The sequence below is a fragment of the Camellia sinensis genome, chromosome 5 (genome assembly GCF_055761805.1).
Source record: "Camellia sinensis isolate YWXY chromosome 5, ASM5576180v1, whole genome shotgun sequence".
NCBI lineage: Eukaryota > Viridiplantae > Streptophyta > Magnoliopsida > Ericales > Theaceae > Camellia > Camellia sinensis.
In genome coordinates this window covers 68,628,135-68,695,268 of record NC_138965.1, presented here as the reverse complement: position 1 = coordinate 68,695,268, position 67,134 = coordinate 68,628,135, and the positions used below count along the sequence as shown (strand labels likewise).

At 37.3% G+C, this 67,134-nt stretch overlaps 1 protein-coding gene and 1 long non-coding RNA gene across 3 annotated transcripts; both read right to left on the bottom strand.

Annotated features, from left to right (window-relative positions):
• Positions 1-13,692: 13,692 nt before the first annotated feature.
• On the bottom strand, positions 13,693-15,343 carry LOC145791467 (uncharacterized). The gene is made up of 2 exons (XM_082871819.1): positions 14,633-15,343; positions 13,693-14,547 (listed from the first exon to the last, which is right to left on the bottom strand). The coding sequence occupies exons 1-2, from the start codon at positions 15,110-15,112 to the stop codon at positions 13,693-13,695; spliced, it is 1,335 nt and encodes a 444-aa protein (XP_082727945.1). The 5' UTR covers positions 15,113-15,343.
• An 11,137-nt stretch (positions 15,344-26,480) lies between these two features.
• LOC114257299 (uncharacterized) lies at positions 26,481-45,209 on the bottom strand. 2 transcript variants are annotated; one of them, XR_014329604.1, is made up of 4 exons: positions 45,192-45,209; positions 27,595-27,675; positions 27,347-27,429; positions 26,481-26,860 (listed from the first exon to the last, which is right to left on the bottom strand). It is a non-coding gene; the product is annotated as an uncharacterized LOC114257299 (long non-coding RNA). The 2 variants fall into 2 exon arrangements; XR_014329603.1 differs by lacking the exon at positions 45,192-45,209 and having other exon boundaries at positions 27,595-27,732.
• Positions 45,210-67,134: the final 21,925 nt, after the last annotated feature.

The window sequence follows — 67,134 nt, the reverse complement described above, 5'->3', positions numbered from 1 at the left end:
TCTCATTTTACATTACGAGTAGAAGCACCAAAGAAATATATGGAACATATCAATCTGATACCTGAAAAGTACTTCTCTTCCTCCTTGAACTTCTCAAAAGTGATACATGTTCACATTGCATTTGGATCTTTCCACAAAACAAAATAAATACATAAGTAGTTCAAAGAGTAAGAGAAATGCAAATAAAAATACCCTGATGGCTTACATCTTCCAAAGCTATGGCCTTAATTACACAAAATCAAGAAACACTAACTCGAGACAAATAAGCTCCATAGCTGTGGCTCATAAACAACAAAAGAGCCTTAGTGCTCCTTTTAAAAGATATCCACTATCCTTCACTTGGGTGGAGGCACATCACCAATGTAAACATAAATTTCAGAACATAAACCTTACACTTTGGATCATTTACCATGTGTATTATCAAGAAATGAAGACAAAATGACATACCTGAATCCATTGATGAACGGTTAAACGGAAGCGTGATTATCAATGAACTTTTTGTTATTAATTATGTTATTGCCTTCTAATTCTTTCCTCTTTGGTGCCTTATGTTTCTCCTTGAGAGGATTTAGGAAAAAAATGGCAGTGTTCTTATTTCCACTTCGGAAGGAATAGGGACCATAACCTTTTAAAGGTTGTAATTGGTTTTCAAAACTAAAAGGTTGTGGAAGTTCAAAAGGAATGAAAACCAACTTTAACCAATATGTTTTAATTTCTATTTCTGCCCCTCATAGAAATAGAAATTATACAACTAGTATATGCACATTAGGTCCATAACACATATACCCTTAAGCCTATTAACTAAATTGAATCACTTAAATTGTAGGCTTCTTCTAAATGATAACACCACATTTAATTATGTGGTCCCATTGAGACATTATCTAACAATCTCCCACTGGACCACATATGTATCTTGAAAAATGTGCTTAACTTTAGTGAGCTCAAAAATTTGTTATCATAACTTGAGGGTATCCAAACAATCTTGTCCATTAACTATATTAATATAGGATCAAAGCGGTCTTCGTTACATCAATCGTAACTCGACTCACCAATGGTCACGTATACTAATACTGCTAAATGACATAGATCAATCATGGATGCGTAGCATGGAAATTACATGTGATGTGATCCATACATGCCTATTTCCAACTGGTCCTACTTAACTTTATTGAGATCAATACTTCACAATACGTAACAGAGCGTAATAAACTGAATATTTCATTTCTGCAGAAATTAATCTAATTACATAGATAAAACTCAAGGCTGACATAAAGCAGTAATATAAATACAAACTCCCACTAAACCAGAATGTTCTCAAATAGAACAACACCCATCTGAGCAATGTGCTCATGAAAGACCTTGGGTGGTAGTCCCTTCGTAAGTGGATCCGCTATCATGGAGTTTGTCCCAATGTGCTCTATGGAAATCTGTTCACTCTGCACTCTTTCTTTTACAACTAGGAACTTGATATCAATATGCTTTGATTTTGTCGAGCTCCTGTTGTTATTGGAATATAAAACTGCAGACTTATTGTCACAATATAACTTAAGTGGTCTTGCATAGACTTATATTCTTCATTCATAGCTTCTATCCACTTATGAGAGTTGGAACTTTCCATGGCTTGACGAAAGTTGATTGGATCATCTTTCGACATTCCATTTTCTACCTCATGTTCCTGGAGATATACAATATAATCATCTGAAAATGAAAATCTCCTTTCTCTGGTGGATCGCCTTAATGGCACAGATTCTTGAGGTTGAGGTTGTAGAGTTTGTTCCTCAGGAACAATTACCTCATCTTGAATGGGGGTTTGAACTATATTATCTTGAACAACATTGTCTGGTTGAGGATCTGAAATTACTTCTCGAGCAATGACAGGTATAGGAACCTGTGATTGGTCAAAAGTAGTAGTAGAAAGTGGGATTACTCCTGCTTCCTCCTCAAAGACAATGTCTCTAACTGGATTTCTCCCCCCAAACTCAACATTAAGTTACCAAATAGATAATCTCTAAATAAATTAATTTAATGACAACATCTCAAGATACCTAGCACAACATTAATACCAAGCCTTTGGGTAGTGATATTAACTGTAAGTGGTATTCTTGTTGTAATGATCAAACATTGACAATAAGTTATGTCAAATAACAAATCTATCTTTTGATGGATTTATTATTCACATTAGGTTTTCTTGACAATTGGCACATGTTTATCACCACAAAATGTGTGTGTAATTCTGCCAAGTCTTAATCATGTCTTTGGATCGATAAATACCCGCATGAGATACACAGACATGAACTTCAAAACATTCCATATAAAACAATCTAGACAAGAGAGATCACTTTTGTGACATCTTGGTTTAATTGACTTATATTGAGAATGTTAGAAAATTAAATTTCTGTAGACGTTGTATGAAATTACATTAAATTTAAAGATTTTTAAATTTGTGACCCCGTATATGTTATATAATCTGCAGCAATTCCAATTATATATATACATATATAAATAGAATTGACGGGTCCAAAAATAAATAGTTTTTTTTTTTTATGATGTTCAAAATTAAACCGATCAAATTGCAAGATATATCTATATATATATAAATACATGATGTTCATCCATTTGAGAAAAAAAAAAAAAAAACTGCCCACCGAATCATTTTACAATTCCAGAAAACAGATTGCCATTTTCACAGAACAAAACAGGAAAAAAAAAATTTACATCCATAAGAAAATTCAGAATCTGATTCCAGGAAACTAAATAGAATGAATAAAGCATATCAATTCTGATAAGACACATGATATGCATGCTCTGATACCAATTGTCAACATAAATTTCAGAACATAAACCTTACACTTTGGATCATTTACCATGTGTATTATCAAGAAATCAAGACAAAATGACATACCTGAATCCATTGATGAACGGTTAAACGGAAGCGTGATTATCAATGAACTTTTTGTTATTGATTATGTTATTGCCTTCTAATCCTTTCCCCTTTGGTGCCTTATGTTTCTCCTTGAGAGGATTTAGGAAAAAAATGGCAGTGTTCTTATTTCCACTTGGGAAGGAATAGGGACCATAACCTTTTAAAGGTTGTAATTGGTTTTCAAAACTAAAAGGTTGTGGAAGTTCAAAAGGAATGAAAACCAACTTTAACCAATATGTTTTAATTTCTATTTCTGCCCCTCATAGAAATAGAAATTATACAACTAGTATCTACACATTAGGTCCATAACACATATACCCTTAAGCCTATTAACTAAATTGAATCACTTAAATTGTAGACTTCTTATAAATGATAACACCACATTTAATTATGTGGTCCCATTGAGACATTATCTAACAACCAATACCTAAAATGTGGCTCATAAACAACAAAAGAGCCTTAGTGCTCCTTTTAAACGATATCCACTATCCTTTACTTAGGTGGAAGCACATCACCAATCCCTAAAATGTTGTTAGGTTGTTTGGGGTGTCCTAAATAAATGCACTTTTTAACTTTTTAGACTAAAAAGTTGAGGGAAAAAAAATGGTTGTTTGGGTTAACTTTTTGACTTTTTATGAAAAAATATATATTAAAAAATTGTATAAATTAGTGTATAGGAGAAGATTAGGAGTATGAGTTGTACAGCCGTACTATCTGCTCAGCCGAATTGATGCTAAGAAATGATTGACTACTTTTCGGGCATTGCACTGGACGGTGCTGTTCGGCTCGTGGGGGCCATCACGGGTCCCGTTTTGATAATCTGAACCGTTCAATTTGAAAAACTCATCGAGTACTATATGCCTGTAAAAAATCACGTTGATCGGATATCAATAACTATCTAATCATATTAGTTTTTTTCAACCGTTAACTATAACACCATTTATTTTTTTTATACAAAATTGATTTGATCATCTAGTTAGCGATATTTGATCAATGTGATTTTTTACAAACATATAGTAATCGACGTGTTCTACACATTGAACGGTTCAGATTATCAAAACGGGACCCATGATGGGCCCCCACGGTCTTAAACAGCAGTGTGTTAAAATGGTACCCCAACTGTGCAATTTTTCTTAAAAAATGCAGCCACATTGCACTAAACCGGTCAGATCTGTCTTGTAATTTTGTGTTTAACATTAATTTTTTAATAATTTTTTTTGGAGAATAGTGATAACTTTTTAACTTTTTGAGTAATTTTTTGACTTTTTGTCTTTTTTTAGACATGCCAAACTTGGCCATAATAGGAATGAGTAATATAGCCTAGTAGAAATACTTTTAACAGAATATATGAACGTTTGATATAAATATGACCATGTTATGCACGTGTTATGACAAAATCCATGATTTTTTTTCCCCTTTTTTAAAGTGATGATGCTCAATGCACTTATGTAGTATCAAACTCAAGATCAACCATGGGATGGTAAATACGCCATAGAATCCTAATGCACGAGTCAATTACATATAAATATATATATATATAGAGAGATTTTATATCAAAATTATTCTCATATTTACCGACTCATAATACAGCAAGGCGATGGGCACCTAAAACGTATGTCTTTTCCACATTTGCTGGCTTACAATACGACAGGGCCAGTGGACGCCCAAAAACATTTCCTACATTTGTCTGGCATCAAGCACATGACTGGATAATTGGACACCTTGACTCCTCACACAGGTACCAATACCATACACAACACATTTCCAAAACCGACTCACTTCCTGGGTTACTATGCTATTTACCCTCTTTCCAATATTCCAACATCCGAAGTAATAAAACAATATGAGTTCAAAATCATGAAATGCCATGCAATGCATGAGTTTTGCAAGATATAACTATTACCTAAGATTCCTTTTATCATTATAAGAAATAAAAATTTAAACCCTTACGCAGAACAACCCAAGGTAAGACTCCAATAGTATTCCAATTAAGTGACATGTGCATGCCATGCTCCACGGGTATATGATATTACATGGAATGTGGATCGTTTTGGTACATGAAATGGGAACATGGTACACCATTTGCTCTAAATTGTGGTACAACATGGGCAGACTTGTGTAGTTTACGCTATAAGAATTTAAAGTACTTTCAGTCGAGTTTTTTTTTTTAACAATTAGGTATCCAAGGCCTCGTTTAGGAACATGCTTATTTATTTTAAGGCCTCGTTTAGGAACATGTTTTTTTAGTGATTTTTTGATTTTTTGTCTAAAATATGAGATGAAAAAAATTAATATGTTTAGGATGACTTTTTATTTTTTTATGAAAAAATGTGTAAAAAGTAGAGTGAATGGAAATAAATCTTTGACTCTTTGGTATTTGTCGGCTTTTTGGATTTTTAGTGACTTTTTATCTTTTAAGTTACTTTGTGATGTTCCCATATGAGGCCTAAATTAATATTGTAACACATTTCTATGAGCATTAAAACCCATTTTTTATATTTTGTATCATTATATTCGATAAAATAAAATATATTAGAAAAAAAAAACAAAAAAAAAACTTTTCAAATTGTTGAATTTACCGCTTTAGAATGAAAATATACCACATTTCAAAAAGTGCGTTCGAAAATGCAATCATTAGGGTATTAGCGTTTTCTAGTAACACTAAGTATGCAACTCAAAAAATGAAACCCAAAAGGTTGATTCGTACCTAGATCATAAGGCTTTGATATGAACAAGTTGATTAAATTTCACGTGTCAATGTCGTCTGTGGGGATATATTTTCTAAGTACCAACACATGGCAAGGTGATGCCGACGTGTCAGCCGAGGTGCCACGTGCCTTGGTCGTTGTGCCGAGGTCATCTCAGCTAGGCCGATGTTATCTCCGAAGATATCGGAATCCGAGATAAGCAGATAAGGGACAAGAGTCCTAGAATGAACAGGGAACTCAACTTGGATATAGACAAGAGTCCTAGATTGGGAGAAGACTTCAGTTTGGGTAAAGATAAGACTCTTAGAGAGTTAATCCTAATCCCACTGGGAGTCCCAGATTAGCAGTAATCCTAAGTCTATTAGGGCCAGGCTCCTTTTGGGACTAGGATTGTGTTGGCTATAAAAGAGAGGCACCCCCATGGGTCTAAGGTACGCAGTTTTATACTCAAGCTTGTGAGTTTAGCACTTGATTATCTTTGAGAGATATACTGACTTGATCGTCGGAGTGTCCCCGGGTGGAAGAGCCACCGCCGGAGCCCTTTCTTTCTGTTACAGGTTACTGGAGCCATCTATTCTGCCGGTGCTCTCCAGCTGATTACTAGGCGGGCAGTGTGGTAAGAAAATTACCCACACAATTTGGCGCCGTCTGTGGGAATCTTAGAAGAATAGATGGCCAGTGACGGACAAGGGAAAAACATTGGGGGCGAAACTCCTGCTGGGAGTGGTAGACCAATCGACCTTGACGTTAAAGGAGACAACCACAGTACAGAAAATCATGACTAGGGCCACGGAGAAAAAGACGTCGGCCAGGAGGGCGACGCTTCAAAAAGGACAAACCAAAGCAAGTATTACAACGAAGATAACCTTCAGGTTTGGAGGGATAGGTGCTTACGAAGGGATGAGGAAGTAAAAGACTTGGCAAACAAGCTGGCAGACCTACAGTTAGTGGTCAACTTCATGATGCAAAACAATGTTATGCAGCAACCATACCCGCTGCAAGATACACTGATGCCAGCGATTAATACCCAGAAGGGAGGAAGAAAAGCAATCCCCGAAGCCCCTCAGCACACCAGGAGTGCAAGCCACTCTCACCGACGTTCCAGGGAAGTCGGACGAGAGGAACCAAGGCAAGGAGAGTCCCAAAGGACACATCGCATGAAGGATCCAGGGCCCAAAGAACATCGTCATGTTCAAGGGCAAGCACTCTGCTTTGACACAACCCATGGAGAAAGATCGAAACGGGCCCACCACGAGGCCGAAAGTAGTGTGCCAAAAAGATTGAAGTCCAGAGATAGCCGAGCTCCAGGTAGGAGTAAGGAAGACTTGAGGGACTACTTCAAAAGGAGACAGCAGAATGCTAAAGCCGAGTTGACTTCCAAAGTTAAGCCGAGAACACCATTCTCAGTGGAACTTGACAAATTTGAAGCACCAAAGAGATTCAGTATGCCGAGGTTCCAAATTTATGATGGTAAGTCAGACCCCAACTTTCATGTTGGACTATACCTGAACTCAATGGCATTATACAGTGGGAACGAGCCATTGCTCTGCAAAGTATTTCCCTCATCCTTTGGGGAAATTGCATCCGATTAGTTCCATAAGCTACCAAAGGGAAGCGTGAAGACATGGGAAGGCTTGGCCGAGATGTTGTGGCCAGGTTTGTAACAAACAAACTACAGCACTTGAGGGTCGACGCCCTGATGGCTTTAAGAATCACCAAGGAAGAAGGCCTTAGGGCCTACGCGAAGAGATACTACGAGGTGTTCAATCGAATACCCGAATGCAACCAAGAAGTGGCGGTCGTATCTTTCAAGAACGGCCTAAAAGATGACTGTCCACTACGGAAGTCTTTGGCAAAAACACTGCCAAAAAGCATGGAAGAACTCATGGCAAGAATTGAGAAATACGCCAGAGCCAAGGAAGATACATCGGGAAAGAAAGAGATAAAGCAGGAGAAAGCAAACGGCTCGCCAAAGCGAGGCCGAGGTAACAACGGACCATCCAAACAAGAAACGGAATTGAAAGGCAAACAGGCAGTGACGATGGTGTTCCGAATCCCCATCCATAAAGTCCTGGATCAAATACGAAACCAACCCTATTTCAGACCTCCAGCAAGAGCACCAGGGGAATTCATGGGAAGAAACATGGGTAGGCGTTGTGCTTACCACAATGAAGAAGGGCACCCAACCCAGGGTTGCAGAGCCCTAAAAGCACACTTAGAAGACTTGGTAAGGCAAGGCCATCTGAGGGACCTTGTTGATGAGGCCAGGACCAGAGAAGAACAGGCAAGATTGCCTCAAGCACCAGCAGCTCCACCACCTCCAGCACAGCAACCACAGGCAGGAGGACCAAGGGTGGTTAATGTGATTCACTCAAGGGTCAACGAGAACGAAGTCAGAGGAGAGACCCAGAAGGTAAGGCATTTACAACATGTCTACCATATCGGGGAAAAAAGACCTCGGCCTGAAGAAAGCCAAGGACCAATGATAACCTTCACTGAAGCCGACCTAGATATGGTCCAGCATCCACATAATGATGCCTTGGTAGTATCCCTCCAGGTTGGGGAATGCCAAGTAAAACGCATCCTAATAGATCAAGGCAGCTCTTGTGACATCATGTATATCAGATGTTACAAGGAGCTAGGCCTTTATCCTGATGACTTGGAACAATCCAATAACCCTATGGTCGGCTTCAATGGAACGCCGACATGGCCACTGGGCGCAGCAAGCGTGGAAGTACAAGCCGATACTAAGAAGATCAAAACAGAATTTATGGTGATTGACACACCCTCACCATATAACATCATCTTGGGAAGACCATGGTTGCACGCAATGGGGGCAGTTCCCTCAACATTGCATTAACTACTACAGTTCCCCACAGAGCATGGAATTGAGGAAGTCAGAGGAGATCAACTGCAGGCAAAAAGTTGCTCCATGGCAGCAACGAAGTCCACTTGTAACATTCGAGAGCCAAAAGAGGCAGAGATTGAAGACGAGGACATGGAGGTCCTAGATGATGTCGGCAAGGAGCCAACCGAAAAGAGTGAAGAGACACTAAAGAAAATCCTAGTCCAAGAGGGCAACGAAGAACGTTTCTTTCTTCTCGGTTCAGGCTTAGCCGAAGAAGAGGAAAGAGAACTGGAAGATTTTTTGAGAGCCAACATTGAGGTGTTCGCTTGGACACCTTATGAAATGCCTGGCATTGACCCCGAGGTCACTTGCCACAGACTGAATGTCGACAGGTCGGCAAAACCTGTGATTCAACGAGCCAGAAGACCGACGTTGATGCACGTCGAAGCAGTAGAAGAAGAAGTAGACAAACTTCTAGAAGCCAGGGCCATCCGAGAAGTTCACTATCCGACATGGCTGTCCAACACAGCAGTAGTGAAAAAGAAGAACGGTAAATGGAGGGTCTGTGTAGACTTTACCAGCCTCAACAAAGCCTGCCCCAAAGACAGCTTTCCTCTGCCCAAGATTGACCAGCTAGTAGATGCAACTTCAGGACACGAAAGGATGAGTTTTTTAGATGCATACAAGGGATACCACCAGATTGCCATGTACCCTCCAGACGAGGAGAAGACTGCGTTCATCACCCCTAAAGGCTTGTACTGTTACAAGGTAATGCTTTTTGGGTTGAAAAACGCAGGAGCAACTTACCAAAGGTTAGTAACAAAGATGTTCAAGCACCTGATTGGCAAAACGGTAGAAGTCTACATCGATGACATGGTCGTGAAGACCAAAGAATCTAAAGGACATCTTGCCGACCTAAAAGAGATCTTTGATATACTTAAAACATACCGGCTCCGACTCAACGCATCAAAGTGCGCGTTTGGAGTTGGATCAGGTAAGTTTCTAGGGTATCTGGTAACGAGAAAGGGCATAGAGGCCAGCCCAAACCAAATCAAGGCCATCCTAGAGCTGCAGAACCCGACGTTGGCGAAACAGGTTCAGATGCTTACTGGAAGGGCCGCAGCCCTAAACAGACTCATCAGCAGAAGCTCAGATAAATGCAGACCCTTCTTCAACTTGGTGAAAAAAGCCACAGACTTTCTGTGGACAGAAGAATGTGAAACCGCTCTAGCCGACCTAAAGAAGTACTTGACCACAACTCCGGTTCTTTCTAATCCAGAACTAGGGGAAGAACTGTTTTTATACTTGGCAGTTTCAAAACATGCAGTAAGTGCAGTACTAATCCGAGAAGAAAAAGGGGAGCAAAAAGCGGTTTATTATGTAAGTAAAACCTTGGCCGATGCAGAAACAAGGTATCTACCTCTAGAAAAATTAATGCTGGCCTTAGTAATGGCTTCAAAGAAGTTGAACCATTATTTTCAGGCACACAAGATTGTGGTCCTAACAGAGCACCCATTGAAGTCCTTGTTACAACAAGGAGACTTAACAGGAAGGATAGCAAGATGGGCAGTGGCCCTGGGCCAATATGACCTGGAGTTCAGGCCAAGAACAGCAATAAAGGGCCAAGTTTTGGCCGACTTTGTAGCAGAATTCACCCCAGAAACCATGGAACATCGGGCTCCGTTGAGCCGAGATGAGCAGTATCCCAGCAAGCAAGGAGAAGCCCAGCCAAAGGCAAAAGAACAAAGGAAGGAAAAACTCAGACCCTGCAGCATCTACATCGGCGATTCATTCAAACTTTTCGTCGATGGAAGTTCAAACAGTCAAGGAGCGGGGGCAGGAGTACTGCTGATATCTCCCGATGGAGAAATAATAGAACAGTCCATCCGTTTGGGGTTCAAGGCCTCAAACAATGAAGCGGAGTACGAAGCATTAATTGCAGGGCTAAAACTGGCAGCAGCAGCAGAAGCAGATGAGGTAATAGTTTTTTGTGATTCACAACTTATTGTTAACCAGTCAACAGGTGAATTTGCAGCCAGGGACGAAAGGATGTCGGCATATGCAAAAGAGGTCATTAGATTGGCAGCCCTATTTCAGAACTGCCGACTATTGCAAGTCAGCCGAGATGACAACACCCACGCCGACGCATTGGCTTACCTGGCAAGTTCAATACAGACTGGAAAAACAAGAACAATTATGATCGACTATATGTCGGGCCCGAGCATAAAACTAGACAGCACAAAGCAGCAAACAATGTGTGTGGACATGGGGCCAAGCTGAATGGATGCAATTGTTGCATTCCTGAAAGAAGGAAAGTTGCTAGATGATCGTAAGGAGGCACACAAAGTCAGATTGAAATCTGCAAGTGTCTGACAGAAGATGGACATCTCTACAGAAGGTCCTTCACTGGACCACTTTTAAGGTGCGTACACCCTTTGCAGGTTGAGGATTTCCTCTATGAAATTCATGAAGGAATTTATGGAAGCCATGCTGGGGGCAGATCATTAGCCCACAGGGCCATTACCTAGGGGTATTGGTAGCCCTACATGCAAAAGGATGCCGAAGCCTACGTAAAGAAGTGTGAACAATGCCAAAAGTTCACACCTTTGATACATCAGCCAGCTGCTGACCTAAACTCAGTATCCAGCCCTTGGCCGTTTGCCCAATGGGGCATGGATCTGGTTGGGAAACTTCCCCAGGCAACTGGGCAGAGAAAATACTTGCTGGTGGCAACAGATTACTTTACAAAATGGATAGAGGCAGAATCTCTTGCCAAAATCCGAGATGTGGACGTCAAGAACTTTATATGGAGAAATATCATCACCAGATTTGGCATTCCAAGAGCAATAGTTGCCGACAACGGAACACAGTTTGACAGCAAACTCATCAAGAACTTTTGTGCCAAATTCAAGATCAAGAACTACTTTTCAACACCAAGTTTTCCCCAAAGTAATGGTCAAGCAGAAGCATCCAACAAAGTAATTTTGGATGGAATAAAGAAGAGGCTGCAGGCAGTAAAAGGAAAGTGGGTAGACGAGTTGCCCAACGTGCTTTAGGCATATCGGACTACGCCGAGAAGATCAACAGGGGAATCCCCCTTTGCCATGGCTTATGGCACAGAAGCTGTCATCTCATTAGAGGTCGGCATCCCAGGGATCAGGACCCAGGGAGTAGAGAATGGCACTAACGACATAGTCTTAGCCCGAGATCTGGACCTTTTGGAAGAACGAAGAGAAAAGGCTGCAATTCAGCTAGCAATATACCAGCAGCAACTTGCTAGAACTTACAACAAAAAGGTCAATCCAAGAGATTTTCAAGTCGGCGACCTAGTCTTGAGGAAAGTCGTCGACAACAAAAAGGATCCCAGAGAGGGCAAGCTTGGCCCAAACTGGGAAGGACCCTACAGAATTACTTCGGTATTAGGCAATGGAGCCTATCGGCTTGAAGATAACGAGGGCAAAGCACTGCCAAGACCTTGGAACACTTGTAATTTAAAATTTTTCTATCATTAGATGTGCATCATTTTTTGGCCGATATCATCAATAAAGTCTTTTCAGAATTCTTTTAACACATATGATTGACAAAATTACATATTGGTGTTTTTGGAAACATGAATAATGAGAACCCAAGTAGAACTCAGGTTCACATTGGGGGCAGAGAGAAGACAGAGACACTTAATTCACTTGTTGAAATTTGTAACAATTTACAAGTTGGAATTAGGATGATTCCTTATCTTCACTTGTTGAAATTTGTAGCAATTTACAAGTCGAAGTTAAGCCGAGATAATTCCTTAATTCACTTGTTGAAATTTGTAGCAATTTACAAGTTGGAATTAAGCTGATTCCTTATCTTCACTTGTTGAAATTTGTAGCAATTTACAAGTTGGAGTTAAGCTGATTCCTTATCTTCACTTGTTGAAATTTGTAGCAATTTACAAGTTGGAGCTAAGCTGATTCCTTATCTTCACTTGTTGAAATTTGTAGCAATTTACAAGTCGAAGTTAAGCCGAGATAATTCCTTAATTCACTTGTTGAAATTTGTAGCAATTTACAAGTTGGAATTAAGCTGATTCCTTATCTTCACTTGTTGAAATTTGTAGCAATTTACAAGTTGGAGATAAGCTGATTCCTTATCTTCACTTGTTGAAATTTGTAGCAATTTACAAGTTGGAGCTAAGCTGATTCCTTATCTTCACTTGTTGAAATTTGTAGCAATTTACAAGTCGAAGTTAAGCTGAGATAATTCCTTAATTCACTTGTTGAAATTTGTAGCAATTTACAAGTTGGAATTAAGCTGATTCCTTATCTTCACTTGTTGAAATTTGTAGCAATTTACAAGTTGGAGTTAAGCTGATTCCTTATCTTCACTTGTTGAAATTTGTAGCAATTTACAAGTTGGAGTTAAGCTGATTCCTTATCTTCACTTGTTGAAATTTGTAGCAATTTACAAGTCGAAGTTAAGCCGAGATTACTGTTTCTCTTCACTTGTTGAAATTTGTAGCAATTTACAAGTCGAAGTAAAGACGAAGTTATAGTTTGCACACTTATAGCAATCTACAGGATGATCCAACCAAAGAAGATGCTTAACACTTGTTGAAATTTGTAGCAATTTACAAGATAATGTTAAGCCGACATGTGATCATCTGTTGAAATTTGCAGCAATTTACAGGTTGAGGTAAAAGCTAAGTATATTGTTTAAACACTTGTTGAAATTCATAAGTAGATCATTGTTATAACTTGAAGAAAAAATTACAGTATATATTAACACTTGTTGAAATTTGCAGCAATTTACAAGTAGGTTAGACCGAGATCGCTGTTTAAATACTTGTTGAAACTTGGAAAAAAGTTTGCAAAATTGACATTAAACAATATATGTTTTACACTTGTTGGAATTTATGAAGAGTTTACAGATCTCTATCTTGCCGAAGTGAAGTTGGACGTTATTTCACCCGAGGTGCGTAACCCCGAGAAGATTATACAAAGAAAGCAAAATGGAAAGGCATGCAAAAAATTCTAAGTATAGAACTATGCAGAAGCAATCAACAGAAAATTACAAAGATTGAAATATCTATAGAAAAAACAGTTGCAGTTACATATTGAAGAAGGCACTACGGCCTACCAGAAGTAAATCGTTTTTATAGGAAAAAGCACTTCGGCCATACAAAGAAACTTATATTGTCCACAAAAGAAAACAAGTACAAAAGACAGGGAAGATTATGATTTTTCGGCTTCAGAAAGGATTTGGGTCTGGACCTCGTCCAATTCTTGAAGAATTACCTCGGCAGATTCTTGAGGAAATACTTCGGCAGCCTTTTCTGCAGCCAGCTCGGCATCGATCTCACCAAGTGTTTTAGAAAGACTCCTTTCAGCTAGAAGGAGGTCGGAAGATAACATCCCAATATCAACTTCCTTGGGTACCTCCTCAATCTTCTCATCTTGGGTTAAGTCCAGGATGGGTTCAATTTGAGAAGGAGACTTGACCCCAGCATCACCCTTGGGTTTCTTCATCAAGGCCTCAGTATCATGATCATCTTCATCCTCAGGCTCAGACCTAGATTCTTCTTCGGCTTGACTTGGTGGAAGAGGAGGAAATGGGAGAGGAATAGCGTCGGCATTACGGAAAGGCGAGTCAGCGGGGAGATCAAGTCTTTTTAGCAGAGACACCCAACCAAGGAAAAATCCCCTGTTGCATGCTTGCCTGACTTGAAGCTTGTACTCCTCAGTGACGTCGGCCATGCCTTGCGCATAAGCCTTTTCATCAGCTTCTTTGATTTCAGCCTTTTTCGTGGCCAAGGCCTCCTGAAGTTCCTTCTCGGCTTGGGTCGCCTTGTCCTTGGCTTCATTTTTCTGCGCTTCGGCAACTTTCTTTATAGCTTCAGCAGCCTCGGCCTTTTCTTCGGCCAAAGTTTGGGCTTTAGTGGCAGCCTCGGCCTGGTCTTCCAATTTCTTCATTTTTGCTTGAAGACCCTTGTTGATCTTCTGGAGTGCAGAATACTCCTTCTGCAAGTCAGTTAACTTCTCCCTGTTCTCAAAAGATTGCATGGAGAAGGAGTGGGCATGTTGAACAGCCTGAAAGAACACAAAAGCGAGAAGTTATTACAGAAAGTTTTACAAACAATAAGGAAAAGACAGGTTACCAAGTGAAGACACTTACTTGAACACAGCGTTGAAGCATGAAAGCGTAATTTTCATACTCACTCATTCCAGCATTCTTTTCCAGATCACCTGGGAGAAGAAGAGCTGTACTAAGGGCAACGCCGACATTAATGTCGTCGGCGCTATCAGTAGCCATGACCGGCTTGTCCTCCAGGGTAATCTCGGGCGTCCAGGGGATGTTTGGCACTTTGGATTTTGAAGTCGTTGCAGAGGAGGACCTCGGCCTCTTTGACTTTGAAGATTCTGATGGCTGGGTCTCTGCGTACCTCTTCCCAGCAGAGGGTTGGGATTTGCTGCTTTCAGCCAGCCTGGAGATGGGCAGGGCATCCTCAGCCTCAACCTCAGTTGCCTTGGCCTTGGGCTGAGCCTTTTTGATTCTTTTTGGCTTCGGTGGGGGCATGGATTGAGCTGGAACAGCATCAACATCGGCAGGTAAGTCGGCTAAAAGATCTACAGCAATAGGCTTCAGGCGACCCATCTCAGCAGTCTTGACAAGTCGACGCCGACGTTTTCTTTCTGGTATTGGGACTAAGTATGGGGCCGAAGTAGATGGCAGATCGACTGGGTCAGAAGTGAATCCTTCGTCTGCTCGTGATATGGAAGCAATGGGAGGAGTTGTGGCAGAAGGTGGAGAAAGACTCTTTTTCTTCCTTTTTGGGACGTCGGGTAGTGTGGATTTGTATGTCGGAATAAAATTCAGTAACAGGGGAGCCTTGCGCTTGTGAATTGGAAGATCTAGAAGCTTCTTTAAATCTTTTCCAAGGAAGAAGGATTGACGGAAGTTTTTGGGTGGCTGATGAAGATCTGCAAGACAAACAAACCAACATTAGAAACAGACAGAGTTTTGAAAACTTGAAAAAGAAACAACTAAGTATTGGCACTGGGCTCTTACCCTTGCCCTCTTTAACTGTTCGAGGAAGAGGGTAGAGGTGAACATCTTCGTCTGGGCCAAATTCCCAATTTCCCGAAGCAATGACAAAGTCATCCCCAGCTCCCTTGTTGGAATCCGGGAGGTCGGCTACAATTTTGAACTCGGTGGACCTCGGCTTGAGGTAGTAGACATAACCTCTTTCCTTCAGGTTAAGGGGGCACATAGTATAACAAAATTGGATATCGGCAAGGGTGATCCTAATGTTCTCTTGCCTAGCCAGGGCTATGATACCATTAATCACTCGATAAGAGTTGATGGTAAGTTGCATAGGGTTCAACCTATAGAAGTGGAGAACCTCGCGAAAGAGGGGATTGAGTGGAAGCCGGAGTCCGCATTCCGTAAAGGCTACAATAGGAAAGGGCATCGTATGATCTATGAGCATGATGGAATCCCCATCCCTATCCCCAGCTAGACTAAGGTGAACATCGGCTGGGATGGAGAACTCCTGCCTAAAGTATTCGAGTTTTGTTGGGGTATTTACCCGATGTCTCCACATACCCATAACGTCGACCTAAAGTCAGAGGGTTGGGTCTCAGAAATGAGGTGTTCTTAAAAAAGTTATTGAAACCTCGGCAACAACCTAGGTAAGTAGTGATACGGTTTGTTTCAGTTTTCCCTAAATTAAAGGTTCTACAAACAAATCCCAAGCCTAAGAACTATGAAGAACAAGATCAAAGGCACAGATCTGGAAAGGAAAAACAGAAAACAAGAAACAAAGAATGACGTTTTAGAATCAAGAGCAAAGGTAGGATTCTCAAAAGCGAAAGAGGTGCAGAAGTAAAAGATCAAGAACCATGGCAAGGAAGTGTTAAAACAGTACAAGTGTTCAAGAGATAAGTGAAATCATGAATGAACACATCCAGATAAACAATCCAAGGTATGAACAAAACAAAAATGGCAGCAAGTAAACAAAAGCATAGAAGAAATTGAGAATAAAAGAAACGGAATCTTACCAGAACAAATGGAGTTGGAATAAAAGCCGCCGAGGTAGGGCAATGATTGCAGACACAGTAGAACGGCAAACGCTTCGCTGAAATGGAGGAATGAAGACGGTTATAGAGCTTGGAGTTAGAACAATGGTGGATTTCAGAAAGTTTAGAGAGAGAAAAAAAATAGAAATTTGAATCATAAAGTAAGGAAAAGAAGATAGAAAGAAAAGTTTTATCAAAAAAACTTGAAATGGCGGCAAAAGCAGGGCACTTATTATGCCTGGAGCAACGCACACGTCAGACGGCGCAGACGAGTGAAAGACAGCTTTTAGGCGCGTCACAGACACGGGCCAATGAAGACAAAGCATGTGAAAGGAACGGTTAGATGTGCATGACAGCTCATGCGCGTGATGGAGTTCATTTGAATTCTTGTTCTCCGAAGAGAACACATCGGCTTGAAAATAAATTATTTCGGCCAAACAGTTTTTGAGCCACTATGCAGAAAGAAATATCGATGTAGGTTCCATCACCTCAGGATGCCGAGGTAATAGAACCTAGGGGGCAGTTGTGGGGATATATTTTCTAAGTACCAACATGTGGCAAGGTGACGCCGACGTGTCAGCCGAGGTGCCACGTGCCTTGGTCGTTGTGCCGAGGTCATCTCAGCTAGGCCGATGTTATCTCCGAAGATATCGGAATTCGAGATAAGCGGATAAGGGACAAGAGTCCTAGAATGAACAGGGAACTCAACTTGGATATGGACAAGAGTCCTAGATTGGGAGAAGACTTCAGTTTGGGTAAAGATAAGACTCTTAGAGAGTTAATCCTAATCCCACTGGGAGTCCCAGATTAGCAGTAATCCTAAGTCCATTAGGGCCAGGCTCCTTTTGGGACTAGGATTGTGTTGGCTATAAAAGAGAGGCACCCCCATGGGTCTAAGGTACGCAGTTTTATACTCAAGCTTGTGAGTTTAGCACTTGATTATCTTTGAGAGATATACTGACTTGATTGTCGGAGTGCCCCCGGGTGGAAGAGCCACCGCCGGAGCCCTTTCTTTCTGTTACAGGTTACTGGAGCCATCTATTCTGCCGGTGCTCTCCAGCTGATTACTAGGCGGGCAGTGTGGTAAGAAAATTACCCACACATCGTCCAAGCTAATAGGGCATTACATGTAAAATGCCATGCCTAGTAACAAAAAGTTCATGCTTGCAAACAAAAAAGCATCACACAATGATTGCAGTCAAGTAATAAGGAGTAAAAAATGAAATTTAGTTAAATAACACTACTGTCAATGTAATAGAACACTAATTAAACATGAAGCATGAATACTTCTAAAAAAGAGTCTTATCAGTATCCATATCGTACCTGTATCAGATACCAACATTCATTGGATGCTCGCAGATTTCCTAAGCATATATTATACTTGATGCTAATTTTGAGAAGTATCAAATACTTTTTGGATAGTCATGTATCCAAACTACTATGAAATAGAGATTGAGATTATAGTAATTTTTGCATTGTATTAGAATTCATAATTTAGTTTCAATTTAGTTTCGAGAAGATATTTAGTGGTTAAAGTCTTGTACTTCTATAGCACTAGTAATAGATAGTGCCTAAGTCGTTATCAGATAGGCTACTATTTTGCAAGTGATTTGTAGAGTCAATTGTCAATGAAAAATATCTTGTAAGTTGTAACCTATAAAGCACGGACAACTCTCGGAGGTCATGTACAAGAGTCTGACACGGACATGGTCCGGACAAATGTCGGACCCGTTGGAAAGAGTCGGACACTTGGAACACGCTACAGACACACTGAGGACACGCTAAGGACACATTGGAAATACGCTGGAGACATGCTAAGGACTATGTTTTTTTAAAAAAAATTAAAATTTTAAATTTTTTTTAATAAAATAACATACCTAAAATTGATAAATTTGATAAAATTAAATATTTGACATAAAATATATATTAAATATTTAAAAATATGACACATAATAAACATTTAAAATTACATTTTTTTCACGTGTCCCCAACACATCGTGTCTTACATTTTTTGAAAATTTACGTACCTAGGTGTTCGTTGTAATTCACTTGTGAAGAGCTTAGAAGGGTTCTCCATCTCTACTAATTGAACCTAGAAAATGTTTCAAGCCCCCGGTTTTCTTTCCCTCTTTTTCTATTTTTATCTCAATTGTTTTGATTTTACACAGAGGCACATATCGAAACTTAAAGCCACTTAAGCGCCACCGCAGCTTTACAAACTAAATTAAGTAAAACATAGAATTTAGGCCATTGCCACCACCATCAACACTGCTACTACTACCACAACCACTGTTTGCCACCAGGCCACTGCCACCACTATTACTACCACCAACACCACTACTACCACCATTACCATCATACCTTCACCACCACCATCATCACAATATAAAAATTAAAATATACAATTTGAAAATAATAAAATTCGAACTTGATCTTATACATATCAAACAATTTATTTTTAGTTAAATACTTAAATTTTTATTAAACAATTTTTTAACTTAAAAAATTCAATACTTAATTTTCAGTCTTCACATTTAAGTTTTCAATTTTATCAAACACAACTACTATGGTGTTGATTATGACTTAGTTATAATTTATTAGGGTTTTTTTACGGGCTAGTCACATGAAACAGACTTAATTATCATTAAGTCTAGTTAACCTTTTAAATGCACCAATAACTCATCAACTGTCCATATTACCCTCATTAAATATCTTCTTCTTCTTCTTCTTCTCTCTCTCTCTCCCTTATCTCTTAACAGTTTCTAAAGCTTTACACTACCACCACACACCGCTACCATACCTATTGCCACCATCAACCGTTGGTCGCCGCTACCACTACCACTATCCTCCGTTGGCCGCCACTGCTACCGGTCACCAACCACCTCTACTATCTCTGATCTACACTCTATCATTGTCAATCTACCATCACCGTCATCAATCTATACTCTATCTTCTCCGACTACGCTTTATATCTTCGATCTGTACTTTGTCTTCTCCGATCTACACTCCACCGATGCCAATTTATACTCTACCATTAAGATCCCCTAGAAAAACTCCGACAATCACGCCGGAATCTAAAAAAATTTCCTAGTTAGAGAAGTTTTTGCTTTTTAATTTGGTTTTGTTTGGGTTTGGTTTTTAGCAATTTTTTTATTTTTTTTTAAGGTTTTGTTTTGAATTTGTAAGATGATGATGATGAAAACGAAATATACAAAGATTTTTCATATCACACCTCTCTTTCTTATTCTCTTTGTCAATTGCTTGTAAACTAATGTCTTGGAGAAATTTGTGTCATGATAAATTTATCATTGAGAAAACTTTTTTCTATATGTAAATGTGTGAATGTGTTTTTTTGAATGAATAAGTGAGGAGTGTGCATGTATGTAAGTGTTGAGTGTGATAGTGAAAGAAAGTAAGTGATTAAATAGTTTGATAAATATTAATACAGTGATAAATTTATCACAGATATGTTATCAGGGATAAATTTGGGTAAATCTATAATAGTGATAAATTTATTAATCGTACTCCCTTTTTATATGTAAGTGTGTTAATGTATTTTCTTTGAATGAATAAGGGAGGGATGGTGTATCTATGTAAATGTGAGTGTGATAGTGAAAGATAATAGGTGATTAACTGGTTTGATAAATATTGATACAATGATAAATTTATCACTGTTAAATACTTCTACTTCTTTTCTATTTTTCTTGTCACCACCAAATTTGAGGAGGTATAGGAGAGTGACATAGTGAAGGTGGATGTTGATTTTTCTTGCAAAATAGCAAAAAAATTGTCAAAAATTACTATCAAAAAAATATATCTGGAGGTGGTTGCCGATGGTCGTCGGTGTTTGTTGGCGACTAGAGATGATGGTCGGAGGTGGTTTTCGGCGGGAGAAGGTGCAGTTATGGCAGTGTGAATAATGGGGATGAAAAAGGTGAGGAGAGGTGGTTTCCGATGGGAGAAGGTGCAGTCATGGCAGTGTAAATAATAGGGATGAAAATGGTGAGGAGAGGGCATTTTAGAGATATTGATAAGTGAAAAATAGAATAAGACTAATAGATAAATAAGTCTGGTCAACAGGACCGACCTGTAAGTGGCCCTTTATTGTTGTTATTGTTTTAGTTATGACTGAAAAGGTATTTGGTTATACCTCAAGCGATGTTTGGTTATAACCCTTGATATGACACATTATAGTGTTGATTATAACTCATTTATGATCTATTGTGATTATAATTTTGGTAATGACTGAAGAAATCTTTGACCATGCCTTAAAAGTGTTTGGTTATTTTCACCTTAAAAAAAATGTTTGTTTAGGATACATCAAGGTATGGCATAAAATGATTTGATTATAACACTGTGTGATATTCATTTGATACATTCCTTTTTGAATGGTGTGTACTGTAACATTATCCTCTAAACTATAATCAATTTTTTTTTTTTTTTTTTTTAAATTTCATCCTTAAACTATTAATTTCACCTATTTAATCCCTAATTTAAAAAAAAAAAATTGTATGGTCCAATTAAAGACAATTAGACAAATCAATTACACTTGAAGCCTAAATTGATGGGCAAAAAGGAAATTTATTAATTTAGACAACTTAAATCATAAAATCAAACACCTATCAAACATCAATCACAGCCAATTTCGAGCACCATGTGTCCATGCCCCTGGAGCAAGTTATAACTTCTCATTATTTACACACTAAATTTTACTCATGAATTACGTTATCTGATATGGGTGTGATTTCCACACATCATGAGAGAATGTATAAATGAATGTGTAGAATTTTACATGTTCCTAGTATTATTGGTCTAGAAATTAAAAATTGAGCTTTGCTCATGTTGGGACACTTTAAACAAAACCTTTTTTGGCCAAACATCTCTAACGATTTTAAACATCTACATTCTTTCCTATGATCGGATTGAGTCAGTGGCCATCACTAGAGCAATATATTTAGAAAAAATGTGAAAATAAATAGTAGATTGTTCAAACATGAAATATGATAAATGCTCGTTAATAACTTGAGTAATTTGGGTAAAATTGTCATGTTAGAAACTAACTTGAGGTTAATCAAGAATAAATTAGTAATTTTGTGTGTTAGGGGCATCTGGGTAATTTGAACCATTGGGCATTTTGGTAATTGGACCCTTAGGTATAAATTGGTGATTTGGTCCTTAGGGACAAGTTGGTCATGTCATACTTAGAACATGTTTTAGTATTATAGTCATAGGGGTAATTTGGTAAATTTTGTTAGAAAGATGATTTGTTGAGAAAATAGTCTAATGTTAGAAACAATCTAAGTGTAGAAAGTGGTAATGTAGCTAAGTATTAAATAATCGAGTTGTGATATTTACTATATTTGATTGATTTTTGGGTGTCCTGATTTTGAAGCCTGATTTTGTTAGTTTTCAAGTGTCCCGATTTTGGTTGATTTAACAAACTTGACCGAGGATTATAGGTATTATAAGTAATATTGTAGTTCGATAAACTTAACAGAGATAATGGCCCAACTATCTACAAATTAGAACCTTAGACGCTGCGTAGTTGAGAGGATTACAACTACATTCTTAATTGAATCACATGTTTTTGTAAAGAATTAAAGTTTCCTTTGAAAATTAATTTTTTTAGTGTCTTTTTTATTTTTTCATGAGGTGAAAAAAAGTAAATATATTTGAAAATAATTTTTTTTTTAATTGCATCAAAAACCATGAATTAATATATTTAACTCTAGTTTTTTAATGATCTTTTGCCCTTTTTAGTGACTTTTTAAGTTCTTTCAACTTTTTTTAGGCTAAGCCAAGTTGCCAAATAAGCCCCAAGTATTGTTTTCTTTACAAAGAATGAAATTGACATGTTTTCTAATGTAAGCCAGTTTCACTTAGAAACCCATCTTCTGTCCCTCCACGTTCAGCAAAGGGAAGTTGAACACAATTTTCAAGGTTAGCTAACTAAGGGCTTGCAAGGATGTTTTATGAGGTAAACCCAATAATTTAATGAAAATAAATTAAGGAAAGTAATTTTGATAATAAATCAAGTGAGAAAATGAGTTTTACTTATTAACAGTCTTACACTTAGAGGTTAATTAATTTTTGAAAATAAGAGCGTAACAATTTTCATATTGGTTGTTTTTTAGAACTGAGCTTCTCTCCAGGTCTCCAGTCCCCTTAATCGAACTGGAGAGATGCAGTTCGGCCCAATAGCCCCACTTTTGAGCTTCATTTTGATAATTCGAACTGTTCATGCTTTAGGATTCGTCGAGTATATCATCTCTGTAAAAAATAAAGTCAATTGGATGACAGAAACCACTTGTTCGAAACAATTTTGTATACAAAAATGATCAGAGAGAATAAATGATTCTTACAAAACTGATCCGAACACGTCCTTTCCGTTATCCGATCGACTGAATTTTTTGCAAGGATAATGTACTAGACGAATTTTAAAAAATAAAAATTCAAATCAAAATGAAACTCAAAAATAGGCCCAATAGACCGAACAACACATCTCTAGTCTGATTAAGGACTAAAGAGAAACCCAATCCTTTCAAATATTTTTCAAATCCCTACGAGCATTAATTGAAATCTATATATTGGGTCCCAAGGCTTTTTTTAATTTTGTTATATAAAAGTATGCCAGAGAAAGAATCACATAGTAGCAGTAAAACTCAATGCTAATGCCACAAATCAATCTCACCCCTCCCTGTATAACTCTCATGCAGTACCAACACAATACAAATGGAGAATTAGATTATTTTATGGCATTGCCACGTCACCACACCAATGAATGGTAATGGGTAATTACGTTTTAGGATAAATTACAACACTCCTTGAAGTTTGCCCTTATAACATTGGAAATTACAAATACTTATCAAAAAAATTTATTTAAAAGAATTAATAGAAAAAATAAAATTCCTAACTAATCTTCTACACAAAAATAAAATTATTTGAATTTTTAATTAAAATATATTTATGATATTATTAAAATATAGTTAATTGAGTAAATGATTTATTAATAAAAGGGCTCACTTGTTATGCGATTAGAAACTTGAAGGGACGAGATGTAATTTCTAGAATCACATTGGGCAATCTGTATTTGAATTAAACCTCAAGGGATGTATTTGTAATTTTTCCTTACTTTTACTGTCATACAAGGGTAATTCTATTTGCACACCACATTTTATCTCAGTACACCATTTGTACCGTTTGGATATAAACTTCAAAACAAAATACAAATATTTGGATATCTACCTCCGAACAAAATACAAATGTGCAGATATCAACTATTGAACTAGACTTTTGTTCGAACAATTGGTTTTTGTTCAGAAGTTGATATTCGAATATTTTGTTTTTGTTTGGAAGTTGATATCCGAACGGTATAATGTTATGTATTGAGAGAAAGTATGGTGTGCGAATAGAATTACCCATCATACAATCAAAGTGTTGAAATTAAAAAAAAAAAAAAAATTCCCATTTTTTTTTTTTTCATAAAAGGAATGTGAACCCATACAAACACAACCAAAGCAGTATGCAACATCTTGCCACAAACTGTTTTTATTTTCCATGAATCTCTTTTCAATCAAAGACAGAGCATAGTTGAACCCCATTATTTCAAATCCTAGTTTTCGAACGGGTTCAGAGTCCATCCTAATGAGACACCACTCTAATGGTTTGATTCGTTTCTTTCGGTAGATGTTGTTTTCTTTCGGCAAAAAATCTCATACTTACGAGTTGCAGAATGTTACGGACGCCCATTCAGAGCCTCTTTACTAATAGAACTCAGCATCTTCACACCCTTGGCAGTTTCTGAATTTTGTCACTGGCGTACCATGGAATTCAGCCTCTGAACATCTACCAACTGGTACAAATCCCCTCGCCTTTGCTTCTGGAATGGAAGATATGTTCTGCATGTTTTTAAATTAAAATTTTGTTAGCAAAAGAATAGATGCATGCAAAATAAAGTCGGGCCTCTTACGGCCTCCATTCTATTTAATGGAAATATATTTCCAATATCAAATCGAACATAATGTTGCCACAATTGCAAATTCGGTTATCTGCTTCTTTCCGGCTACTGAATCTTTCCAGATACTCTCTTTTAAGAACTAATAACCAGTGAAGTATAAAAATTAAAGCTAATACCCGGAATATTTCTCTCAAGAATTTTATCCAGAATGAAATAAGTGTGGTTGAGGGGTGATTATTCAGTACTCCCGCACGTGGTGCTCCATAAGTTTTTGATTGGTGGAGAGACACAAGGGCCCACGATTTATGTTGGAAATGGGGGGCAACACGGGGCTAACTAATTGGTGATTGGTTTGGAGTATGGACACGTGGTGCTCCGGGAGTATTGAATAATTTCCCGTGGTTGAGATTCAATTGGTGTATTGTGAGGTCATGCATAGAATGAATCTAGACCACATATTTGATGTTTGTGTAAAATTCTGGGTATGTAATGATGTGAATTAAAAGGTTTTAACATTAACAATCACAGAATTGCAGAGATTATCTCAGTGAAGTTATTATCAAAACCACAGATTTTCTGGGCCAGTTAATGGCGTGCTTTAAAATGAAAGGTGGTGTGTAAATAGAGGCTCTAGTAATGGGTAATTACTTTTTAGGATAAATTACAACACTCCTTGAAGTTTGCCCCTTATAATATTGAAAATTACAAATACTTATCAAAAAAATTTAGGGCAAATTACATATACCCCCTCGAGGTTTGGTTAAATTACAAATACCCCCCTGAGGTTTGAGAAATTACAAATTCCCCCCTAAATGCTATATTTGCATAACAAATTAGGGAGTAATTTGTTATGAAATTTAAACCTCAGGGGGCAAATTGTTATGAAAATATAAACCTTAGGGGGCGGGATGTAATTTCCGAAACCTCAGGGGTATCTATAATTTAGCCAAAATTCAAGGGAGGTATATGTAATTTGCCCAAAAATTTATTTAAAAGAATTAGTAGAAAAAATAAAATTCCTAACTAATCTTCTACACAAAAATAAAATTATTTGAATTTTTAATTAAAATATATTTATGATATTATTATAAAATGGGTAAAATACAAATACACCCCTTGATGTTTACTTAAAATACGAATTGCCCCTCGTGGTTTAGAAAATTACAAATACATCTCCGTCAGAATTTTTTATTTAATAGAATTAATTGAAAAAATGAAATTTCTAACTGTTCACCTATACAATAATAAAATTATCTGAATTATTAATTGAAATAAAATTTTAACATTATTAAAAACTGTTAATTAGCTTGATGATTTATTAATAAAAGGACCTATCTGATATGAAATTAGAAACCTTAGGGGGCATAATGTAATTTCTAAAACTGTAGGGGAAAATTTGTAATTTATGTAAACCTCAGGGGATGTGTTTGTAATTTACCCTATTAAAATATAGTTAATTGAGCAAATGATTTATTAATAAAAGGATTCATTTGTTATATAATTAGACACTTGAAGGGACGAGACGTAATTTCCAGAACCACATGGGGCAATATGTATTTGACTTAAACCTCAAGGGTTGTATTTGTAATTTTTCCTTTACCGTCATACAAGGGTGATTCTATTTGCACACTACATTTTATCTCAGTACACACCGTTTCTACCATTTGGATATCAACTTCAAAAGAAAACACAAATGTTTGGATATCTATCTTTGAACAAAATACAAATGCGCAAATATCAACTATTGAATTGAATTTTTGTCCGAACGATTGGTTTTTGTTCAAAAGTTGATATTCAAATATTTTGTTTTTGTTTTTGTTTGGAAGTTGATATCCGAACGGTATAAATTATGTGTATTGAGAGAAAGTATGGTGTGCCAATAGAATTACCTGTCATACAATCAAGTGATGAAATCAAAAAAAAAAAAATTCCCTTTCTTTTTTTTCATAAAAGGAATGCGAACACACCATACAAAACACAACCAAAGTAGAATGCAACATCTTGCCACAAAATGTTTTTATTTTCCATGCATCTCTTTTCAATAAAAGACACAGCATAGTTGAACCCCATTATTTCAAATCCCAGTTTTCGAACGGGTTCAGAGTCCATCCTAATGAGACACCACTCTAATGGTTTGATTCGTTTCTTTCAGTAGATGTTGATTTCTTTCGGCAAAAAATCTCATACTTACCATCTGCAGAATGTTACGGACGCCCATTTAGAGCCTCTTTACTATTAGAACTCAGCATCTTCACGCACTTGGCAGTTTCTAAATTTTGTCACTTGCGTACCATGGAATTCAGCCTCAAAACATCTACCAACTGGTACAAATCCCCTCGCCTTTGCTTCTGAAATGGAAGGTATGTTCTGCATGTTTTTAAATTAAAATTTTGTAAGTAAAAGAATAAATGCATGCAAAATAAAAGTCGTGCCTCTTACAGCCTCTATTCTATTTAATGGAAATATATTTCCAATATCAAATCAAACATAATGTTGCCACAAATTGCAAATTCAGTTATCTGCTTCTTTCCGGCTACTGAATCGTTCCAGATACTCTCTTTAAGAACTAATAACCAGTGAAGTAAAAAAAAATTAAAGCTACTACCCAGAAAATTTCTCAAGAATTTTATCCAGAATGAAATAAGTGTGGTTGAGATTCAATTGGTGTATTGTGAGGTCATGCATAGAATGAATCTAGACCACATATTTGATATTTGTGTAAAATTCTGGGTATGTAATGATGTGAATTAAAAGGTTTTAACATTAACAATCACAGAATTCCAGAGATAATAGCTCAGTGAAGTTATTATCAAAACCACAGATTTTCTGGGCCACCATAGAAAGCATGCTCACCTTCTGAGGTTAATTAGGGAATAATCAATCTCTGCTATGACTATTGCCTCATCATGCTCTGTTGTTGCAATGACTTCTCCAAACTGCCATGTTCATTTCGGTTTTAGTGCCTTGGTAATTGTTTGCATTCATAAATCATGAATAGAATGACTTGATGCTCAAAACTTGTTTAGCTCACGATTGGGAAGGCAACAAAGAGATATCACCACCAGCATATAACATATAAATAATAACAATTATAGGCTCACCGGTCCAACAAGGGTAGAGTGTCCCCAAGCCACATAACCAGCACCACTATCTCGAGCAGGTGAACAAGTCGCCACAAACAACTGTCAGTTGTGGGCACGAAACAAAGTGAGTCCAAACACAAAAAAGTAAACTGGAATTATGTTGAGAAACATAATTTTAACTCAAACAAAGACAGTTTATTCATTTATTCACAAGAAAATGTCAGCTATCTTTGCACTCAATCATCCCAAGCAAAGGCCTTGAAACTACCCATCAGCCCCGGAAAACGAAAAAGTTAGCAGCACCAAGGACATTTTACAAAACGGCATAATGCATCCCAAATTGTTGGTCCATTTTCGGCATTCGTGCCTGTTAATCGGATCAATAATAATATATTTTCATTATAAAAAAATATATATCAAATTTTTACACAAACTAAAATATCTCAGTTAGTTCTTGTAGAAACACTCTTCAAAATAGTTGGTAAAAAAAAAAAAATTTAATATAAATATTTTTTGAGATGTCTGCAATAATGAAAATGGACCAACGATGTGGGATAAAGGGAGTATTACATGGTAAGATAAAATCCATGCATACTAGCCACAACCTCATTCTTCTAACAACTTTTGATTTGGAAGTAAGATGTAACTTTACTAAACTGAGAACTTTATCCTTTTGGCAGAGCAAAATTAAGAAGAAATAATAATGATACTTCAGAAGGCAGGAGCTTTTAAATCTTGTCAAAGGTTTTCCAAAATAAGTTAGAACTGTTAGTTTTCTTAATGAATTTGTAAATTCAACTGTGTGTATAATACAAAGAATACATCTGTTTATACAGCAATCCTAACCCCAAGACTAAAAAGAAAATAGAATATCTCACAATCTCTCAGAATATATATATATATATACAAAATATACCATACCATATATACAAGAATACACCAATATTCTTACACTCTTGCTCAAGCTCACGGTGTTTTAGCAGAAAACACCAAGAGTTTGCCAAGATGAAACCGAAACCGAGCAATATTGTAAGTCTTACTAGGGCTTTCAGAGGTAGAATGGAGAGAATTGATAGTGAGGGAATTAATAGTGAGTAGGTTATTAGTGAGGGGATTAAGTAAAATTGTGTTTGTTTTGATGATAATTGTTGGTGTAGGGATTGTTAAATTATTTTCATATAAATTAATAAAACAAATAACAAAATACAAAAACATTAAACATTAATGTTTAAAAAAAATGCCAACACATGTAAAAAATAAAAAATAAAAAAAAAAACTATGATTTTTACTTAACAAAAAAAATACAAAAAATTAAACATTAATGTTGAAAAAAAAAAATGCTCAACATGTAAAAAAAAAATAAATAAAAATAGTCCGGCAGACTATTTTCTAATACCAAGTCCCAAAACTCCATCCTAATCCCCTCCCCAAGGCCCATCCTAATCTGGAGGGGATTATGAATCCTCTTTTTATCTCCCAAAACAAACACAATATTAGTGAGTCCCATCTCAATCCTAATCCCAATCCTTCCTCTATCTCCCAAAACAAACGGGGCCCTAAAGAAGTCAGCAAGTTGCAGAGCCAAAGGGACAAGGAAGCAAGATACAGCCAGATTGCAGATGTTGATGGATGAAGTGACAATCAATATCAATGTACTTCATCTGTTCATGAAAGATGGTGTCATGGGCAATCTAAATAGCACTTCAGTTTTCGTAGTAGAGAGAGGTCGAAAAGGATTGAGGAACTCCCAAGTCAGACAAGAGACAAAGAAGCCAGACAATCTCAACAGTGACATGAGCCGTAGAATGGTACTCAACTTCGGCAGTAGAATAGGGGGCAACAACAATTTGTTTTTTGTTTTTTCAGGAAATCTAGGAATCACTAAGAAACATAAAGAAACCAAAAGTAGATTTACAATCATTGACATCACCAGCCCAATAAGAATTAGCATAGGCCACAAAGGCCAAAGAGGAAGTAGAAGACAATAGCAAGCCTTGAAAGATAGTACCTCAGAGATAGTAGAGAATCTGAACCAAAGTAGCCCAATGTGTGGAACAAGAAGCAAAACGAACTGACTAATCACATGAACAACATAGGCAAGATCAAGGTGAGTGACAGTCAAATAGACCAAACAATCCACAAGCTCTCGATATAAAGTAGGATAATCCAGAGGGACATCATCAGTAGTGTTAAGCTTCACATTAAACTCAATCGATGTATCAGAAAGCTTAGTATTAGAAAGATCTGCCTATGAAGCACAAACACGACACGGAGTGGAACAAGAAGCAAAACAAACTGACTAATCACATGAACAACATAGGCAAGATCAAGGTGAGTGACAGTCAAATAGACCAAACAATCCACAAGCTCTCGATATAAAGTAGGATAATCCAGAGGGACATCATTAGTAGTGTTAAGCTTCACATTAAACTCAATCGATGTATCAGAAAGCTTAGTATTAGAAAGATCTGCCTATGAAGCACAAACACGACACGGAGTGGAACAAGAAGCAAAACGAACTGACTAATCACATGAACAACATAGGCAAGATCAAGGTGAGTGACAGTCAAATAGACCAAACAATCCACAAGCTCTCGATATAAAGTAGGATAATCCTGAGGGACATCATCAGTAGTGTTAAGCTTCACATTAAACTCAATCGATGTATCAGAAAGCTTAGTATTAGAAAGATCTGCCTATGAAGCACAAACACGACATGGACACGCAAATTTTCAAACAATAAGGGACACAACATGCTAAGGACACTCTCAATATATATATATATATATATATTTATTTATTATATGTAAAATTAAAAAAAATATATTATTTTTATTTATTTATATTATTTATTTATTTACTTTAATATCAAATATCATTCACAAGTTAATTTTTTCTACAAATACAAATAATATATTCTATGCATGTTAATATTTAGCAAATAAGAATATCCAAAAGAAAAAAAGAAAAAAAGAAAAAAAGGAAAAAAGGGGAAATAAAGATTTTGTTAGAAAGAAAAAAAAATACTATAAAAAAGGTTTCATCTGAGAGAGAGAGAGAGAGAGAGAGAGAGAGAGAGAGGAAAGAAAAGAAAAAACGAATGGGAAAGTGAGTCAAATACGCATAGAAGGAGAGAGAGAGAGAGAGAGGGGGGAGTTGAACACAGCGATAGACAGCGATGGAGAGTGACGAACAGAAGAAAGGATGAAAGAAGAAGAAAAATGAAGAAAAGAAGAAGATCAAAGAACATATTTGAACATACAGACACAGCAACAGAGAGAGACGAATAGAAGAAAAGATGAAAGAAGAAGAAAAACGAAGAAAAGAAGCAAATCGAAGAACATATTCGAAAAAGATATCTCAATCTATCAATAACAGGTTGTTCACTCTCTCTCTCTCTCTCTTTGTTCAATGGATTAGGGTTTCTCTCTCTCTCTATCTCCAACGTGTCTATAAGGTGTCCAAGGGTGTCCCAGGCATGTCTGGCTGCAACAATTTTAAAGAAAGAAGGGGACACGTTAGGTAGAGTGTCCAACACGTGTCCACCGCGTGTTCGTATCCGACATACGTTTCTTCCAGAGAGGTGTCCGTGCTTCATAGAGATCAGCACTGTGACCAACTTTATTTGCATACTTAGCCTGAGATAGAAAATACCTTTTGGGAGAATAGGCTATCTCAATACCAAGAAAATATCACAAAGGGCCCAAATCCTTCATTTCGAAGGTGCAAAAGAGATATTACTTGACCTCAGAGATAGTATAGTGATCCCGGGTTTGTCCCCTTTATGTACAGTGTTCCAGACTTAAGTTCCATGGAGTTGGTGGTTGTATGTCTTGTTGTCATCCTTTAATTCCATATGTCTGAGTTTTAGGATCTGTTGGGCGTGTTTTGAACAGGTTGGTTGAGCCTTTGTCCCTTTCCTTGTTGCCCAGAGTTTTGATGGTACGCTCGAGCGGGTACCTTTGCGCTCGAGCGGAGTTGGATTTTTGGTTGTCCGCTCGAGCGAGCCATTTCACGCTCGAGCGGAGTTTTCACACTTCCAGTATCTGTGCTTCTGCAAAACTTTCGCAGATGTGTTTTTCACGCTCGAGCGGGTTTCCTTATGCTCGAGCGGGTCACGCTCGAGCGGGTCTGTTGGCGCTCGAGCGGGGTGTTCATTGTCTGTGAAAGTTCTGAGAGGGGGTAATCTACGCTCGAGCAGACTGGTTTTCACGCTTGAGCGGATGTACTTTATTCTCGTGTCTTGGCGCTCGAGCTGGCCTTCTTGCGCTCGAGCGGGTCCAGTTTTTGTGCTTGACGCTCGAGCGTTCTATTCTCCGCTCGAGCGGATCATGCGTATATCAGTTGGCAGCTGGGCATTCTTGAATCACTTTTCAACTTCCACTCTCTCTCTTATTTTTCCGAAAAGCCATTTTTGAGAGCTTCTCTCACTACTTTCTCCCTTCTTTCTTAGGATTGATCTAGTTGGAGTGTTCTCCTACCCTTTGGCCTTTACAAAAAGTGTGTTGATCGTCGAGGGCTACGTTTTGATCTGAAAAGTTTGGAGTTTGGAGCACTTTGAGTTTGGCCTTCTTCTCCGTTTGAGCTCCAACTTCGAGGTAGGGATATCCTACTCCATCTTATGAGCTTTGTCTTTAAATTTTGGTATTTCGATGTGTTGGGGGTTGTTGGGTAATTTTGAGAAAGTTTGGGGTCTTTGTGTAATTTTCAAAAGATGGGATTTCAAACATATAAACCCTTATGTATGTAATACATTGGAAGATGGACTTGGTGTTGGATTATTGATCGAGAATGGAACTTTAGGGTTTGTATTGTAAATATGGGAAAAAGCCCTAATGGTTATGATAAATTAATTTGTATAATTAATTTAGGGAAATGAGAAATTGAATAAGAAATATTCAAATTGGAAAGGTACGGGATCAAAGAGTGTAGTTAGATTAATTTATCGCTCACCTAGACAAAATGTTGATATTTTATCCATTTGGTGCATTTATTTTCTGTTTAGAAATAACTGCTTTGGGCTATTGGTGGAGGATAGTCTTGATTGTTGTAGACAATGCATGATGATTAGGCAAATTAAAACTAATCAATTGAGTATGCTATCGAGCATGGTGGTTGGTATAATACATCAAAATTTTGTATTGATTGATTGAACTTGTATATGATAATTGTTTATATATATTGTATTGTGTGGGAGGAGATGTGGGATGTACTCCACAGTTTATTGGAAGATGGGGGATGGACCTTTAAACCGGATATCGTGTGACATTGATACAGCACTACCATGTGTATCATTTGTGAATTATAGAAGTGTTTTGTTTGATTTGATATAGCACTAAAATGTGTATCACTTGCCTTGATTGATTAAATTTGTATATGATAATTGCTTATTTACATTGGTTTGTGTGGGAGGAGATGGAGGATGTACTCCACGGTTTATTGGAAGATGGGGGATGGACCTCTAAACCGGATTTTGTGTGACATTGATACAGCACTACAATGTGTATCAAGTGTGGATTATGGAAGTGTTTGAATTGATTTGATATAGCACTAAAATGTATATCGTTATCAATTGTGAAGTATAGAAGTGTTTCTATGTGTTATTGATACAACACCAAAATGTGTATCCATCATGAATTTCGAAAGTGTTTTAAGGATGAGTCTTAATCTCATTAAGTTATTTGGCTAGGTTCTAAGCCTTGTTTTCAAACTCAAAGTTGAGAAAGAAATGGGAACTGAAATGTAACATAGACTTAAATGTCATGAAACTGTAACGTGTTATAAGTGGAAATATAAGTGGGGACCATCTATCGAATGCTGTTATTTTAGTCATTGTTTATAGTTGGTTTACTATATTTCTACTGGGCTATGGCTCACCCTATATGGGACAACATTTTCAGGTACAGGTAGCATGCCACCTCCAAGGACATAGCTTGGGAAGCTTGAGACTGTTGAGCTGTTTTGTGTTTTTGATTGTATTACATGTATATCAAGCCAAGGGCTTTCTTTGTATAGAGTTAGTACTCTCTTTTTTTGTAACCAAGTGTTGACTTGGAAAGTTGTAAGCCCATAGGGCATTTACTTTTGAGGTCAACATGTAATACATTTTGTAAAGACTACTCTGATGGAATATATTTATGCTTTATTTACTTATGTTTAAGCATGCTATTGTTGGATGATTTATGGGTTTATTTTGAGGTCATTACAACTTGGTATTAGAGCGTACCGCGTTCGAATCCTTTGGGTACGTGGGAAGTGATTAGTATCACAATGGGTTTGTCTCGCTTGTTAGAGACTTTGATGTAATGTTATATGCTTATGTGATAACATGTTTATGTGACTATATAGGTATGGGATTTAGTTTCTAGGATGTTGATTGGATCCTTGGGTTTCTGTGAGTCTTGTTGGAAAAGCACTTGATCAATGCTGTTTCTAACCGGAACTCTAGTAACGCCTCGGAACTATCATTATCCGGAAATGAAATTCGTAAGTGCTTATGTGTTTATGTGCTTATGTGGGATGAATTACAGCCGTCCATCGTGTTAGGACGCTAGTGAGATAGTCTTGGCACCCTTGTTGTTGTGCTAATACCTTTGTTACTTTTACTAGGATGCCTAGGCGAGGAAGTTGTGATTTCCCTCCTTCCGCTCGGGACGAGTTGCGGAAATAGTTTGTGGAGTTACGCCAAGGTACTACACCTTTGGTAGGGTTTGAAAGATGGTTTGCTAACCTGTCGAGGTTTGCTCCAGAATTGGTGGAGATGGAGGAATTGCGTTGTTCAGAGTTTGAGAGTAAGCTGTGTGACGGCATCCGTGAAAGGATAGTGGGGTCTTGACATAGGAGTTATAGTGTGCTTGTTGAGGCGGCTGCTCTTGTTGAGGCAGCGGTGCTAGCTATGGGGCAAAATAGGGAAGAGCCCATAGTTGAGAATGTTGGTCAGATCAGGGAGGAGGCCATCTCGGTGACTCCCACAACTTATAGGTACTCTAGGCCTAATAAGAGGTGGAGGCGAAAGTATGCTCAGTCCCAGGCTAAGCTCTTTTCTTCGTCAGGGGTTTCGGACTCTTCTGTTGGGAGGTCTAGAGAGGTTCAGGTTATCACTTGTTTCAAATATGGTCAGCTAGGCCACAAGTCCCCAGCTTGCCCACAGAGGAAGAGGGATGGGTTGACAGTTCGACCAATACTTGCCCCACCAGAATCTTTTAGCCAACCAGGATTTGGGTCGATCGAATGCTCAGTGGGGAAGCAGTTGTTGGGGTCTCCATCAGCTCAGACTTTGAACCAGTCTCGTGCTAGGGAGCCGCTCTTTTGTTGGGTATGTAATCTGCCGGGTCATCTCAAACATTTCTGTACCCAGCAGGGGGCTTCTTTGGGGCTTTTACAACCTAGTCGGGTCCAGCCTTATTCGACTGGACAGGGCAGTATTGTTTTGGGGAACAATCAGGCCAAACTTCGAGGGCCTCAGGAGAATTGAGTTCTCAAGTCCCACTTGGGGAAGTTTGCAGTTGTTCCAAGTGAGGCCGGTTAGGGCACATCAGTAGTTCTTGTCCGTGGCTTGTAAGCTCATAGGATATGTTGGGTCTGAGGATGACCAACATTAGCGATCCAGTGAGGGACGGTAGTGGTGGTAATACCGATGGGGTGGTTTTGTTTTGACTAATCCGTTTAGTAATCGGTGGATTATCATTTTGTAATCATTGGATTTTGTTGTGTAACCAATGTGTTTTGGAATTGTCAGAACATCAAGGTTGTTTGTTCCTATATATATATATATAGTTATGTGTGCATGTGCTTATCTATTTTCTTGAAATGGGTAGATTAGAGCATGTTGTGGCTCTAAAAGTTTTATTAATGTAATAAGTTGTTGTGAGACCATAAAATTTTTGATAATAATGCATTTGTATGCGTGTGATTGGTTTGGAAAAAAAAAATGAGGGCTAATGAGCCATGTTTTCAAATTTGGAAGGATTACTGAGGGATGCGTATCTCAGTCAGGATTACTAGGGGGCGAGAATAGGTTTACTTGCCGGGTGTTCAGAATCTCATTAGTGTTATCTAATTGATTTTATGTGCGTAAAAGTGATGTTGATCTACTGTCGCGGGAACTCCTCAAGGGGATGTGAAGTGTGCGACTAATACTAGATGTGGTATGTATTTAACATGGTATTTTACGGGGTCATAGTACATAATCTGGTTAGGAATAGACTTGTACCTTCGTGGTAGGTAATGTTGCTAAATTTGCATATGTACTGACTGGTCGTTTCGATTGAGGGAGTGTTAGTCTCTATATAAGGTTGTGGTTATTGCCATCGGAGAGTGGTGTGTTGTGAGCAACTGGTGCTATATCTCGGGTAGTAGTATATGGGTGTCTCCTAAGTTTTCGGGCTCCTTTGTTATGATCGAATGCGATAGGTTTGTACCTTAGCACTGGTTAGGTCAGGAGATGCTATCGGAGGGGTTGATTGGGCGTATAGCCCGTGGTTAGGGTGTGACTCGTGGATGGAGTCACAATGGTATGGTGTTTGCGGATGAAGGTGCTATGTTTGCTGGTGTTCGGTACGAACAATTACTTGGTAGTGTTAAATGTCGTGGTGTAGCAAACCCTATCAGTTAACTCGGTATGAGGGAAGGGGTATGCAAATTCTGTTACTTCAAGTTCAGTCGAGGTGGTGAGTGAAATCTCTAAATGAGGAAGTTTTGCATAGTGCGGTGTGTGATAGTGCGTGGTTCGTATGTTGTTAGTAGATGATGTGTAGAAGGGGATCACTCTTAGGGAATCCCAGGCAAATGCCTTGGTGAGGCTATAATGTGGTTACTGATGGAATTGCGTGGTTTGAGGTTTGGTAAAGCTGGGTCACTTTGATATAAGTGTCCGTCATCCAGTTTGAATTGTAATGGTACAAGTGAGGAAGTAAGGTTGTGTAGAGTGAGTGAGGCACTCTGTTAAAGTCGTTTTGACTCGTTCGTCCTTGTTTATGCGTTGTAAGGCACAGGGGTGTGCAAAGTTATCCTTTATGTGGTTGCGTTGTTGGGAATTTCAAACATTTAGGAGTCCCTATCATGAAAGTACTGTTTTTGGGGATTGCGTCATCATTGTGAGTATGGCGGGTTTTGTGGGTTGGTTACGTTGTGATTCGCTTGAGGGACATTGAGTACTCTTCGTAAACTAAAATGATTTTGAATCGAAATGTGAGTTTGCGATCCTCGTTTTCGAAAAATAATTTGAGGAGAATCTTTGAGTTCGGCAGTGGCCAGTTGTAAATGACATGTTTAAGTGGTGACGGTGTAAGTCTGAATGCCTTTGGGAAAAAACGAGTGCTTTGAAACAAACGGAGCAAATAAAACAGATTCTTTAACCTGAATAGAATATTTTGTGGGAAGTTAGATTTGACCTAGCCTGAGTGGCTGGTTACATGTTATGTGTCTTTGGTAAGACCTTAAAATTTTAGGGTGTAAATGGGCCGTAATGTTGTTCCTTACCCTTGCTTCGTCTTGCGTTCCTGTTTTGTGAAAGTTGACTGGAAGCCTTGTGTACAAATGATTTCATATTTCCTATGTTGGGGTAGTAAATACTAAATACTGGTTTGAGTATTGTTGGTAGTCGAGATGTTGTGGATGTCTCAGAACACTGTAGTGGTTGCGTGTGGCTTACTATTGTCATTGTTATCGGGTCTTGGAGGACGGGGCCCTTCCATTAAATGAGGTGTTGTGGAAACATAACGGGGTTGGAGAAAACCACTTGGGTAAGTGAATTTCAGGTCCGAGAGAAATATCCGGATCTATTTGTGGATGTTTGAGCATGCGTTGTATCCTTGTTGTTTTGTTAAAACTTTAGAGAGCATTGACTATGTCTTAAGTTGAAAAACATTGCATATGTTTTGGTTTACGGAAATATTTTGAAACTTGCCTTGAAATGGAAGTTTAATGTAACATTGCATGTGCTGAATGTATTGTAGAACTAGGAACATATCATGAACTTTGACTATGATATGAAATTGTGATTCATGTATATTGGAAATCGTTGGGTTTGGAAGAAATGCATGTGGGTAATATGTGTTGTGATGTATACTGTAGGTTGCCTCTCGAATAGAGACAGGGTGACCAGTAATGGGTCAGGTGGTTGATAGTTGAATTGTAATATTGTTGAGAAACTGATTTAATTTAAATCGTGGATGGTCATGCGTTATGGGTGACATCGTGTTTATGAAAAATGTTTGCAAAATTTTTAAGTTTCACATGGGAATTGCAAATTTTTTTTTTCTTCAGAATGCCAACGTTGAAAATTTGATTCTCTTTGAGAAATGCCTCATGAGCAAGAGAATAATTTCCCTTATATTTATACAAAAGGTTTGCGTTGGTTGTTTTATTTGGAATTTAAAATTTTTGAGAAGTGACTTAGCTGGGGGCGCTAGTCAGGTGTTTTGGTGATTTGTCTCGGGAAGAGTTTGGTTTTGTTGAGGCCTTTTGTGCCTGAGTGTTGTCTATGGAACGTGTTTCCTTAGTTAGTCCTTTCTTTTGTGAGAGTTAACTACAAATTTATTGAGAGCATAGTTTCTTCCCTAAGTGCTCGGGTGTTGAGTGCTTTGTGGTTGGTTGACCTTGTAATTGTGTTGTTTTCTTAATTTCGGGGACGAAATTCTTTAAGGGGGGGAGGTTATAACGATCTCGGGTTTGTCCCCTTTATGTACAGTGTTCCGAACTTAAGTTCTGTGGAGTTGGTGGTTGTATGTCTTGTTGTCATCCTTTAATTCCATATGTCTGAGTTTTAGGATGTGTTGGGCGTGTTTCGAACATGTTGGTTGAGCCTTAGTCCCTTTCCTTGTTGCCCAGAGTTTAGATGGTACGCTCGAGCGGGTACCTTTGCGCTCGAGCGGAGTTGGATTTTTGGTTGTCCGCTCGAGCGAGCCATTTCACGCTCGAGCGGAGTTTTCACACTTCCAGTATTTGTGCTTCTGCAAAACTTCTGTAGATGTGTTTTTCACGCTTGAGCGGGTTTCCTTACGCTCGAGCGGGTCACGCTCGAGCGGGTCTGTTGGCGCTCGAGCGGGGTGTTCATTGTCTGTGAAAATTCTGAGAGGGGGTAATCTACGCTCGAGCAGACTGGTTTTCACGCTCGAGCGGATGTACTTTATTCTCGTGTCTTGGCGCTCGAGCTGGCCTCTTGCGCTCGAGCGGGTCCAGTTTTTGTGCTTGACGCTCGAGCGTTCTATTCTCCGCTCGAGCGGATCATGCGTATATCAGTTGGCAGCTGGGCATTCTTGAATCACTTTTCAACTTCCACTCTCTCTCTTACTTTTCCGAAAAGCCATTTTTGAGAGCTTCTCTCACAACTTTCTCCCTTCTCTCTCAAGATTGATCTAGTTAGAGTGTTCTCCTACCCTTTGGCCTTTACAAAAAGTGTGTTGATCGTCGAGGGCTACGTTTTGATCCGAAAAGTTTGGAGTTTGGAGCACTTTGAGTTTGGCCTTCTTCTCCGTTTGAGCTCCAACTTCGAGGTAGGGATATCCTACTCCATCTTATGAGCTTTGTCTTTAAATTTTGGTATTTCGATGTGTTAGGGGTTGTTGGGTAATTTTGAGAAAGTTTGGGGTCTTTGTGTAATTTTCAAAAGATGGGATTTCAAACATATAAACCCTTATGTATGTAATACATTGGAAGATGGACTTGGTGTTGGATTATTGATCGAGAATGGAACTTTAGGGTTGGTATTATAAATATGGGAAAAAGCCCTAATGGTTATGATAAATTAATTTGTATAATTAATTTAGGGAAATGAGAAATTGAATAGGAAATATTCAAATTGGAAAGGTACGGGATCAAAGAGTGTAGTTGGATTAATTTATCGCTCACCTAGACAAAATGTTGATATTTTATCCATTTGGTGCATTTATTTTCTGTTTAGAAATAATTGCTTTGGGCTATCGGTGGAGGATAGTCTTGATTGTTGTAGACAATGCATGATGATTAGGCAAATTAAAACTAATCAATTGAGTATGCTATCGAGTATGGTGGTTGGTATAATACATCAAAATTTTGTATTGATTAATTGAACTTGTGTATGATAATTATTTATATACATTTTATTGTGTGGGAGGAGATAGGAGATGTACTCTACGGTTTATTGGAAGATGGGGGATGGACCTCTAAACCGGATATCGTGTGACATTGATACAACACTATCATGTGTATCATTTGTGAATTATAGAAGTGTTTTGTTTGATTTGATATAGCAGTAAAATGTGTATCACTTGCCTTGATTGATTAAATTTGTATATGATAATTGCTTATATACATTGTTTTGTGTGGGAGGAGATGGGGGATGTACTCCACGATTTATTGGAAGATGGGGGATGGACCTCTAAACCGGATTTTGTGTGACATTGATACAGTACTACAATGTGTATCAAGTGTGGATTATGGAAGTCTTTGAATTGATTTGATATAGCACTAAAATGTATATCGTTATTAACTGTGAAATATAGAAGTGTTTCTATATGTTATTGATACAACACCAAAATGTGTATCCATCATGAATTTCGAAAGTGTTTTAAGGATGAGTCTTAATCTCATTAAGTTATTTGGCTAGGTTCTAAGCCTTGTTTTCAAACTCAAAGTTGAGAAAGAAATGGGAACTGAAATGTAACATAGACTTAAATGTCATGAAACTGTAACGTGTTATAAGTGGAAATATAAGTGGGGACCATCTATCGAATGTTGTTATTTTAGTCATTGTTTATAGTTGGTTTACTATATTTCTTCTGGGCTGTGGCTCACCCTATATGGGACAACATTTTCAAGTACAGGTAGCATGCCACATCCAAGGACATAGCTTGGGAAGCTTAAGACTGTTGAGCTGTTTTGTGTTTTTGATTGTATTACATGTATGTCAAGCCAAGGGCTTTCTTTGTATAGAGTTAGTATTCTCTTTTTTTGTAACCAAGTGTTGACTTGGAAAGTTGTAAGCCCATAGGGCATTTACTTTTGAGGTCAACATGTAATACATTTTGTAAAGACTACTCTGATGGAATATATTTATGCTTTATTCACTTTTGTTTAAGCATGCTATTGTTAGATGATTTATGGGTTTATTTTGAGGGCGTTACAGATAGCGGAAGAGTCAGAGCCACTAATGATCATGTCATCCACATAAAGTAAAAAGACAACAAAACCAGCAGAGGTATGTTATAGGAACAAAGTAGAATGATGGGCACAAGGATGGAAACCAAGCTAAGTAACAGTTGTCTGAAAGCAATCCTACCAAGAACGAGGAAACTACTTCAAACTATAAAGAGCACAACGAAGACAATAGACCTGTCCAAAGGAATGAAGAAGACCAGGGGGGAGGACACCTGTCAGTGAGATGACCATTAAGAAAAGCATTCTCAATATCCATCTGATAGAGGCCAATGTCAGACAACAGCCACAAAAATCAAGGTACAGACAGTAGTTATCGTGGAAACATGAGCAAAAGTCTCATCATAATTAAGGCCATACTCTTAAGAGAACCTTTTAGCAACTAAACAAGCTTTGTAACGCTTGAGAGAACCATCAGAATGGGATTTTACCTTGTAAACCCATTTGAAACCAACTTGGTTTTTTTTAGCAGACAAAAGAATCAACTCCCAAGTAGTAGTCGTTTACAAGGCAGACAACTTATCCTCCGTAGCTTGTACCCAATTAGGATTCTAACAGGACCCCTTGTAAGACTGACGTTTTCAAAATGAATGAATAACAAGCAAGAAGGTATAGTATGAAGAAGAAAAACATGTATTAGAAAAACCAAGTCTTACCATAGGATTATGATGGCGAAGTGGATACCGATGGTTAGTAGGATTAGTGTCATTAGAAGCAAGAGGATCAACAGCAGATGAGGAGGCAACTGGTGGAGAAAGAGCCTTGTGACAAGAATAGACTAACAATGGAGGAGGAGACAGAGCATGAGGGGGATGAGGAGGAGGATTGGGAATAGACATAGGGGGGACAATAGAGATGTACTCATTGGAAGGGACCTCGGAAGGTAATGGATTGAGTGAACCAAATTCTCTTTGAAAATAGAGGCAGTGGTACAGGAAGCTGAAAGTAAGCTAGGCATTCAAGAAATGCAACATAGAAGGAGATGTAAAGGCGACGAGAGACATGGGCATAACAGCGATAGCCTTTTTGAGCAAGACTATAATCCAAAAAGATACATAGAACAGATTGAACACTAAGTTTGGTCCTATCTTCATGGGGAAGAACAAAATAAGCAAACCCAAAGACGCAAAGAAGGAAGTAATTTGAAACTTGGAAAAATAGAGCCTCATAAGGAAAACGACTAGACAGAAAGGGAGTAAGCATACGGTTGAAAAGAAAAGCAACAGTAAGAACTGCCTTACCCCAAAACGGGGTCAGAAGAAAAAACTGAGCAGTCTCAAGCAAATGACGGTGTTTACACTTAACCTTACCATTTTGAGCGGGTTTATCAAAACAAGAAGATTGTTGAATGGTATCTAAATTGGACAAATACTCACATAACTCAGTTTTAAAATATTCTCCACCCAATTCAGACTGCAACATTTTAATAGTAGACTCAAACTGTGTGGTGATCATAGATTGAAATGTACGATATATTTGGTAGAAGTCACACTTAGGAGTTATAAGATAGACACAAGTGTAGTGGGTGCAATCATCAACAAAAACTACAGTTATAGAACCCCCTTTGGTGAGAACATGAGAAGGCCCTAAGCATCAGTATGCATGAGAGGAAAATGTGTAACATAAATAGAAGTACTTTTATTAAAAGGTAATGCTGTCATTTTGACAAGTTTACATCTCAACATTTGGCATTTGGTAAGTTGGTTAGGAGAAACTTTATCTAATAATCCTGACTAAGCTAAAGACTATAAGTAGTCAACAGACAAATGGCCTAATTTAGAATGCCACAAATAAAATTGACCCGACAAAGAATCTAACTAAAAATATGAAAAACCAACTAAAGAGGTAATCAAAGGCAAATACAAGCTCTCCACCACATAGAGGTCTCCAACTCTACAACCGATCCCAATCTGCTGGTTGGACACACAGCAGACAAAGGAAGAAAAGAAAATATCAAGACCTAAAGTATTAAGCTGACTGATAGATAACAAACTGACAGATAACTGAGGTACATAAAAAACAAAGGGAATAATAACAACAGACACAGCATAAAGTAGGACAAACCCAATAGATAATACATAGATACTTGACCCATTGGATGCATTAATAGTAATATGGAAGGGAGGGGAAATACAGTTGTGGAGTAAGGAGAGACAATGAGTCATATGATGTGAAGTACTAGAGTCAAAAATCCAAACAGAAGGAGAGATACCTGAAGAAGACCCAAGCAAACTTGAATAGAGAGAGAAAAGAGCAGAAGTAGATGATGATGGTTGGGAAGTGGAGGATAACCTATGCTAAAGCTTAGCAATCTGAGCATTAAAGGAAGCCAAGTTAGATAAGGATAACCAAGTTAGATAATGGCCGAAAGGTACTCTAAATAGGAGCTCAAAATTGTGGTTGAGACAGCTGAAAAGATGGAGCAAACGAACATCCTTTCTTAGGACAGTTGTACTTCCAATGGCTCCTCTCTCTAATGGGAGATTGTACATTCATCTGACGCTAGTGGTCCCTTGTGCTTTGTAAGGGCCTAAAGCTGATAGGTAGATGGGGTTGACAACCATGGAAGCCGAGTAGAAGACAAGAAGATAGATGGAGATAGAGTCTGACTAGCCATCTTGAGATGGATTTCCCCAGAGAGGAGCTCACGAAACAACAACATCCACAGAAGGGAGAGGAGACTGGTGAAGGAAACCGCCATGGATAGTTTTAAACTGAGAAGTTGTTAAAAACTGCACCAAATGATCCTCCTCCTAAAACTACAAATAAGCATCTGGTACCTTAATACTAGATGGTTCCATGAGAGCAAGCTGAACGCAGAGTTCAGTAATGTCAACGTAAAAATCCTGAATAGACCTGTCCCGCTAACGAGCACTTTGAATAGCCAATTCCAACCCATACAACTTGGCAAAGTTGGATTGTTGATAAACCCCAAGTAAATGGTCCCACACCTCCTTGATAGTAGTGTACTTGGAGAACATCATCCCAATACGATCTTCAATAGTGTTGTGAAACCAAGTCAGAACTTGGCATTATCACAATCCCAAGTGTCACAAGCAGCCTAATACCCTTCCTTTTGCCAATCCAATGAACAAGGAAAAGAACCAGAAACATATCTCCATTTTTCTGGACCAAAAAGAAAAAATTTCATTACATTGGACCAATAAGCATAGTTGGCATTAGTGAGTTTGCAACTGATGGTCTGAATTTTGTCATCCAACAATTTCACAATATTGGAAGTCAAATGGACCTAACTAAAACTGAAGATACAAACTGTGGTCAAAACATATAAGCATAAAAAGTACCTAGTGAACAAATAAGAACAACTCAGATAGGTCAGGACCCATACCCAGACCTAGACCTAGAAATAGAGAATAGGGTTGCAAATCAGAACCAAATCGAGGGTTACCGCGAACCAAACCCAGAACCAAAGGGAGAGCAGGGTCGCAAATTAGAACTAGAGGGATGTCACGAACCAAAACCAAAACCAGAGAGAGATCACGAACCAGAACCAGAACCAGAACTAGAGAGAGAGAGAAAAAGAGAGAGAGTCCTCACGAGCTTCGAGTGAACGAACCAAATATTGAACAAAAAAAGTTCAATCGTGTACCAGACAAACTAGATGAGTCGAGAGAGAGCTAGATTGACCAGATGAATCACGAACCGCGAACAAGACAAAGATGTACCGGTTTGTGCGTAACCCTAGCCACCACAAAATCAGCAATCGCAAAGCTTTGATACCATGTAACTTTTCTGAATGAATTTGTACATTCAATTGTGTTTATAATACAAAGAATATAACTATTTATATAACAATCCTAACCCTAAGACAAAAAAAATCCTAACCCTAAGACGAGAAAGGGAATAGAATATCTCACAATCTCTTAGAATATATACCAAAAAAAAAAAAAGAAGAGTACCATATATACACATATACACCAATATTCTCATAAGAACACCACTAGGATACCTAGTAATGGAAGAATACCAGTTTCTTCTTGAAGTCTTACATGATAAAAATAAAGTAAGAACTTAAACACACACACACACACACACACACACACACACACACAAAAGAGGGAACAAATCTTGATTATGACATTTCAATATGTTCATACCTTTCACTTGTTTTATTCTAATCTTTTAAGTACAACCATAAAAAAAAACTCTTCATTAAATAAATCGGAAATTTGACTTTACAAACAGAAAAGCTAACTTTGAAATACTTAGTTGCCACTGAGATAATTAAAAACAGACAGAACTATAGGTTAAATCTCAACCCATTCAAACCAACACTCTATTTTTGTTCAAAATACTGCTTAGCATATAAACATGTTCCACTTCAACAAATGCAAATAATACATGACAGTGTAACATGACTTCAGAAATAACAATATTACTAGTGCAATAAAATAATGTTCTCATTACTAACAATCTACTTAACATGAAACAAAAAGAAGTGTTGAAAAAAAAAAAAAAACCTGGCAATCCGCTGTCCTGCAGTTTGAAAACAGAAGTAAATGTTAGAACAGTTATGAGAGGTAAAGTTTGTCCATGTAATACAATTACACAATAAATACATCTAATCAATAGAATATATAACATCAAGGTGACATTACAGGGGGAACACAAACATATAGGATATCAAATTAAAAGAGAAGTAGAACAAATGAAACCGTCTGCCGATATCCTCACATGGCTAAAGTTGTTTTGGCTGCAATCCAACTCCAGAAACCATTTGTGATTTGGGGACAACACTCATTGTATGGGAGGTAGCTTATTTTCCATTATTACTTTATTACATCCTTGTTATGTGTCAAGACATGATTCTTGTCTTATGTTTCCATGGTTCTCCTTTGTCCTCAGTATTACTGCCTCTGGAAAAGACCAGGAATACTGAATATGTTAAGAGTATATGGGAAAGGAGTTACAAGGCTTGCACATGCAAGCATACACACACCCACAGTTACAAAGAGGGATGCAGACAGAAAAATAGATAATCAGAAGTTTCTTCAAACTGTAGTAGAAAAATTATTTACTAGTACTCACAATATTTACAACCCTTTGGTTCAAGGAGTCGTTCAATGAACCCAAAACCTCAAGTCTTTCAATTGGTTTATGCAATTAACTTTAAATTTCATTTCCCCACGTTACAATTTCAAGCAATATGAGCAATTGCTTGGCATGATGGTAAAAAGCTCAGGTTAACAATGGTTGTGGGAACATGGGTTCAACTCTAAGAGTAGCCACTTTTGCACATAAAAGTGGAGATTGAGTGCATGAGCAATCCACCCCTTGCAACACCTCAGATTGTCATTGACAGAACCACCCACCACTAGGTGATGGCATCCTAAATTGATAAGAAATCAAAAGAACTTGCAGTTGCAAATTTTACTATAAGAAACACAAACACGGACACGCGACATGACATGAACAAGCGGACAAGTCAATTTTTAAAAGATACAAGACACAACACTCAAGGGACATGCACAAAATATATGTTTTTTTTTTTTTTGGGTCAGTATAAAAAATATATATATATATATAAATATATATATATATATATATGGTTTTTATATATTTATTATGTCATATATATGAATATTTCATTCAAATATAACAAAAAATACAACATAACACTAATTTTTAAACTTCAAAGGAAGAGAGATTAATAGGTTAAATCTATATAGTTTTTCTTTTATCATTGTATCATCTAAGTTATTTTGTTCACACTAACGTCTTTCATGTATGTTTAAGAGATGAACATTGAACATGTGTGCTCAAGCGATGAACATGCTTGTTCCCCAAGTGTATAAAGCATGTTTGGATATATATATATATATATATTAAATAATATAAAACATTTGGAAATGTGTCTGACACATGTCAAGAAGTGTCCAATGCGTGTCAGTGTCAGACCCATGTGGGACATCGACACACATGCTTCTGAGAATTGGGAAGTATTGGAAAGAAATGTGTTACCTTGCCCTCAGCAATAGCTCCCAATGCATTGGACCAGTGACCATGCTAAATGCCCCAGGATAGCAAAGTAAGTGAGCACCTAATAATTAGAAGACAAATAGTTGTAAATGTTAGAAACACCATGCAAATATACACACTTTTTGCTTGATAATAGTTTTCAATGCATTCAGCCTATTTAAATCATCTAACTTTAAGGAGATTGTGTTGCCTTGTGTGGGGGAGGTAAAATTCCACATTTCGAAGATGGCGCAAAGCAAAAGTGAGGCATAATAGGCTCGTAGGGGGAGGCCCAAAAAACTCGACATCGGCCTAATCAAAAAGACAAGTTAGAAAGAGAATGTCCAAATATCCAATCAGTGATGATCGGCTATAGGAAGCATAAACCAGTCGATCAAAAGATAACAAGACATATATCAAAAGTAGTCCACCCGATGTCTAACAGCACGGATGGACAGTCAGATTTCGGCCCAAGAAACCACTCTTAATAGTATGAAAAGGAGATGAAGTAGCAAGCCAGGTACATGAATCTCTTCTTTTATATTCACTTCTTTTCCAATCAATTACTAATTTTATTATCGGAATGCTCTCTTGGCCATAATCAGGACGGGAAGGCCTCTAACGGTCTTGTTTGTTTTGCAGGACAATAGGAGACATAGAGGTTACATCTTTCTCTCATCTAGTGTGAGGCAAATCTGCCCTCTACATCTTGGAAGTAAAATTATAGTTTGTGCTTGTAGTCACAACATGCTGGAACTATGTTACCTAGAACGTGGATTGTTCTGGTACATGGAATGGGAACAGGAACGTGAACATGGTAGTAGACTTATATATTACACTTAAGAATTTAAGGTACTTGTAGAGTAATTTTCTTTTAACTATTAGGTATCCAATAATATATATATATATATATATATATTTGTTGATGTAGCAAATCATTTCTATGAAAATTATGACTCATTTTTTATTTTTTGTCTTGTCAAAACTTAACTCACCTTAGATTTTAGTTCATATATTAAATTTTTTTTTCCTCCTAAGGTAACATTTAAGGAAATATATTGGAAAAAACTTTTGGAATCGCTTCGGATCACTAAATTTACCGTTTTAGAATGAAAGTGTACCATGTTTCAGAACGTGCGTACCGATACGTAATTCGCTAGGGTATTAGTATTTTTGGTAACATAGTGCTAGAACCAAAAGGAAGTAGAATTATACAGCACCTAGAATTCTAATTCCACTATTCTATGCATGAAAACCTGAAATCATAATGTAATATCCTTGTTCTGTAATGTGCTAATTGGCCTTAACATGAATGTGACTATGTGTTTAATATGATTTTGTGTGCCATTATGTGAAAATATGTGGTTTTGAATTTCTATCTGTTCACCGTAGGAATATCTGTTTGATTATCTGCTTTGGAATTTAAATTGAAGGCCCTATTGGCCACCGAAACCGAAGTTGATTACGTCATTGTGATTGGCATAATTTTTAGAGCCTATGGTGAAATTTAATTAGAAATTGATTCGGATTAGATTAAATTGATTTAATTAGTGAATTAGTGCCCCATTATTTAATATCAAAATAATGTGACCAAAGGGGCTTTTAATAAAGGCACTATACACTCAATTTCTCCCTTTTATCTTCATTTTGGCTGATTATAAACTCTAAGGAAGGGAGAGGGTCGGCTAGAGAAGGAGCAAGGGGGAAAATTATGTGTTTGGCTCAAGTTTGAAAAATTGGAAGGGTTGAACTCAAGAATTAAGCATACATTGGGGAGATTGAGCTTCTAGGTGAGTAATCAACCATTTGAGTCATGAGTTTGATTTGTAATTTTTGGGGATCGAAGATTAATTAGTGAGTTAGACTATGGATTGAGTTGTGTTTGTTGAATTTAAAGTCCATAGATGCATGCATGTAGGAAATCACTATGAATTTCCATAATTGAGCACAAAGTGTGTAATCCATGATGAATCTTGTTTGAAATCCATGTATTTGATCATTTCTTCACCAATTTAGTCAAGAATAATGAATATCTCTCACATGCAAGTGAAGATCATGGAGGTGTAAGCTTTGCATGTTTGAATTTGATGTGTATATGTGAAGATTGAGCCAAAAACATGCATTTTGAAACTTTGAATATCAAGTTGAAGCTCAAGAACACATTCTGAAAAACCCAGAAAATTTGACGTTTGCTCGAGCGGGAGAACCGCCGCTTGAGCGTGAATTTCGAGCTCCCAGTATTTTCTACAGACATGGTGTCCGCTCGAGCGGGGAGCCATGTAGAGAGGCGTTCCGCTCAAGCGCCAGAGTGCACGATCAAGCGTAAATTCGACATAACCAGTACTTTTGCAGGCCTCATGGGTCCGCTCGAGCGGGGAAGTCCACGCTCGAGCGGGGACCCTGTTTTCTGAAATTTTGAAAAGGCATTCTTAGTTCCGTTTTCCATTCTCTTTCACTTCTAAGTACTCTTAGGCATGCATTAAGCATTGTAATTGAGTTAAAGAGATAAGAATAAAGCCTAAAGAGGAAAAATGTGAATTTAGAACGGATTGAATTGTTGGTGACCCTTTTGTGTTCATGGTATGTATAGGGTCGAGCTCCAGGGCAGATCAATCAACCGATCACTGTGAGTAATATCTTAATAAAGATATTTGAAGTATGTTATTTGTCCAATTGCTTACTTTCATATAAGTCTTGTAAGTTGCTATACTAAATTGGGGACAAATATCTGTTATGCTATGTATTGGGCCAAAGGCCGTCTGATACGAATAATGATCTGATACAAATGATCTGACACGAATGATAGTCTGATATGAATAATAGTCTGATACGAATGACGATCTGATACGAATGATAATTTGATACGAATGATGATCTGACACGAATAACAGTTTGACATGAATGAATGGGCCAGATGCCGTTTTGACAAGAATGAGCGAATGGGCCGGAGGCCGTTTTGACAAGAATGAGCGAATGGGCCAGAGGCCGTTTTGACAAAGAATGAATGAATGGGCCAGAGGCTGTTTTGGCATGAATGGATGGGCCAGAGGCCGTTTTGACATGAATGGATGGGCCAGAGGCCGTTTTGACATGAATGGATGAATGGATGGTCTAGAGGCCGTTTTGACATGAATGGATGGGCCAGAGGCCGTTTTGACAAAGAATGAATGAATGGGCCAGAGGCCGTTTTGACATGAATGGATGGGCCAGAGGCCGTTTTGGCATGAATGGATGGGCCAGAGGCTGTTTTGACATGAATGGATGGGCCAAAGGCCGTTTTGACATGAATGAATGAATGGGCCAAAGGCCAGTTTGTCATTTGAATGGGCCAAAGGCTAGTTTGATATAAATGAAAGTTTGAATTGGCCAAAGGCTAGTTTGATATAAATGAAAGTTTGAATGGGCCAAAGGCCAGTTTGATATGGGAAGATAAATGGCCAAAGGCCAGTATGTTTGGAACTACAGTCACTTGACTTAAATTGTGTATATACATGTTACATAGAAATATGAATTGGGCCCAAGGCTGTTTGGAGCATGTTGTTCTACATATCGTTTGTATAACTTCTTTATTTGATATTATTCACTGGGCTATCGCTCACGCTCATTCATGTGTTTGTAGGTGAGCCAAGAGAAGTCCAAACCCAGCCCCAGTGAAGTCTGTGTGGAACAACGAAGGTTTTGAAGAGTCAGTCCTTGCGTCTCACGCACGAGACTCGTCTTCGTCTTTTTGTCATTTTGTTTTATATTATCATGTTGGCGAAGTCTTTGAGTATGTCTGTATATAGTTTTCATGGGTTGACTTAGATTTGGACGGTCCTGTCTGTACATAACTTTATGTTTCTATGCTTTCTGTTGTGAGTTATTAACATATGTATGTATGGAACGTTATGATGTGCATATAAGCACGGCTCTATGGGTAAAGTTTTAAATTTGCTTCCGTTTGGTCCCTTTACTCTGATGAGTTTTGTCTTATTTGGTTTGAGGCCGTAGGTAATCTCGTGATTATTGGCCGGTTATGACCTTAACCCATAGGGGTGGGTTCGGGTCCTGACACATAATCTATATTAATGCAGCAAACAATCAAAGTTCTGTTTGCACCTCCAAAAATGATAGCGAACATGTAGGCAATGTTGGGTTTATTAGTGCAAGCGTGCTAAGACTAGTGAACCAAGCCCAAGGTGTGGATTTTAGCCTTCTTCAGTAATAATGATCGTGTGTGGCTTAGAGGAAGAGTCACTAGTTCAGATCTCGCCTCAGATAAATAGAACTTTACTAGTTTTGCTAGTGTGAAGAAAAACACAAAGGATGAGTAACCAAAATAAACAGAACTGAACTTGCATTAATTGGTAATGAAAAACAATTGTATCAAAAATAAAAAAGCTTAAGAAAGAGACTGTCAATTGCAGGAATTTAACAATCTAAGTACAAACAATTTCCTAGAAATGGATAAAAACTAGCATTGAAGATAAGTGTGTGAGACTTGGTCTCGATGTATTGGTGCTAGACCGCCTCCAATTATGGCTATGGAATCCTTTTATAGTGCAAAATCAGCTTCCTATTTCTGCTCTAACTGCCAGGACGTGGCTGCTAGAAATTTTGCCAAGTGTCCCATAATTTCTGCCTTGAAACCCAATTCTAGAAACCATCTTGATCACTAATGGTTGACCCCCCCAGATTTGCTCCCATTTGGCTGCTTTCATGGCCCACTCAATTCTTTTTATTCTCCCCATGTGCATTATGCTAGCTAGGGCTGTTCACGCAAACCTGGAACTCAATCAAACCGATCGGCCTGACCCAACCCGACAAGCTACGAGCAGTTTCGAACATTGGGACAATTGGCAGTGGTCTTAGGTGGCTTGATTTTGCGGGTTCACAGATGGTAACGAATTTTTAATCTTTGAATTCGTCGAAACCAATCCAACTGATAAATAATATATATATATATATTATATAGATCTCCAGCTATGAAGCCTGATAACCTTGATGGTTGTGTGCATTTACTTGACAGCTACCTTTAACACTTTGGTAGATGTGTCCAATGTCCATTTACTCTTGTGAAAGACTAAGGCCTCGTTGTAGAACAGACTATTTTAGTAACTTTTTGATTTTTTTTGGCTAAAATATGAGGTAAAAAAAATTAGTATGTTTGGAATGAATTTTTAGTTTTTTACGAAAAGATGTGCAAAAAATAGAGAGAAAAAGAAATCTTTGACTTTTTGATATAGTTTGTTGGCTTTTTAGTTTTTTTAGTGACTTTTTTGACATTTAGGCTAAAATATTGAGTTGTTAAACGAAGCCTAAGAGTCCGACAAAGCTTAAACTTCTCATTTAAAAATAATAATAATAATAATAATACTAAATCAATTCAAGAGTCAGCCGATTCTTTGTCTCCATTCACATCTCTCAGGACAAACACTCATCTCTCTCTCTCTCTCTCTCTCTTTCTATGTGTAAAAGTATCAACCCTCCATTAAAGCTGAAACTTCTCATTTCAAATAATAATAATAATAATACTAAATCAATTCAAGAGTCAGCCGACTCTTTATCTTCATTCACATCTCTCAATACAAACAATCCTCTTTGATCTCACTTATCTGTACCTCTTTCTCTCTCTCTTTCTCTTTCTCTCTTAAAGTATCAACCCTCCATTGAAATTGTTTAACTCGCCTCATAGATTATGAAACAGAAATCCCTTTCAAAGTTCGATAGTGAGCGATGGTAATAACGATGAGTGGCAATAGTGGTGGCGATGGACAATGACAGTCATTAGTTTGTTGTTTCTCTTATAAATCTGTGTTGATGGCGGTAGTGGTGGTAATGGATGACGACATTCGTGAGTTTGTTGTTTCTCTCGCAAATCTGTGTTGATTTTGTTTAAATCTATATGTATATGTAAAATATCATCATATATGTATCAATTCGATATTTGAATCCATTTTTGTTCCTTCACCGTCTTCGTCTCATAGATTTTCAAATTAACCAAACTGACCACTAAATCATGTTATCTAATTTGGTTGATTTCGATCCATAGATTGATTGGAAATGGGTGAGCAATTTCTTAATCCGAGGGTGTCGATTCGAATGACGGCATGATTATCAAAATCCCGATCCGGATCGTAGGATCATATGATTCTACGATCTCAGTTGGGCCAAACGATCTAGATCACACTAGGATCTTAAATTTAGTAGGATCTTAAAGTTATTATGATCCTAGTCATAAAATATAGAATCACATACGATCCCGATTCTACTTTGATCGAGATCCTACCAATTTTTTTTGTTATTAATTATTTCCTACATATATGTGTGTATATCTATATAAAAAATTTGACTATCAACTCATTTTTCAAATGCCTTCTCTAATTTATGTGAACATAGAATATTCATTATATCAAATTTATTAATTTTCTTTAATCTTTTTAAAATTATGTAACAAAGATTATCATTGTCAATAATTTTTGATTAAAAGTATAATCTTATGATTCTTAATCCGATTCTACGATCAGATCCATTAGTCCCTCCCAACGATCCTACTTGGGATCCCAATTTTATCAAACTTGGATGACGGTTCAAGGGTAAACCCGATCCAGACTGACCCACGAACACCCTAATGCTAGCAACATGGCCTAACCACTTGCAATTTAGTAGGAGGTGGACCTCAACCACTTCCTACTTAGCAATGACTAAGGCCTTATCTGTTGTATAAATATTATTTAATTAATTAAATCAAATAATATAACTTGGACCTTGCCACCTCAATTCAATGCCACGTAATTTCTAATTTCATAGTATGCCCATTAAACTCACGCCACGTGAAATTTTGCCAAAAATGGTACAAACAATGCCCCCCTTTAAGTGTATCCTTTAGATCTTAAGGATATACTTAAATTGAAACTAGATCGTTTCCCCCTTCCTTGCCTTGATTCAAGTGAACATTGATGTCTATCATTAAGAAGATTGACAGCCATCTAGGAATGATTGACAACCAAAGTTATAGCATTGTTACCCTTGCTGCTACAGGAATCATAAGGGTTTGATAGTTGTCTCTTTTTTTTGAATTTCAGTTTTTGCTGCCATTCCTCTTGGAGAAGCTATTCTACTAGCCTTCTTCTATAAATACTCAGCCAATGTTTCCATCCTTCATCTTCATCCCTATCCTTCTATCACATACTTTCTCCCTCTTCCATTCCTCCAAATCCCAAAACCCTTGATGTTCTTTCTTATTGCCATGGTCACCAAAAAGACTCCCTCTGCTGAGAAAGATCCCAATAGTTCTGAGTCCCTCGTTGATGATCTCCTCATCAACAAAAATCCCAAGATCTATTCTGAATATCTGGTGAAGCTTCCTATTGCCATGAGGTCCTCTCTTTACCATGGGGCACAAAGGGGTGACGTGGCATGAGTTTAATGGGCCAGTTGTGAAAATAGGAATTACGTGGCATCCGGCTGAGGTGGCAAGGTCCAAGTTGTATTATTTGATTTAATTAATTAAATAATATGTATATAACGAATAAGGCCTCGGTATCTCTTAAGTAGTAGGAACTGGTTGAGGCCCACCTCCTACTAAAGTGCAATTAGGCCATGTTTCTAGCATAATACACATGTGGAGAATAAAAAGATTGAGTGGGCCATGAAAGCAGCCAAATGGGAGCAAATGTGAGAGATCAAATTTTAGGCATCAAGATGGTTTCTAGAATTGGGCTTTAAGGCAGAAATCATGGGACATTAGGCAAAATTTCTAGCAGCCACGTCATGGCAGTTAAAGAAAAAACATGAGGCTGATTTGCACTACAAAAGGATTCCATAGCTATCATTGAAGGGGGTCCAGCACCAACACATCAAGATCAGCTCTTGCACACTTATCTTCAATGCTAATTTTTATCAATTTCCAGCAAATTGTTTTTAGTCAGATTGTTAAATTCTTGCAATTGACGGTCCCTGTCTTAAGTTTTCTTATTTTTGATATTATTGTCCTTCATTACCAGTTAATGCAAGTTTTGTTTATTTTTGTTAATCCTTTAGTTTTTCTTCCCACTTCGCAAAATTAGTTAAGTTCTCTTTATCTGAGGTGAGATCCGAACCAGCGGCTCTTCCTCTATGCCACACATAGTCATTATTCCTGAATAAGTCAAAAATCCACAACTTGGACTAGGCTAACCGATACTGGCACCCCCGCACTCATAAACACATCATTGCCTACATGTTCGCTCTCATTTTTTGAGGTGCAAACAGCCACCAGTTTGGATCTCACCTCAGATAAAGAGGACTTTACTAATTTTGCTAAGTGTAAAGAAAAACTCAAAGGATGAGTAACAAAAATGAACATAATAGAAATTGCATTAACTATTAATGAAGAACAATTGCATCAAAAATAAGAAAACTTAAGACAGATTATCAATTGTAGAAATTTAACAATCTGTCTAAGATCAAATTGATAAAAATTAGTATTGAAGATAAGTGTGCAAGAGCTGGTTTTGATGTGTTGGTGCTGGACCCCCTCGAACAAGAGCTATGGAGTCCTTTTATAATGCAAATCAGCCTCCTGTTTCTGGTCTAACTTCCAAGACGTGGCTATTGGAAATTCTGCCAAGTGTCCCATAATTTCTGCCTTAAAGCCCAATTCTAGCAGCCATCTTGATCACTAACGGTTGACCCCCAGATTTGCTCCCATTTGGTTGTTTTCATGGCCCACTCAATCTTTTTATTCTCCACATATGCATTATGCCAGCAAAATGGCCTAACTAATTGCACTTTAGTAAGAGGCGGACGTCAACCACTTCCTACTTCTTAGGAATGGCTTAGACCTTATGTGTGATATACATATTATTTAATTAATTAAATCAAATAATAATTGGACCTTCCCACCTCAGCCCGATGCCACGTAATTCCTACTTTCACAGCTGGCCTATTAAACTCGTGCCACGTCACCTCTTTGTGCCACGTGGAATTTTCCCAAAAAGGGTATCAAATAATATAACTTAGACCTTGCCACCTTAGCCCTATACCACGTAATTCCTGCTTTCACAGCTGGCCCATTAAACTCGTGTCACATCACCCTTTGCGCCACGTGGAATTTTGCCAAAAAGGGTACAAACAAGTACATAAATGAATATATATATATATACACCTACTTATTTCAGCAATCATCAACATTTCCACAAAATACACTTCAACTTCAAGACGGTAATCTCCACGATCGATGAAATCTAGAAAAAGTCTGTGTATTATAAGTTATAACAAAGTCAGGAAGTTCATTAGGTCTAGATGAGGTCAAATAAGAGGCTGTCGTAGTTAAATTTGGAAACCTAACCTTTAGGCAAGAAATTCATAAAACTAAGCAGTACTCTCAACCAATGGTTTGAAATAGATTGTTAATTAGAAGATTTTACTAGAAAATCAAAAGTGAAACATGGCTAGAACTGTTACCAATTTTCCCAAAAGCCTAAGTTGTTAGGAAATAGGCCCAATAATTTATATCAAGCTATCTAACACCCTCCCTCACATGTAACCCCATCTTGCACGTGGAGAGACAAACAGATAACCAAACAAAAGGACAAGCAGACAACCAAACAGAGAAGAAGAAATCAAACGGGGACCGAATATCAAATGTCAATAGAGCGACTTGAACCCAAGATCTCTTTCAACCAGAGTTCTGATACCATATTAAGTTATCAATTTTCCCAAGAGCCTAAGCTATTAGGAAAAGGACCCAACAATGTATACCAAGCTATCTAACAAGAACAATAATCATACCGTAAACAATCTACGCATAAAAAAAACAAAACAAAATAAAACAAAACAAAAAGGTAGGATATGGATACAAAATCTCATCTTCCTTAAACTTTAGGGACACGCTATAAAGCCAGGAAATATGTTAATTTGTATGGATACAAACATCAAATATCAGGAAAATACATTTTGAACCTTATGCCAATTCAACAAGAAAGAACCCGTATGGGTTGAATAGAAGCTCACTTCATGGACACTACGGATATATACAGCTTATAAGCACATTCTTTGTTTTGTTCCCTTTGGAGAGGTATCGAAGGCAGCGGTTAATGACACAAGTTAAAGATTCCTATGGGTAACAATAACAAATAATAACAAAAAGAAACTGCACAAGATTATACCAAGGAATCAAGAACAACATTCAACAATATCTAGCATATGTTTTACTGTAAAAGTGAGCTGTTGAGAAAATCACTTGTGAACAGATAGTTGGTTTCATGGTTTGGTAAATTTAGTTAAAAGTCTAATTTAACACATGCTAATCCATTGAGGAAAAGGTTAACTAAATGGCATCATATTTTAACCGGCTTCTGTATATCTCACCATATTTTAGTTATCAAGAGTAATAAATTTTAGCCAAGCTAAAATAGCCAAATAGCCAAAAAAAACCAACTAAAATCGCCAAGTTCCCAAATGGGGCAATGTGTTGGCATGACAGAAAAATGAACAGCCTTACTAGATGCTATGGAAAAGTGGAATACAATCCCAAATAATATCAGTATAGTTTTTTTTTAGTTTCTGCTAATTATCGTAGAACTAATTTTTACAAATGTAAGAAGAAGATACCCATTGCACAAAAAGGTGTAATGAGAACATACCTCTTGCGGCATATACAATTGCCAATTCTTGGAACCGAATGTCATAGCATATGCCTGTACCAATGTAACCTACATCTAAAAATAAAATTTCCATGTTATTTTTTATGCATCGAAGGAAAGACCAACGGATGATAATGAATGAATTGGGAAAAAAAATGTCGTCAAAATTTAAAAAAAAAAAAACAAAAACAAAAAAGTAAGTGTATTAGAAATTTTAAATTACTGCAGAAAGAGAAAGAAGTGAACAGTTTAATAGCTGCTAAATGTTTGTTTCATTAATTTTCCTCCTCCTCAACATCAAATGTAGAGTAATGCTACAATGCCCATCTCCTTTTAACACATTTCATTTACCATCTGATGTGTCACAAACCCATTAGTTGGCTATTATTGACAACAATGGATCCCACGTGAATGTTATTAACATCCAACTAATGTGTGAGTGCCACACTAGGAAGAAAGGATACAGATACGATACAATACAATATGACTATGGTGATACGACAAAACCTAAGAAAATAGGTTATGGGTACGGCTAGAATACGTTTGTAAAAAATATATTTTAAAAAAAAAAATTATTAGTAGTCAAACACATAAGGCCAAGAATGTTGAGAGATCATACTGTAATTTTATAATGCAAAATACTAACCTTTAAGAATTATATATTAATTTGAGCCAATAGCTTCTTTACTTCTGAAATTTTCAATATGTCTTGCAAATATTTGATTTCAATATCAAGTCTATATGTTCATATTACAAGTTATAACAATAGAGCAATCCACAACTTGTCCTTGTGCTTTCCCCTTTGGCACTAGTAAAAATGTTGCATTCAAGTTTACTTATTTATTGATTGATATTTAATTTTACTATTGTTATATTCACTTGTTAATCCTTACTTTCTATGTAGTTGTAGTGGACATGCATAAAACAATAAGGATACATTAATTTGACAAAATCTATTACGTTAAACTCCCTATGTTCTTCTTATTAAAGAACTAAACAAAATATTAGAAAAATATTCTTGTATTTATATTAAATTATAATGCTATGCAAGAAATGTACAATTCTAATTTTGTAAAGAAGTAGTATGCGACTTGGAGTATCCGATACTTCAAAATTAAGTATCTGTTACTCCAAAATTAAATAAATAATTAAGTATCCAATACTTTGAATAAGTATCCGATACTTTGAATAAGTATCCGATAGAGTAGCCACAAGTATCCAAGGAGTATCGATATCCGATACGGATACGAGACATGTCTATCTTTTTGAAGTCTCCGTGCTTCATTAGTGCCACATCAAATGGGATATGAAATGTTTTAAAAGAAGATGGCCATTGTAATATTACTCAATATAAATATAAATGGGTTAGGGTGAGGAAAATTGGTCCCTGCACTGCTTGCTCATTAGGGACGGGGTGGGAAATGCGGAGGAGCAAAGCAAGGTGGGAGAAAATTGTCATCCCCAACAAGAAGCCACTGGTTCAATTGTTAAAACTCGGCCTACTAATCTTGAGTTTGTGTGTTCAAACTTGAGTGTAGCTACTTTGCGCAAACTATGCCAAAAGTTAATTTTGTGCCTAATCTACCCCTTCAAACTGGGTGTACTTTTTGTTTTGGCTTTCCTTGTAAGAATTAAAAGGATTATGCCTTTTTGGAGATCTTTCAATTTGGATTTGAGAGAATTGAGAGAATTGAGGAGTAAATTTATATGTTACTGGTGATGAATTATAATTTTTATAATGAGAATTTACCATGCTTATAATATTTTGATAGTTTAAGTGTTGTTATAATGTAGACACATACATAAATATTACAACAGAACAACAATATTTCTTACAATATATTCATATACAAATATATAAATGCTCTCCCAACCTCAAACTCTTCTATATGCCTCCGCTCCTACACCCCCAGCATCATGCATCTAAGATTTACACCAGTATACTAGGGATGTTATCATATCACACTATCTGTGTTACATGGGCTCTTCAAAATAAATTAAATACCCGTATTGGACACTAGACACTCGGATAAGGGTGTGTGATATGTATCCAATACTTTCCATTTAACACTTCTTGTATATTTGTATTTAACAACATCATTTATTGTATATAGTGTTGTATAATTTTTATAAAATAGTAAAATTCCCTATTAACATTACATGTTACATATATATAACACTATTTTATCTCACATAATAGATTAAAATTTTCACAATTGATGATCAGTAAACAGTGGGCCTACAAACTGGACTAGATCGATGGTGAGGATGGGCTTTAGAGTCAAACTTGGGCTCTTCCTCGTTGAACCTGCAAACAAATCCTTGATAACTCACCGGTTGGTGCCTTTCTCACAAGGGCCCTTTGATGATAAAGTCAGATATCTTGGAGACGAAGACAAAACGGGGAATGTAATGCTCTATTTGATTCACTGGAATGAAATGGAAAGGAATAATCATTCCTTGGGCTCTCCTATGAAATATCAGTCCCTTATAATGGTGAAAAATGATTCTATTTGTAATGTATTTTTCATTATTTTTTTAAATCAACCTAACATGCGAATGAAAATTTTGATGGGATAATCATTCCATTCCACTCCATTCTAGTGAACCAAACACTACCCAAGTGTGTACACCTCAAGGTGTGTTGATAAACATATATAGAACTTCTTATCTAGTGTGAGTGTGGTTTTGTTGCTCCTCTTCCTATCATGGATCACGTGGTACTATTCTTGAGGCATGCAAAATAGTACTGGTGTGCAGGTTCATGCCCCCCTAATCCGGCGGTTGACGTGGGTGGTAAGGGACATCCTTCAGTCATGCCACGTTCTCTGCAGGTTCAGGTCATACTAGCTATGAAGTGCGACGGTGGTGGTCAAGTTGATCTGAACGCCCTGGTTTGTTCGCTCGCAAGGTTTTTCCCGTAGCCAACGTACATGATCGATCATTCATCACATACTGAGTCGATTTGCTCTAACAAATGAGTATGATGGACCCATATTTGTTATGCCCTTGGGCTGGTTGTTCTCCTAAGGCCTTGTAACAACCAAACCGTTCATGCATCATGTATATCTCATTATTTATGCATACATATGATATGTTACATGTCTGTGTGATTTAGGACTTGCTAGCAATAGGATGAGAAGAAGAAGAAGTTTGAAAAGTTATGTTAGAATTGTTTTGTTATGTGTTTTGTGTTAGGGGATAGCTTAGAACTTGATTTGGGAATCACAGGATGTGCCTATACCTTAAATGAGGAGCTTAAAGACCTTAGTCTAATAAACTTGACCATTTCATGCTAATTGTCATTTTGCAAATTAGGATTAGTAGTAACTAAGTATGATTAGTGAACCTTAATTAGGATTAATTAGGTTAAGTAAGATTAGGATAAGATTAGATTATTTAGCTCTAAACTTGATTAATCAAGTCTAAGCGAGAAAATTAGCTAACTAATGATTTTCCATCTTTTGCCCCAACCACACACAATAGAACCTCATGTCCTAAATCAAACAAATAAAGAAGCTGGAGAATCAAGAACTAACTAGAGAGAGAAAGAAGAAAGGAGAAGAAAAGAGGAAAAGAAGGAGAGCGGGGCGAAGATTCAAAGGAGCTAAGAATTCAAGCTTAGAAATCCTAAGAAAATTACAAGAAGGTAAGAAACTCAATCCTCTTCCATAAATTGATGTCAAAACCTATATAAAAATTCATTAGAAACAAGTTTTGAGAAGATTAAAGTGAAAGAAAATAGAAAAGTTAGAAGTTAAGAAAAAAGTTAGAAGATTTGTTGGAACAAAACATGTTTAGAGTTGTTTTTAGCATAGATTTGGGTTATATAAGGGTTATGCTATGAATTTACATTATTCCTTCATGCCTAGGAACCTTAGAATTATGTTTCAAAGAATTGAAAGTGATGGAATAAGAAAAGTTTGAATCGTATCTTTTAATTGTTTTCATCTCAAATTCATTCACACAAACATGTTTTCATTGGTTTTACATCATATATATGCATATTAGGATGCTATAGAACATGTTTTGGGCTTGGAAAATATGAAAAATAGGTTTTGGAAGCCAAAAACCGCAAAGAACAACTTCAGCTGAACTTACTCAGTTCTCCAGCATGTGCGGCCGAAAGCACCGCACGTGCGGCAAGCCAACCTAGAAAATATTTCGAGACTACTTTAATTGCACGCATGTCCCCGCACATGCAAGGTCCCATACACTGCACGTGCGGATTTCAGGGGAAACATCCGTTTCGTTTTCATTCTGTTTTCTTCAACCCTTGGGCATCCTTATACGTGTTTTGAGCCTATTTAAAAGTCGAATACACTTAGAAACCAATCTAAATCAAGTTAAAATAGGAAAGAAAAACTAAAGTTAAGTTTAGGAACAAATTTGTTATGTTAGTGCTTAGGAAGTTCAATTTTTTGTTCTTGTTTTTGTAGGTCAAGCCTTGTGGAGGTTAAACCCTAGTGCAAGGAGCCAATTGTGAGTAATAGTGTAGTAAAGTTATGTTTCTTAAAATTATGATTCGAAATGCAAACGTATGGTATGTTTATGGAAGCTAAATATTGTTTTGCTATGAATGAACATCATATATTTGTATATCATGTATTATGATGACATCTTGGAACTTGTTTGTTATTAGGAATCATGCGAATAACCTCGTGCTAATCAAGCTCTTTGCCACCTACTGTGGCCCCCTGACTTTGATCCGAAGTGCCTTGAGAATGTTCATCACTATATATATGCTTGCAAGTTAAGCATTATTATCATGTGCAAATTATACTATGTTTGAAATGAGCTTGTACTTGGTTTTAAATAAAGTTATCAATGTTCATTCATTTACCTCTGTACTATATTTCTCTTCACAGGATTTTGGCTCACCCCTCTTCCCTATATGTATGCAGGTGATGGTGAAAAACCAGTTGAGGATGAGAGATCAAGTTAGAAGTCTTTTTCTTTTCTTTTTCTACTTTTGGAAGATGCGGTTTTCAGACAATGATCTTGTATATGAGTTTTGGTTTTTGTTGATTGTATATTTGTAAATATTGTACTTTCCTTTTTGGATGTTGAGCTTGTAAATGTCAAAGATAAATAAATAAAGTGACTTATTTTTGTATCATATGACTTATGCACATGCTTTAAATGGATTGTTAGTAATTAATGGACATATTTTTTATTTATTTATTTTTTTTTCCGCATAAGCCTCAATGTGTTAGTCCAATCTTGCCTTGTCTTGCTAGACCTTTGGTAGTCACACTACTGGCCAGTCACAACCATCCTGTTTGGGGCAGGATGGAGTTGTGACAGGCCTAGACTTAAGTTGGTTTCGGGCCTTAGGGCCAAGTCGAAGCTCTATACTTATCAGTAGTCCCCCCTTCCCGTCTGCAACTTAAATCCAGCGCAAGGGAATCATATTTTTATTGTTACTATCGACCGACCTTCGACTGATTGTGGGGGTCCCTCCGCTGACCAACCTTTGATTGGTCATGGTAGCATCTCTACCAACTGACCTCTCATTGGTCTTGGAAGCTTCACTACCGACCACCCTCTACCGACCGACATTTGATTCATCATGGAAGCATCTCTATCGACTGACCTCTAAAGGTTGAGAGTGTGGTGTGTGCCCCCTCGAGGTGCATGTAGGGAGTCCTCTGCTTGATGAAAGACGGACGGATCACATAGTGGGACACGCATCTGGGGTCCAGGCCAAGTATTTATTAATAATTGACGGATGAGGATGATTGCCTTGTGGGCCGTTGATTTAGCATTTTTCGAAAGATCAGAAACATTTCTTCGAAACTATAACAGGTTCAGTCCCACTTTTGATTTCAGCCTCCTCCCTTTTTTCTTCTTCGTTTCCTTTGTGAGCTCTAAAAGAAACTGGCTAACTTTGATTTTTACCCTTGGCAAACCAGCGTTCCCTTCACGTTTCCACATTCTCAGTTTGCCTCTATACTTATCAACCATTTTTTGCCTAGTCCACATATACTTACATTTGAGAATTTATGGGTCGCGACATTCATACCCCATGTAACATAGCAGATTCTCTAACTGGTAACTTCACATGCTTAATAAATGACAGATTCAATCTCCATTAGACTGTCAAAACCTTCAAACTGATTAATGGTGTACCTAGAAAAAAGTAGTAGCATACTAGCATGTGATTTTCTATTTGTAGTTTCCCTTGTTCAAGCTGAAGTAGAAACAAGTGTTTCCTCAAACTACTGTTGCTATCTGGTGAAGAAACTCCTTGAAAATGCAGATAAGCCTTTTACGAAAGTAATAAATGAATTAACAAGAATATTCAAGATCAAGCATACGACAAAAGGTTTCAGTCCATGTCCCGCTGATCTCTGTACCTAGTGAAGGGAAAGCACACCAAACCTGTGTCCACAATAGTTGGACTCTCCCCTACTGTAAGAGTCAGTGATTCTTTAAAGGTCATCTGTCCTGGAATATCAATGTTGAAAAGATGTATCTGTAATGCAATATGACCAGAAGATTTGTTACAAAGTGGTCAAACAGAATCAATTATTTATCTTTGTTATCATGCTGCCTACTTTTTTCTGACGATATGATGTAAGCATATTGGCATTGTGAACATACCTTCCGGTGTTTTTCCATAAGCTTTCCATCAGTACCAAAGACACATCAGGTATTATACAACCTATCACCAGAACGTTCTGGTATAGAGCCACCGACAATTGTGATCTGCAGACTTTGAGAAAGTTCAGATAGCATTGCCGTTGAAGGGGATGCATCACCACCGTCATCAATATCCTCTGCATATACTGGAAAACTATCATTCGAATATGGACTATTCCATATTTCCTGGCATAGGGTGAGGGAACCAGAATATCAATCCAGTATCTTTTTCAAACTTAATCAGAAGATAATATACCTGGAAATAGAAATTAGAAAAACATTTCTGCATTGTTATTGCCAAAGGTCAAAAGTGAGTGCACTAACACAAGCATATACAGACGCTCTCAGATAGGGGTAAAACAATAGCAGGCATGGCATATCCAATGCCGTTGGTCATAGGTGACAGGACCATATAATTGACCAAAACCACCAATTCTTTAAGGGTCATTTGAAGAGAACTCGTGGAGAACCACATGTTAATGAATTTGAGTAATTAATCGCAGATTAGGAGTCCTTTACAGAATCTCACTTCAACTAATTTTCATTTTCAAAGCATCAAGGAATAGAATTTGGAAACAAATTTACCACTTTAATAGGTAAGAAGAGCACCATAAGGTTTTATACATCTTTGATCATTTACGAACCCCATAAATGCAGATATTGTTAAAATAAGATTAATCCAGATATAAATAGGTAATGATCTTGGAATAAATCTTGACAGAGCTTTCTTGAATGCAATGAGCTGAAGCTATCTCACTTGACTTTTGTTGACGGCTTGTTTATCTTATGCAAAATAAGAAAAATTTTCAAGTGATCAAAGATACTTTGAATGATTTTTTTTCACTATGCTGGCTTGAAACCAATCTGCAAAAAAGTGCTTTTTCTTTTTTACTCTAGTGTCTCTGCTGAAGAAAAAGAAGCATTAGAAGATATCTTGAGTATACCTGAAGTGACTCTTCCAGTGAAATATTTAGGAGTTCCCTTGATCTCTGCCAATCTTAAAGCTCATCTTTGTAAGCAGCTGGTTGAGAAGATACTTAGTAGAATCCAGGGATGAATTAATAGACTTTTATCCCATGGAGGTAGACTTCGGTTGGTGCAATCTGTGTTGTTCAGCATACAGGTTTACTGGAGGTCTTTATTCACTCTTCCTCAAAAAGTTTTAAAAATGGTCATAAGTATACTAAGGTCTTTCCTTTGGACTGGGGCTAACATAAAACATATGGGAGGAAAATTTCACTGGAGTGTTGTGTGCGCTCCTAAATATGAGGAAAGCCTTGGTATCAGATCTCTTATAGAATGGAACAAAGCTACAATGGCTAGACATTTGTGGGCCCTTAGCAAGAAAATTGATTCTTTATGGGTGAAGTGGGTTCATACTTCTATAATAAAGTGCAACGGTTTGTGGGGGTTGCCTATCCCAGCAGAATCTTCTTGGGTTGTGAGAGAAAATTTTAGTCTCAGAGAATTAGGACAACTACTTGTAAAATACACCGGTGTATAACCAAGTCCCCTAGTATAATATTGTTTGGTTTAAGCAAAGCATACCCAAATGTGCCTTCATCCTTTGGGTGCTATGTCAAGGTAGATTCTCCACAAAAGATAGAAATAGTAGTTCGTGTATGCAAAGTTTTTAAATGCGAAAGCGTAAGGCGAGGAGTTTTACCCTTGTTGAGGTGAGGCGTAAGCCTCGAGGCATTGACACGTAAGCCTTGTAAAATTAGAATTTTGTTTTTATAAAATACAAAATTAATTAATTATAGCATAAAAAAGAGTAAAAAAAACAAGAATTAGCAAATAAAATTCATAAAAGCCGTTCTAAGCATAAAACCAAAATTAATTAATAAATTCACGTACTGTAATAGCTTTCTAAGCCATTCCCATTAAATACTATAATAAAAAAAATAACTCACTTTAGTCAAAATAACTTAAATTCCAATTGTTCCATAAACAAAATAACTTAGACTCTAATACTCTATAAACAAACGCAATAAATAAATGATAGGTCACTCAAGTCATCCTCATTAATATTATCATCATCTTCATCCGCTACATCTATAATGGGATAGGTTCCATCATCTATTCCACCAGCCTCCTCCAACTCGATATCTTCATCAACAAGGCAGTATCTCGCTACCTTGCCTTTTCCGTGATCATTTCCTATACAAGAAATAGGATTTTGAATTAATTAAAGAGGCACATATAATAATATATATGCAACCTGTCCATAATTGTTAACAACTTAATTGAACCTTCACCGACTTTTCTTTGTTTTGCAGTCAAAGATCAGCCAACATCAACTGTAGTCATAGTTGATCGAGTCTCCACATTTCTATCGTAAGTAGTGACAGACATAGTCCTAATTATATCAGCATCGAACAATTCTTCTTCATCAAGCCAAGAAACATCAAGAGGAAGGACAAAATCTTCTTTTATAGCAATTCATTCATTATCAGAATCAATTTCATCAATTAGTATTGGATTTGTTAAGCTATGTGCTTAAAGGTATTAGTGTCATTGTACTTATTCTCTTATTATTATAAATACAAGTGCTTAGTGAGGTAACAAACCTAATGAGGTTTTGTGCCTCCTTTTCCAACAACTCTCTTTCTCTCTCAATTGCTATGCTCCAATTTTAACTTGGTATCAGAGCAGGTTCTTATTCTCTGTTCCTCTATTTTTTATTTCTTTATTTCTGAGGATTGTTTTTGTTTTGTTCGTACATTAGGTGTTCTTGTCGAACAATGTAAAAAAAAAAAAAAAAAATACCGACCATGCTTGACTAGGTAAGGGAGTACCCAGAAAAAATTTCAAATTTTTTTGTTCATGGTTGCCTAGTTTTTCCAAATTTTCTTTATTTTTTGGAAAAATAGGCCTATTTTTTTTATTTCTTCCTTCTGGCTATTTTTGGTTCAATTCAACCATTGGGCTGCTTCCTTTAGGAGCTGACTAGGGCTTCCCCGGCCTCATTTGGCATTGGTTGATGTTTCTAGATGGTGTTTGATTGTTTTTTGGCTCTTTAGTGCTCCGGTTGATCATTTTTGGTCTCCACCTACTTGTTTTTGGTCTTCTGCTTCAGTGTGATTGGTTTTTTGGCCCTATTTTGCTGTTTTTGGGTTGTGGCTGTATCATTCTTTGGGTGTGCTCACACTGTGTTAGGCCATGGCTGATGATGGTAAGACCCATGTAAGTA

Coding starts and splice junctions, on each gene's coding strand:
- LOC145791467 (XM_082871819.1), bottom strand. CDS start 15,112: ATGGGTCGCCTGAAGCCTATTGCTGTAGATCTTTTAGCCGACTTACCT. Junction 14,548..14,632: donor TGCTTCAACGCTGTGTTCAA/GTAAGTGTCTTC, acceptor GTGTTCTTTCAG/GCTGTTCAACATGCCCACTC.